Source organism: Puccinia triticina, chromosome 7A (assembly GCF_026914185.1).
Source record: "Puccinia triticina chromosome 7A, complete sequence".
In the NCBI taxonomy this organism is placed as follows: Eukaryota; Fungi; Basidiomycota; class Pucciniomycetes; order Pucciniales; family Pucciniaceae; genus Puccinia; species Puccinia triticina.
Window position 1 is genome coordinate 1,551,994 of NC_070564.1, and position 71,089 is coordinate 1,623,082.

Below are 71,089 nucleotides of genomic sequence, written 5' to 3' on the forward strand. Positions count from 1 at the left end.
ACCTTAGAACCTCTCCCAATCCCAGTGGTTCCCTGGACAGACATTAGCTACAATTTATTCACTGATCTACCTGAATCACATTCCCACAACAGTATACTGATGGTTGTGGACCGCCTGACAAAGATGGTACATTTTATCCTGTGCAGGAACTCCATGAAAGCGGAGCAGCTGGCAGACCTGATGGTGGAGAATGTTTGGAAACCCCACGGCACCCCAAAGACTATTGTCTCTGACTGCGGCAGCGTGTTCATCTCTCAAATCACCCGCAAATTGTGCAACCGGCTAGGCATCTTCCTCCACCCCTCAACAGTGTACCACCCCAGGACCAAGGGACAATCAGAAATTGCAAACAAAGGGGTGGAGAAGTATGCTACCAGAAAGATGACTGGGCACCACTCCTAGCAACAGTGGAGTTTGCGTACAACAAAAATGACCACATGTCTACGGGATTTTGCCCTTTCAAGGCAAATTACAGTTTCAACCCTTTGTACAGTGGAATCCTATCAGCGGAGCAGTGTGTACTGGCAGTGGTGGAACGCCTCCACCAGCTTGAAGAGGTTCAGGCGCATTTCAAACACTGTCTAGAGGCGGGGCAAGAGGCAATGAAGAGCCAGTTCAACACTCCAGAATGGAAGAGTGGAGACAAAGTTGGTTGGACAGACGCAACATCTTGACCACCCTCCCCAGCCCGAAACTAGAACACCGCTGGCTAGGACCATTCCCAATAGCCAGCGGAATCTCTAAGTTCTCTTACAAACTGACCCTTCTGCTCTGTATTCAGGGTGTCCATCCGGTTTTCCACGTCTCTGTTCTCTGCAAACACAAACCCAATGAAGTGGCTGAGCGGCCGAGAAGGACTCCGGAGCCAGTAATAGTGGACAGTGGAGGTACTTGTCTGTTGGCAACAATGGGCATATACTATACTCTACTATGACCTGGCCTTCCTGTTATTGTATAGGTCTGGGTGTACCACCCTATACTAATAACTGTACTAGTATTTGCCCTGGCTGCAAGTGTCCCATATAGTATTCTGTTTTTTTTTCTGAAACAAAAAATACAGGTATAGTAACTTTTTACGCTGCTGGTTACCACAATAACACACTTAACCAGGTGTAAACATAAAGGCAATGAAATGTGGGCTCCTGATTATTGTACAGGAAAATCATGCCACCTACCTGGTCATTGCGGTAATAGCACGGGCTTATTTAGTAACCCCGGGTAGCTCTTGTTCCATTGCAGAATTGTTCTCTGCGGCTGCAGACATGTGTAGCTTCATATGTTGTTGTTTGTTCCCTTCAAATATTTTACAATCCGTCAGCAGCCTTATGTGGCTTTATGAGGATTTTCCCCTCTCAGGGGAATTTGCTGAGGCCGGAAAGGCTTTGGGTGCTGTGATTCCCAAGCCCAAGAAATAGATAAATTTTCATCCCTACTAATTATTGGTACTGACCAGTATAGTATTGAGATTTTTTTTGTTTCTTCCTTCATTTGGATATAATGTTTTCCAAAAAAAAAATCCTCATGTAATTGGATATCCCACTTTCTTAAATCCACAGAATTCTAGACCTGTAGATCTAAGTTATGGGGTGTTTTTTCTCACAAAATGGGGCAAAAAATGACCCTTTATCTCACTTGGCACGTTGAATATCCCCAAAGGCCCAAAGGCCCTATGGATGACCCTCCAGCTGTGCCGGAGCAACAAGGAAAAGAGGGCCGGTTGGTAAACTAGCCAGGGAGGGGGCAGACAAAACCAAATCACCTGCGGATCAATCCATCCATCACCTACTCCTTATATACTCACTTGACCTTACTCACCACCCGCCACGCTACACTTATCTCACAATACCGCCCACATTGCCCAACCACGCCCACGCCACAACTTGTTCTATTTTACCGTCACCGCCCCGGTGGCGCCTGACCCAGCCCAGTCTTGATTATGTACTCCATTGGGCTGGTTACGCCAAACTCATCATTTTGCTCCTCTGATGGTCAATCAGGTACCGTTACCAATCCTGCACCCATTGTCCCAACTCCATCCCCACTACGGTAAAACATTGAATCCTTCAACAAGAAATTGTCAAGACAATTAACTGACGGGTAGCATTGCAGGTGGAATTCTGTTACAGGTAGTATTGCGGGTAATTTTGCAGTTCGTCCTCCTCAAAAGTCTCTCCTTTTCATCAATCCCATGTTTGAAATACTCCTGTACAATATCATCACCGTTGCATAATGGTTTCATGACTGAAACTTGAATCTACAACAGAACTCTGACAGTGAAGCTGTAACAGATAAACCAAACATCAGTAGACCCTCACGACATCGTAAAAGGCTAGCAACAATGCCTCTGATAGACTCCTTGCCCTGGCCTTTGCTTCGTCGACTCTGCTTCTTGGGGCCCAATTATAAACAAGTTTTGGGATAATATTGGGATCATTTTCAAATAAGTTTGAAATCAAAAAAAATTATCTTAATGGTGCAGATAAAGGGGCCAAAACTGTTTCCAACCTGTTTCAAACTAAGTGTAAATTATAAACCCACCACCATGCTGGATGAGTTTCTGGCGCAACTGAACGTAAGCCTCCAATACCAAAGGTTGCTCCGTTGGACAGTTGTCTGTCTCGCATGCGCCAAGACAATGGCAGCGACGGCAGAAGCCTTCCCAAGAACTTGGGGGGACAACCTGGGTCGGGACAACTGGCCACCAATGTCTGCCGACTCTCCCTAGTCAATAGATACCCGTGAATCAGCCTTGAAGGCTGATTATTGCGCGCAACATACTGGTTCAACTGCGAGAGCCTGTAGCTCGCTCATTCTGCGAGCTACATATGAGGTCCCGGGCATCAATAGATGCGCTTTCATCCTGGCTATCCATTTATGGTGTCTGTTTTGCAATTACTCGCAAATCAGCCTTGATGGCTGTATCTTGCGCGAGTACATATGCTGTGGCCTTTGGCGGGGGGAAGTACTGGTCAGGTGTATGGTGGGAATCTGCATGCTGAGCTGTAGTCACATTCAAAACAATATTGGTAATCCAGTTTTCCCCAAACCACCTCCCCAAGGTGGTTTGGGTTGTTTTGAGATTTTCAATTCCAAAAAAGTTAGCAAAAAGATCTTTGAAACTTATTTGAAAATAATCCCAATATTATCCCAAAACTCGTTTATAATTGGGCCCTTAGTGTGCAAGCTCTCGCGCTCCCATTGAGGTAAGCTCCATTTAAGTACCAATAGATTTCACTTGACTGACTTACCTTCCTCTCTCTTTGCAATCCTTGGCTCTTCATTAAAACAAAAGCAGTCAAGGGGAAGGAATCCAGTCAACATATCTCAAGCAAAATGTCAATGCAACAATCATCACTATGGCAGACCCTAAGCTGGCCGCCACAACTGGTGCCCCTCTTGTCCAACAGGAAATTCCTCCTCAGGCAGGGAAGGTGTTTGAGACTGTTGGTAAATTCATCAAGTGGGAATCCCTTGGACAAAGTGACATTCCTCCTCAGGCAGTGAAGATGTTTGAGACTGTTGGCAAATTCATCTAGCGGGATCCCCTGGCTGAGCGTGAGATGCCTACCCCAATGATGGGAGCAGTCACAACAGTTGGTAAACTCTCACCCTACCACCCTCCTCACCCACCCCCTTCATCGCTCACAAATCACCGGTTTCCTCATTCCGAACCTTGGATGGCTGCGGTATTCTTGAATTTGTATCCTTACTTGTTTTTCCCCATGAAACACTATTAATAAATCAAAAGAACATTTTTTGACTTATTCATTTGCCTTTTTGAGATCCGTCATCCAATATCTACGGTTGAATTGCTGAAAAAAACAGCGGACATCTTTTGCACATTGCAAAAGACATTTTGAGTGCCTTCAATTTCAAACTTGACACAAGTCACTTGTACCCAGTTTGGTAGGGGGAGATGCTGATGGACATCCCATCCAATTCAAAGGTGATTGTGCTCAGTTCATCAGTCAGTCTAACATGCCAAAGAAGCAGAAGATTGCTGCTCTGCACATGGATCAACGGCACCGTGAGGCAATGTGTCACTTACAAGCTGAAGCCACCGACTCACCAAGCATCTGATCTTTGCGGAGTGGGAGGCAGCTGATCAAAGCAACAATGCTCCTTGGTTTGACCAAACCATGCTCCATTGCGCGCCCAGTTGATGCACCACTGCAGAAAGTGATTTTGCTCGCAAATTCATCTTGAAACTCTTGCTGAGAATCACCATCACTGAATCCCCTTGAAGAACCGTCACATCTTGCTCAATCGCTATCCACAAATCTAGATTAAGCGCACTGAAAAAAACTGAGAGTAGCAGGAAAAACTCCACTGGTTTCACTCAGATGATGAAGAAATTTGGGTCCCTCAGATGTTTTCCTAGAACACCCAAGATGGTTTCTGCAAACTCTGAGGCAAGCATCAGTAGGAAATCCTTACTCTCCTCTTTCCGGTTTTCTGCTTGTGGGTCCCCAAAAGGAATTAAGGCAATGTGTGTGTTGTAAAATCATACCTCAAATACTTCAGCAGACTTGATCTACATGAGCACAAACTGAAACCCACTTGAAGTTACCAAGTGTTGCCTTTCCAAAACAAGTTGTTGTGATGTGCTTCCTTTTCAGAAGTATGTGTTGAGTTGTCTGTTAGTCTGCTACCATGATGTATCACCACAGTATGGAGGGCTGTCGGATCGACCCATGAGCACTACCAACCAACCACCCAGCTGGCAGCCACAAGCGTCTGTAGCCTAGTTGGTAAAGGCAGCACTCTAGTATGTGTCTCAGCATAGCTGAGGTCGTGAGTTCGACTCTCACCAGACACATCTTCATTTTACAGTCTCTGCAGCATGGTTAGAATTGAATTTGCAATGTTGTTTCCCTTTCTTCCTGGAGAAGCAAAGGTTATATTTCCTACCCAATGTTGAAAAAAATTGCACTTGCTCATAATTTCCTGAAAAATTTATTGGTCTCAAGATAGCAAGCAAGGCTTGTTGAACTTTCTTCAGCCACAAACCTGCCAACCAAAGGGAGGAAAAAAACGCAGTCCATGACATTGAGAGGTCAACTGTTTATAATAATCAAAATATGATGAATTGGATATATCATGAATTGAATGTATGTACATGCACAGAGTTTGAAACAACACATGAATTTTGATAATTAAATTGCCATTCTACAGCACAGCTCACATGAGGATATTCTGAGTAGCATATCTCAACAGAATGACAAATTTTTAGAGGAGCAGAGGCATATTATCCAGACCCTCTGCATCAGACATAACTCATAATAATACCACACGGAATCACCAATTGTAGTCAAAAAGAGGACAGGAGGATATTTTGGCATTTCACAGATGCTTAGTTTTCCTGTTTGCTTCATTCCTCAGCTCCATCATTCAGACCGTTGCTCACCACCAGTCTTCTGGAATTTCATGAAAGGGCCCACACAAATTGAGTGGGATACTTGCTGCCTTTGGGGGAAGGCAGGGGCTTTCTGGGGGAAATGGAGTGGGGGGGCTTACACCCTGCAGCGGCGTAGCCGCTTTGGCCTCTAGTAGTATTAAAAATCCATTACAGAAAATGGAAATAACCGTGCCAGTATTAGACCAAAAAAATACAATAACAATACTATACCAATATCTGTATAGTAAAGGCCCATTGTTGCTGTTAACAAAGAGGACAGACACTTCAATACCTCTTCAGGTTGAAGGGGTTTGTACCAGAGGAGAACTCGTGGGAGCCGGCGGAGAACCTGACAAAGTACAGAGACCTATTAGCAGACTTCAACATCAAGTTCCTGGAGGCAGTGGCGAAACACCAATGGACGTGGAGAAGAAAGTGAGAGGGCAAGCTTTTTCCCACTGGGTTTTTTAATACTACCCGGGGATAGAATGCAGAGCACAAAAGAGGTGGAAGTTTTTTCTTTATTTTTTTTAATCAGTTTAAACAGAAAAGGGTGCGGCTTGGGCATTGCATTAAAGGGGGGATAATGTTATGAGCCGTGGCACGGGCTACACAGTGCAGAATTCCATGTACATAGATTACACGTACATGTCACAGATGGAACTCTCAAGGTTTGAGAGCCTGGAAATCCCGCACTGCTTCCTCATCCTGCAATCAACCATATAGGATCCAGAAACCCCAGACTTCATCTTCCTCTCCACAGAACAGACCATAAAATGTTGCAACTCCAGAATCTGAGTTCTGCATGAAATCAGATGATGGGGCAACATGGGCGTTGTCTGAACCCTTTTCCTCAGAGCATCCATTGATATCAAAATGGCAAATCCCAATCTTAAAGTCTATTGATCCTCATTGTTCATTGCATGTCTTTTAGGATTTTTAAAATCTCAGTCACCTTGAGTGTGAGCCTGAGTCTCTATAGTGACAGCAGGACACAAGAAAGGAGAGGGGAATATTTGGATTTCTTTGGATAAAGAAAATACAAATATGAGAGAGAAAGAAACTGAGCAGATTTTCAAGGTTATTCTGGTGGGAATGCACGTCCACTGGCAATGCTACCTCTTTAGAAGAGTGCTGCCAAGCTGTGCTAGAGAGTGCAACAGCCTCCTCTCACCAAATACACGTGGAGGGCTTCTGGATTAGACAAGTTTAATCCAGCCACAATTTGTTAGCTTCCTTCTGGATAGTCAAGGTTCTTTAAAGGGAAACCTATGTGGTTTGTTTCTTACAAAAACCACAGAAAAAGAATGATGTTAAGCAGGGGCAGCCCTGTGATCAAGGATAAGGCAAAGGCCAGAAAAGAAGAGCAGATCAAGCAGACACAGAGTTTTACCTCTGAGATAAACAAGGTTCAGTGAAAGAGGTTACTTACTGTCAATATCCTAGGTGCCTGTGACAGTAGGTATACTGGGAGCGTGGTAATCTCTTTGGTGGTGATCCTGGGGTTATCTGGGGTGTGGTTCTGGTGTTCTGGAGTATGTAGATCCTCCTCAGGCAAGGGAGATCCTGACTACGAAAATTTTCACAGTTTACTTATGTAATTTACATATGTACATGTGGTTTGGTGCGCCTGGTAGCGCTGACATGTCACAACTGCGCATGCGCGCTACAACTCAAGAACTCAGGGAAGGAGTAGAGTTACAAAGAATTGGTAAGTTTTACCTAGGGTTAAAATTGCATGAGGAAACAGAATGTGAAGTCAAAACAAGTATATCTCTTAAGATGAAAAAGATATGAAGTAATTCACATGTAAAAAGTAGAAAAAGGCAGAATTTGGGTCAGCTGAGTTGACTCTAAGGCTGAAATTGAGTCCTTCTCAGTTTTGATCGCATCTTCTGGCCTTCTTCCTCAAGAATGCTTCCAAACTAACCACCACCAACAAGGATCTACCCCCCCCCCCCCCTTTATGGGACTCCATCCATCCTCGGCAAAGGCAGTCGGGGGAAGGTAAAAGTATGCTGTGTGCTGCCTTTGGAATGGTCCAGAAAGGAATTGAGAATCAGGGAATCAGAAAGATAGGGTGTGGTCTGGAGGGGAAGGATTTGTTGAGATTAAACAACAGGGAAGGATTCCCGTTGGTGTGGTTTGGTGGATTGAGGATTAGAAAGAGAGGGAATCAGGAATGGAAACTCTGCCAACAAAGGGTGGAGAATGCAATCTAACAAAGTTTTAGTTGGCCCCATTTGGACGCCCCATTATAGGTGATAAATGGGCAAATTCATCATGCACAACCCAAAGTTCACCCCCTGTCTCCACCAAATTTTTGGAACCCCAGGGGTTTTCAAATGATAAATATGCATATTTATCACTTATAAAGCGGTGTGTGAATGGGGCCTGAGTGATAAATGAATCATAAAAAGAGAAACAATGAAACGGTTTTAAGTACAAAACTAAAGGATCTAAACAACAACAGCTGTGGAGCACTATGTAAATATAATTCAATATGGCAATATGAAACTGACAGACCACCAGCATACAACAATGGTCTAATATTTCTGAAAAATCAATACAAATTTCTCACTTTTTAGCAACCTTGAGATGGGTTTTAAAGGTTCATGAATTTAGAGTGTGAAACCTGCTATTCAATAGTTACAATACCTCTTTCATTCAGCTATTTTTTTTGTAAATTTTGGCACAGAAGAGGAATGATCTCAAAATTCTTTTGGTGGTTGAGTTGATACCAACTTGCCAGAACAACTGCAGCTGCATGCTTGGCTTGAGGAAAAGAATAAGATTGTGAGGTAGAGAAGTAGTCAATCATTGACAGTTGAGTCGCCCCAAACACTGGTTGACCCAGAAGCAGCTGTCCCACCAGCGTTGAATAATTGATGGTATTTGAGATTTTTCCAAACACAGGGTAGCCTTTTTTTGGGTTTGTTATCTCCTGACCAATCCAGTTTAACACACCTATTCTCCGTTTTGTCTTCTCATCAACCGGTACGTCCAACCGCTCGAGTATTTTCTGATGGAGCATATCAACCACCTTCGTCAAATGGTTATAAACCATCAGAAATGCATCCATTTTAAATGTGACCTCGTTTAGACTATCGGGAAGTTCCAACACTCGGATGCTATCTGAATTTCCCGCTTTGAAGTTCGATATCAGAACGATTGGTAATGTTGCATGTTTTATCTTTACGCTGCGTTGGGGTTGTATTGCCTGTGTTTTCCGGAGTTTCTCTGAGTTAATTGAAGCAGTTGCGGCATAGAGGTCAATTTTAGAGTTTTTTGAAGTCCATAGTTGGCCTCCGCCATTGCTGAAAATATCCAACTGGTCGTCACCGGATGCTAGGTTGTAAATAAACTCGTACCGTTGGCGGAAGTATGAGTCTTCCATGAGCATTTGTAACTCATCTGTTTGCTGAGTTGTTTCGAGCTGGAAGTTTCTTAATGCTGGTTCTTCATCTGTGTCGAGTGAGAAAACTACCAATCGGTTCCAAATTAAATAAGCATGAAACCACAGGATTTACAGGGAAAACAAATCAGTTCAACAGACATACATAGCGCACTTTTTCACAAATAAGAACACCACTAACTTTCCTGAGCTCCGTAGTAAGATCTTATCAAATATGCCGCCAATCTATCAACTGGAATTTTATCTCTTGGATTGGCCGAGAAATATCTTGCCAAAATTTCCTGTGTCTCTCCCCACTGATGCTTTGAAAAGTCTTCTTTCCAACCTTTCGCCGTCTTCTTACTAATACCCAAGAGTGGAACCCCGTTTTCAGGGTTGAAGATTTCTTGGTCCAGAAGGTCGAATATATTTCCAACATGCATCATGTGTTCATGTGGCAGATTGAGCCGTGTTGTGTGGGAATGATATATCTCCCAAAGCAAATTCTCATACAGGGATTCTATAATTACAAAAGTCTGAAGTGTTTTTTTGTTGCCGCCTTTGGAAATCCTTATGGCCCTGAACCCCTTCTCACCCTCTTTGAGCTTAGAAAGGATGGGTAATGTTGGATGTAGTTTTTCCCATGGGACTTGCCCGGCTCTAAACCAATTCGAGCCAAGCTTCTTCAACATTTCTTGGCAGTATTTCTCTATAAATGGTATCTTGTTTCGGCTCCTCTTTCCACCAGAGCTAGCAGGTAGGTCCGCCACACTTTGAGCAGTTCGAAAGGGGTGACCTGTCGTTCTGACTTCAGATTCGTCAAGCAGCATAAATATTTCGTCCTGAGTTGGTGTCTGGCTTCCATTGACTTCCCTCAAGCCACTTGAGCTGGGGCTTTTCGGAACTAAAGGCTTTCCATGAGCAAGGTTTGTACCTATTGCTCGCTTAAGATGATCGATTTCTTACCTGACTCCACGTTGCCATGATCACGCGACGAGCGTGAATTCAATGAAGAAGATGTCGTTTCTTGGGGCGAATACCAATACCCGTGACTAGGTTTTACGCGCTTTCTTGAGCCTACCTCTTCATCGATCCTCCGAGATTCAACTTGAAAATCAGGACAGAACGGTTCATCAACATTGGGAGAGGCTTGTAATAATTCATGAATATCATGTCCGGCTAGTGTTGGCTGCAACATCGAATTCTTGGGGTGGTCTAAGAGCTCCGATGTCATCCATAATTCGTTGGGGTCTGCAGCCCAGTTGGAAAAGTGAAAGTCATGCAAGCTGGGAAAGAGTTCAGTGATTGGATTGTCCGGTTCAGCGGAAGGGGCTCGCTGCCACAAAGTGTCTTCGACGTCATGAAGATGGGAACGGCCCCAGGTCGAAACAGAAGTTTGTACCCATAAAGTGAGGTAAAAAGCATAAGGTCGCAGTGAGATCTTTCCGTAGGAACACCACATCGTGCAACAAACGCTCGGCCGCAAGAATTGGCAGCTGATAGAAGTAATCAAGCTATGCTCACGAGTCTACCCTTCGACATGAAACCGTTCTGCGGCTGGAGTTAGTGGTGTTAAGGAAGAGTCTGATATGTACCAGCATCTGGAAACTGTGGGTGCACCAGACATGTCCGAAGGCGGCAGTGGATCATTGGTTAGACCGCAGCGCCTCCGCCGCTATCGGGGCTTTTTCCTTGGGAAAGAAGAGGACGCCCGTTGGCATTCAGTATGAAAATACATACATTAGGGATCTTTTGTTTCCTTTTCATGCATACACTCAACTCACATGCTGTATTGTCTGAGAATGACTACTACCAGCCTACAATCCTCAGAATCTTGGGACAGATTGGATGACTTCCAAGTTCCTGTCAAGTCTGGGAGCCTTCCAGATCTCAATAGCCCGGTTCACATTGGATTTTTAAAGCCATCTTTTATCCATTTTATCACTAAAATTTATCATTTTTTTCAAGTTGGTCAGATTCTTCTGAAACCACTTTTTCTGATGATTGAAAAATTTGTCAAAATTTTATGATAAAATCAGATAAAAATGGGTTCAAAGTTGCCTACGTGAACCGGGCTAATTTACACAGCCAAACTCTTAATTTTCAGTAGAAAGGAAAATGTTTTCCTGAGTCATATGTGCTATTTGGGGTTTTGGAAGGTGTCTCAATTGAGGATTTAGAGGGGCATCTAGCGCTGTCTAAATGCTGATGGGAAGTCATCCGTTGAATTATCATCTGTACCGCTTTTTTCCTATTCAAATTTCACCAGAACACAATGTGATCTTGTATTTAACATATTATTTTTCTTTGGAGATATGCAATATGATTTAGATCTTTCAAAAAAAGGAATTAATTGGTTTCATGATTGAATGTTAAAAATATCTGAACCAAATTTCAAGGCCTTTCAAGAAATTTGGCAATATGTATATAGATCATTCTACTTTTAAAAATTTGGGAACAACACCATTAAGATGGGACTTATATTCATATGGATTTTGACTATGAACTCCTACAAACATTTTCTAATGTGGCTGTTTTCTTTTTTTTGGAATTTTGTTTTGAAGAGACAGAATATGAAACTCATTTGGATGATTGAATTGATACCAAGTTGCCAGAACAATTGCCGCCGTAGATGCAGCCTGAGGAAAATAATCTTTTATTGAGGTAGAGAAGTAATGAATCATTGCCAACTGAACCGCCCCAAACACTGGAACACCAGCAAGCATCTGTCCTACCAGAGTCGAATAATCAACTTCACTTGAGATTTTTCCAAAGACAGGGTAGCCTTCTTTGGGGCTTGTAATCTCTTGACCAATCCAATTTAACACATCCTTCCTCATTTGTATCTCCTGATCAACTGTTATGTCCAGCTGCTTTAGGATCTTTGAATGAAGCAACTCTACCACCTTAATCAGCTGTTTATAAACCACCAGAAATGGGCGGAGGCAGTATGGGAACTGTTGTGATGTAGGAGGTGCCAAAACTTGCATGCTTTCTAAAGTTCCAATCTTCTTTCCCAATAGCAAAACAATAGGTAAATCTGCATGCTTTATTTTTTCATTGTCTTGGTCTCTCTTTCCTTGTGAATTGGTGAATTTCTTCTCAAACTCTAGAGCGGTTTCTCGATAGAGTATGCTGCTGAGGTGGTCTGGGGCCCATTTTCTTCCTTCGTGCTTGATTACTTTCTTCACTTTTTTGTCACCGGATGATAGTTTGAGAATAAAGTCATACCTTTGCCGGAAATATGGGTCCATGAGAGCTTTTTTCAATGCATCTGTATGCTGAGTGGCTTGGAGATGAATTCCCAATGTCTTTTGATCATCTGTATTGAGTTAGAAAAAAAACAATGGGTTCCAAATGGAATAAGCAACAGATCATATAGGATTTACGCAACAAAGAAATCAGTTCATCAGACATAATGCACTTTGCTTTTCTTTGAGAAACTGGCATGCTTACATTCGTGAGCTCCGTAATAAGACCTTATAATTAGATGAGATGCCAATCTGTCAAGTGGACTTTTATCCCTGGGACTACTGGAGAGATATCTTGCCAAAACTTTCTGTATCTTGCCCCACTGATATTTTGGAAATTCTTCTTTCAAACCTTTTGCTGTCCTACCCCAGAGAGGGACACCGGTTTCAGGGTTGAAGATTTCTTGGTCCATCCTGTCAAATATATTTCTTACGTGCATTGTGTGCTCATCTGGTGGATGGAGAAATCTTAAGTGGGAATTGTAAATCTGTAAAAGCAACCTCCTGTAAAGCAATTTCATAATCACGAAAGACTGATGTTGCTTCCCGGTGTTGTTGGCGATTCTTATGGCCCTGAATCCGTGCTTGCCTTCCTTGAGCTTAGAAACTGTGGGCAATGGAGGCATATTTTCCCATGGGATTGCTACGGCTCTCAGGTAATTCATTTCTAGCTTCTTCTCTAGCGCGTTGTCGTATTCGTATATAATCGGTATCGCGATTTCACTCCCCATCCGAGAATGCCTACTGGCTGGAGGGGCTTGTTGCGTGGGCCGGATACGATTGTGCTTGATCTTCTGCAAAGCTCTACTCATCTTGGGCTGGTCGCTGTTGATAGAAATCGGTGGTTCTGCAGCCGTGAGAGCAATTTGGGTGGGGTCACCTGTTGGACTGACTGATTGCGTGAGCCGGACACGATTGCTTTCAAATTGCTTCAAATTTTCACTCAATTGAGGTTGGTTACTGTCAATGGGTGCCGGTAGCTCTGCAACATTTCGAACATTCGGAGGGGGGTGAGCTGTTGTGCTGATTCCCAATTCATCAAGCAACATAAACATATTGTCCTGAGTTGGAATTTGGCCTTCATTCACTTCACTCTCGCCGCTTGAGCTCGCGCCGTTCGGAACTAGAGGCTTTCCGTGAGCAAGGGTTATACTTCTTGCTTACTTGGAAAAGATCGTTTGCTTACCTGTCTTCACGTTGCCATGATCGTGCGCCGAGCCTGAGTTCACTGTCGAATAAAATGATGTCTCTTGGGGAAAAGACAGATGCCCGTGACTATGTTTGATGCACTTTCTTGAGCCTAACTCTTTATTGCTCCTCCGAGTGTTAACTTGTAAATCACGCCAGAATATTTCTTCATCAGTGAGAGAGGCTTGGGATGACTGATGAATGTCCTGTCTGGTTAGCGGTGGCTGCAACACGGAATTGGGGTAGTTTAGAATCTCCGATGCCATCCGTGATTCGTTCGGCCCTGAAGCCCAGTTGGAAAGGGGACAGTCAAGCAAGCTGGGAAAGAGCTCGGTGATTGGATCTTCTGGTTCAGCAGAAGGGGCTAGCTGCCACCAATTGTCTTCGAAGTTATGAAGACAGGTCCGGGTCGAATGCGAAGTTCGTGCCCAGAAAGCAAACAAAAAAGCATGAGATCGAAGATAGATATTTCGGTGGAGGACCCACATTGTTGGGCAACAAACGCTCGGCCGCAAGAATTCGGGGCTGAATGAAGTAGCAAATGATACGCTCATAAATCAAACCTTTCGACATGAAACCGTTATGCGGCTTCAGTCCGGGGCGTTACGGAATAAAGCTGACATCAGCCCCTGGAAACAACGGATGCATCAGAGACGTGTCCGGGGGCGGCAGTGGCTGGGAAGCCTTGATCTTGGCTTCAGCTTTCTGTCCCCAAATTCAGGATTGGGCATGAGCGGGGTTGAAGAAGGGATCTTTTTTTGAATTGTTCACTATGAATCCAGGGTCGCGCATTAGACCATTCGCAGTGGTCGGGTAAGTAGGTACATAAATATGTAACAAGCCTGAGGAAATTCTCTCGGCGAGTGGGCTCATGATCGCTCAATCTTTTCCGCTGCGCCATCGCCCGACACCAATACTGGAATCGGATCGCTTGAAGCGTTGCTCCAAGGACACCAAATTTTAACAGCTTTGTGAACTCACTCGATCAAAACTGATGCCCCATCTATATAGCAATATTACACGTAAAGAATGGGTGTTGAGAGTGTGGCGCCACTGGTCCGAAATTCCCCGCAAGAAAAGTGGGATTGTAGGGTTTTTGTTGATGCCCCAAGGCCACCGAAATTCAAAGCCTATTATATCAGCCGGATTGCATGTCAGAGATTTATATTGAGAGTATGGGTGGCATCATTGAGTCGCAATTCCTACCAAGTCCCTCTCTATGTGGAGGGGGGCCATCTTCGCTCCCCCAAGGAGGGAATTAGCTAAGTTTCTAAGAATTGTTGGTGTAATCTTTGATGGTGACTTTTTCCCAGCTTTGAAAGTTTAGTCCCCTTTTAATGGGTGTTAACTAACAGAAAACCTATTGCAGGAATTTTGGCTTAATCTTACTAATAGGCTGTGCAATAAATTCTTGTGGGGGCGTTTTGGAAGCTGTGGAAATGTGGTGTCATGTGCGGAAAGTCCCTCAGTTCTGTCGCTGAGGACTGGAGCAGAAACCGGTTGTAAGCAGCCCTTTGGGATGGAGCTGAGGCCATGCATGCACAACCAGGCACTCGACCCAATGTGGGATTGGAGGGCTGGCCCTTGTCGTAGCACTCCCAAGGATGACTGCAGCCTTCACGGGGCCTTGGGGCGGGCGGCGGGAACGGAGGAGTGGGTGTGAAACAAGTACAGGACTTGCCAAGAGGTATCAAGGAATAATGGGGGAAGCTGTTTACATACATATGTAGCTGGGGGCTATCAACTGGACGGCTATATGTACTCGTGAATGTATCCAGGATATAAAGGAGTGTTTGGTGGATTCCGGATTCGAAGGCGGTTATATGTATGTACATGGTGGATGTTACATACATAACATGGGTCGTTGGCTGAGAGGCTCGTGTCTGAAAGGGTTGACCACGAACCATCTCGAGCCGCACGCATTGGGAAGCAACCTCGTCCAACTCAACACTCGACACACACACCTCCACCCACCCCTCTCCCGAGTCCCGACGATGGCGGGCCCGCCACCCACGCCGAGCACCGCAGAAGACCACGACCCCGACGAACGGCTCGGTTTCCGAGGTGAGCACGCTCGCCTATGTCCACAGCCCGGCTGACCCCTCTGATCGGGACTCTGGATGTGTGTCTAGACCTGCAAGCCGCCCAGGCCTGGCTGGCCGCCAACCCGCAGGGCCGCCTGGTCCGGGTGCCCGGCCCGGCCCGCGCCGAATCCGGCTGCCCGAGAGCGGCGTGTCGGGCGGAAAGCGAGGGTCTCAAGGCGCAGGTCGCAAGGCTCAGCGCCCAGCTGGCACTCGAGCACGCGAATCCGGACACCAGGAGCCGGGCGGCCGACACGAGCGTGTCCGCAGACCGCAACCCCTCGCCCTCTTCTTCGGACGCTCTGCGCGCGACCAGCCAGCAACTCCAGACGACCTGCGACCGGCTCAGCGAGGCTCTGGCAGCCGAGCGGGCGCAGATGGCGGCCGAGCGCGCGGCGTGGATGGCCTTCAAGCGCGACTACGCGACGGTGGTCGCCTGCAAGCTCGTCGAGGAGCAGCAGGTCCACCTGCAGGCAAGCGGATTCTCTGGCCCAGCTCTGCATGCACACACCTCCTCGGCGCTCGCTCGGCTGATGATCGCCGCTCTCCCTTTGTATCTCGCAGGCGTCGGGCCAGGCTCGCTGCGCAGCTGCTCCTCGGGATGATATGCCCTTCGACCGACCGACGGCTGGCGCGGACGTGGCCGCCCCGGCAGCCGAGAACCCGGTCTCCCCGAAGCCGAGCCCGAAGCGGATGGCGCCGGGCAAAGGCGTCCATCGCTCGCCGTCCCCGCGCAAGAAGGCGACGTCCCACCGGGTGACGCCGCGGCTGCCGGCGGAGCAAGCGCGGCGCCGCGTGCTGACGACCCCGCAGAGCGCCCGCCCGGCGGCCCGCCCGGGGGGGCTCCCCCCGCCGAAATGGATCCGGTTCTCCGACCGCAAGGCCCGCCACCACGGCCAGGTCTTCACCGACCACACCACGTCGCCCGCCGCCCCGAAGACCAAGCGCGTCCGGCCCTCGCTCCCCCCGGCCGTCCGGGCGCCCGCCGAGACGCTTCTTCCGGCCAAGACGACGACGCGTCGGCCGGCGAAGGAGAACGATCGGGCGGCGATGGGCTCGAAGGAGAAGGAGCAGACGGGGGCGCAGGCTGCGAGGGACGACTGGGAGCTGTCGACGACGGAGGAGTCGGGGGGCGAGCAGGAGCCGAAAGCGGGGTGTCCGTCGGCGAAGGCCGCGGAAGGCGCCGAGCGGGGGCTGCTGGCGCGGTTCGAGATCGACCCGCGGAACAACTTCGGGGTGGGGCACGTGTTCGCGGAGGTTGGGCGGGGGAAGGCGGTGCGGAAGCAGATGCACGGGCGGGGGTGCGAGTGCTGTGCCGGGGTGAGTGGCTCGTCTCTGGCGCTCTCCCAGTGGCTGATTGGTTGTAGTATGCAGTATTACGCGCAGGCGGCGAAGGACCTGAACCCGGATGGGGCGGACCCGGCGGGGCTGGTGGCCCGCCACCAGGACGAGATCTCGCGCCACCGGCACTTCAACCCGCCCCCGCAGACCCCGCCGGGCTACTGGTAAGCTCTCGTGTCCCTTCAGTCTAGTGTATGTAGATGTATATATATATATATATATGTGTGTGTGTGTGTTAGGCAGTTGGGATTCCCAGACACGCAGCGGGTCGAGGAGATCAACCAGCTGGCGGCGGAGAACAAGCTGGCGAAGATGGCGGAGCTGGAGGCGGGGGCCAGGTGAGCGTGGTCTGGGTGGTGGTGGTGGTGGTGGTGGTGGTGGTGGTGGTGGTGGTGGTGGTGGTGGTGTTGCTGATGCTGGGTGTGTTTTGTATGTAGGAAGGGCACGGGGGCGTACAAGTTCCGGGAGTCGTAGTGTTGTTGTTGTAGTAGTAGTTTTAGTGTAGTGCATAGATAGTTTTAGTGTGCTTATGTAATCTGAGTTGAGTTGAGTTGAGTTGAGTGTTGAGTGTCTGGGAGTGGAGTGCTGGGCCGAGCCAGTTGACCACGAACCGCGCGCAGGATGAAGAAGACGATGCTGGGGAAGATGGTGAGCAGGAGGCTAGCACGGCGGAGAGACTGGAAGACCACTGACAGACTGCCACCCCCCGCAGCTGTCGCGCAAGGACAAGGAACAGAACAACAACACCAGCAACAACAACAACCCAGCCAGCCAGCAGCGACCAGCACCCCCCAATGGCCACCCCCCAAGCACCAACACCACCACCAACACCCCCACGACAAACAGCGGAAGCATCGGACGAGCAGCAGGACTATTCAGCCGCTCATCAGCACAACAACAACAACCACAGCCATACCAGCGAGTGCCAGGGATCCTAGTCAGCGGAGACAACGTAAGCACCACCAACAACCACAACCACACACACACACACCACACTAACCAACACCCCACCCAGTCATCCATCGACCCACCCCCACAGCCACAACAACAACCACAACCACAACCACAACCACAACAGCCACAACCACAACAGCCACTCACATCCCCCAGCCGAACGACAACCCAGTTCATGCCCCCACAAACACCCCCCAAGGCCGGGCCGATCGGAAAACTCCAGGGAAAGACCAACGTCGTCCCCGTGCCCCCAGGCGTCAAGGACACCATCCCCATGGCCAAAACACCCCGCAAACAGCGCAGCAGCCGCTTCCACGTCGTCGAAAAGGTCGAGCTCGAACGCCTCCCGAGCTTCCATGGCAAGTACCCCACACCACAAACACACACACACACACACACACACATCACATCCATCCCCAACTGACTCATTCAAAATAAAACAGAAGTCAACCCCCAGGACAGACACTCGCTCTTCATCCAGAAACTCCACCAGTGCTCCGTCGTCTTCGACTTCAACGACGCCTCCTCCCAGCTGGCCTCCAAGCAGATCAAGGGCGCCGCGCTCTGCGAGATGCTCGAGTGGATCACCTCCCAGCGCGGCGTGATCACCGACGCGATCTACCCGGAGGTCGTCGCCATGTTCGCCAACAACCTCTTCCGCTCCATCCCCCCGCCCGTCAACCCGACCGGGGACGCCTACGACCCCGAGGAGGACGAGCCCGTGCTCGAGCTCGCCTGGCCCCACCTCCAGGTCGTCTACGAGTTCTTCCTCCGCTTCGTCGAGAGCCCCGACTTCAACACGAACGTCGCCAAGCGGTTCATCGACCAGGCCTTTGTGCTCAACGTAAGCTATATCCTACAAACATACACACATACACACACACACACACACACACACACTGACATGCACTCGCATACATATACATACAAACACACACACATAAACACACTAACAAAAAATACTAACAAAAACACACTAACAAAAAATACTAACAAAAAACACACTAACAAAAAATACTAACAAAAACACACTAACAAAAACACTAACAAAAATACTAACAAAAAACACTAAACAAAAAACACTAAACAAAACACCCTAACAACAGTTGCTAGAACTCTTCGATAGCGAAGACCCTCGAGAGCGCGACTTCCTCAAGACCACCTTGCACCGCATCTACGGCAAGTTCCTCAACCTGCGCGCCTTCATCCGCCGCTCGATCAACAACGTCTTCTATGCGTTCATCTACGAGACCGAGCGCCACAACGGGATCGCCGAGCTGCTCGAGATCCTCGGCTCGATCATCAACGGCTTCGCCCTCCCGCTCAAGGAGGAGCACAAGACCTTCCTCATGCGCGTCCTCATCCCCCTCCACAAGGTCAAGGGCCTCGCCCTCTACCACCCCCAGCTGGCCTACTGCGTCGTCCAGTTCCTCGAGAAAGACCCCGCGCTGACCGAGGACGTCGTCCTCGGCCTGCTGCGCTACTGGCCCAAGGTCAACTCGCCCAAGGAAGTCATGTACCTCAACGAGGTCGAGGAAGTCTTGGGTACCTCTCTTCATCTTCTTACCCCCTTATGATCTACAGTATTAACTGTCCGGCTTCATGCAGATGTCATCGATCCGAACGAGTTCGTCAAGGTGGCCGTGCCCCTCTTCAAGCAACTATCGAGATGTGTCAACAGCCAACACTTCCAAGTACGACTCTCTCTCTCTCTCTCTTTCTCTGTGTATGTGTGGATGTGGCTCTCATCCTGTTAACTTAGGTCGCCGAACGGGCACTGTATTACTGGAATAACGAGTACATCGTCAACTTGATCTCCGACAACGTCCACCTCATCCTGCCGCTTGTATTCGACGCTCTGTATACTAACTCGAAGATGCACTGGAGTCGGTCAGTACTTCTTTTCGCACACAACCAAACGGCTCGTTGATGTGTTTGTTTTTGTCTGTGGTTGCAGCCAAATCCATCAGTTGGTCTTCAACGCTCTCAAGCTGTTCATGAACATGAACCCGGCCTTGTTCGAGCAATGCACTGACCAATATCGGGAGACGCGCCAGCGGTGAGTGTCCCCGCCAGAACCCGAGGAGATGAGTGAGAGGAGCTGAAGGGATTCCGTATTCAGGGAGCAAGAACGGATGATCGAGAAGGAGAAGGCGTGGAACCGGGTGCGCGACACGGCGATTGCGAACAAGGGCAACGTGGGCCAAGTGCCGGCGTCGGTGCTCGCGCCGATCCCCCCGGCGGAGCGGATGATCGACATGAGCCTGTTCGACGACGACCTGATCCACGGCCTGCAGGGCGACTTCCCCGGGCCGCTCCCCCAACAGCACCAACAACAGCAACAGGACGGCGGGGTCGGGTTCCCGTCCTATGGGGAGGCCGACCAACAACAGCAACAGCAACATAGGCCGGAGGACTTCGCGGCGCTCCAGCACCAGCAACACCAGCTCCACCAGCAGCAGCAACTCCACCACCAACAACAACAGCACCAGCAGCTCCTCCTCCAACAGCAACAACAGCACCAGCAGCAGAACTTCCGCCCCCACGGCTTCCAGCATCCCGCCAAGCCCGGCGAGGACGAGGCCCAGGATATGAAGCCGTTCCCCGAGACTGCCCGCCAACAGGTCGCCGGGGCCGCCCCTGCCGCCGGCCCGGCCGCCGCCGGAAGCGCCGCCGCCCAACACATGCGGTCCGTCCTCCCCTCCCCTCTCTGTTTTATGTCTCCATGCTCACGCCTTTGTGTTTCTCGGGGTGTGGTGGCCGAGTAGCAGGAAGTCCGTCATCCCCATCGACTCCTCCGTCCTCAAGGAACTCGCCGTCCACAAGAGCCTCGACGACACCGTGCCCCCCGCCGCCCCCAACGCCGCCCCGCCCGGCAGCAGCTCGTCCACCTGTTGATCCCCCTCTCATGCTTCCTATTTATCGTCTTCTGCCCGCTTCTCGGCCCCGCTTCGGCCGCGCCTCGGCGCCTCGCTCCCGACGCCCCGGCCTCCTTTCTCTCTGTCTCTTCCTCTCTGATGTCGCTGTTGTTCCCTTTCGTCCAGCCCCTCTCCCCAATAAACGATATATATTATATGTATACATATATATATGCATGCGCTTTGTCTGATCTGATTCGAATGGCTATCCGCTCTTCCCTCGCCCGTCGTCCACCGCGCGCCGGCCCCGTCCGGGGCTGTGGACGGCCACCTCCACACGCCGCGTCACGTACAGAGACGCTATGCCGCCCTGGCGCTCCGCAGCATCCCCGCCCCGCAGCCGCCTCGGATTCGCTCCTGACGGCATGGGCTCCTCTTGAGCCAATGGGGAAGGACGCAGGTTCTGGGGCGTGGCTCTGGGAGTCGTGGTAACAAAACACGGGGGAAAATTGCACTCTTGTGCATGTTGGAGCTGAGAACTGAGGTCGAGGCTGACAGCAAGGACAGAGGGGCCTGAGGAACAACACGCTCAGAGATCCTCTGAGTGAGACAACAAAAGGGGCCAAGGGCGCCCTTTAGGAGGGCGCAAAGCTGCTAGCTTGCGTGGCGGAAAAGCGCACACGCTACAAGAGGTTGTATCCTGTAGAGAGCTCAGGGAAATGCGCGCAGAAGCAGATGGCTTTGTTTCTATCTAAGCTTAGGGACTGTAAAGCTCTCACAACAATGGGGCTGGTTTGCGGGACAGAAGGTGGATGCATCTGGAGGGAATGAGCGGGTGACAGGGAGAGAAAATGAGCGACAGGGAAGGGACGGATGAGGGCAGAGAGACTGGGACACTGGAGTTTCAGCAGTGTGTCCTGTTTGACTGCCGCCAATGATACAAGCCAGCTCTGCCACGCTCATGAAACGCACACCCTTGGGCTCCTCCATTCTTTGCCCACTCAGCCCACCCCTCTCCGCCCTTGCCGCCCTTGTCCGGCGCCCGTCACCACCACTGTTGGATCTCGGCCGCCATGGCCATGATCCTGGCTGCTCCAGGCCCCTCTCCCATGGCTGGGCAGTTGCGGAGATGTGGCCTTTTGGGCTGCGCAACAGGCGCAGAGGCCTGTGCGCATCCTTGGAGCCGGACCGGCGGCTCTTGGATGCTGTCTAGATGTCCATGGCGCTGGGAGCTGGTGCCGGTGGAGTTGGGCCAATGCTCCTGCTGAGGGGAACTTGGGTGACATGAAGACTAAGTGAGAGATGACAAGATGTCAAGGACATAGTCCAGGAGCATTGAGTTAATGTATAATAATCATCCAGTGAAGTGAAAGAGAAAACAACTGAGACAGGGACTGGACTACATAAGATGGTACATGATATGGGCCAGCTTGTGGGTGTATGGAGTAGAAGCATACAACTCTATGAGAATATGATACACTATCTTAACAGCTCCCACACCCACACCGGTGATCCCCAGATGAATCCTGCTTGCAAAGCTGAAGATTTACACCGCGGTGGAGTAGCTGGGGTGTGACAGGACAACTGCGAGTCAGATGTACTTCTTCAAGCCCTGCTGGTCCAGCACAACAAGATTCAGAACCTCTCGTCCAATGTGAGGGGACAGGTCATAGATCTTGTATGGTGGTCCTCTGCCGCTTATCCGGGCCGTTCCACGCCCGCAGGGCGCTTGCTGCTGGGGTCTTCTCTCCTCCCGATCAGCGTGCACGGCTGCAACCAGACTCTGGGACCCGGCAAATGTTGGCAGAGGGGGTCTGTCTGCGCCAGCAATCCTGGCACCATGGGCTTGGCCCAGGTGCGGGCAGCTCCGGCCAGGTACAAGAGACGATGACCTGGATTGGCGGGCAGCAAAAAGGGCCGGGCTGCAGCGCCACAGCACGGCTCTGCCTTTTCTCCGCGCGTCCTGTCAAAGCTTTCAGGAGCTCCGCTCTTCAGTGCTCTTGTTGTTACGGCCAGGGCTGCCGCAGCGTGAGTGGGGGCCGGTGGACCTTCAGGTTGGAGGCAGAGGACTCATTGGGTATCCAGCGCCTTTGCCATGTCCGCCAGGTTCTTTCGGAGTACGGAAGCTTTGGCTGTGTTCATAGCCGGTGGGCCAGAGATGTGGAGTGAGGATATTCAAGTATTTGGGGTTGGTTCTGGTTGTTCAGTGGGGTTTTGAAGCTTGGAGGTGTTTGGGTTCAGTGAAATGGGCCCTGGGGTCTGTGGGCAGTTGGAGGACAAGGGAGGAGAGCCGGAGACAAGGGGGTTTGGAGTAGGGATAGACAAGGTTTTGCAGGCCAAGTTGGGATTTTCAAGGGTTTATGACAGCTCTGTTTATGAAGCTTAGGGCAAAAAACCCGTCAAAATAAGGGTTTTGGGCCCTAGCACTATAACTGTGCTGATGTAAACACTGGTAATTTAAATTACCAAGCTTGTTACGTGGCAAATATAGCCACTACAAGGGTTTTAACACTCTGTAACAGAGGAGGAATTAATTATGTAATTAATAATATGTAATTATTAATTACAGGGAATTAATTTGGCGTAAAGGTAGGTGGTAAGCGCTTAAACTGATTGGCTGCTTGACAGAGGCGGTGGTCTTACTGCAACTACTTATAAGGATAAAGCTTTAAATATGCTAATAAGGTATTTTTGATGATTTAAACACTGCAAAAAAAACTGTGTCAACTGTGAGCAGTTGACATGCGGCAACTCTGAGGAAGCTTGTGGTGTTACACCAGTCTTACTCAAGGTTTAACTCAACCCAAGCTTCAATGCACAGTCACTGTGCACCTTGCACAGTGACTGTGCCAACAAAGGCACTTCTGCATTCATGTGGAGTTACAATGGCAGCTTGGATTGAGTATCCTGCATGTCAACTGCAAGCAGTTGACCAAGTTATTTTTGCAGTGAAAGGGTTTAATCCAGTGGATTTTACGTGCTGGGGATGGTTTATAAGGAAAAGGGGCTACAAATGTAGCAGAGGAGAATGTTCACGGCAAACTTACAGTTTATGGGTGGTGAATGGTCTGGGGGATCTTTTCCTGAGGACCAAATAGGCCTCTGTTTATAGAGGGGACTTCAGTAGGTGTAAACACTGAGTCCTTTTCTCCCTATGGGAGTATCCAGGAGTGTAGCCGTGAAAAGGGCTTGGCTGTGGGTAATTTAATTGTATTGTAATAGACTAATTTCCCTGACTCTGTCACATGACATGTTTATAACCAATTGTCATGTGAAAGAGCTTCAGTAGAAGTCTACATAATACTTTCACGGGGTATTTTTACACGAGTAATATTACTCTTTAATGTACAACAGTTTAATTTTATGTACACTGTTTATTTTACTAAATTTATGTATGTAATACTATTTTTGGGCGCTTTCTGGGGCCAATTCTTATTTATACAATTATTGTGTTTTGAATAATTCTTGGACATTTGGGTAATCCCCCCCTCCATCACAAAAACACCAACTTCACTTGATGTATGCCAAAAATGGGGTTCACTCACAGATTCTACTGGTATCCAGCTACCAGTGCCTCCCAGACCCCAAAAGTGTAGCTTTTAAACTTTCCGGTGCAGAAATAATTTTGTTAAAGTGTCCAAGCTTTTTTCAAAACACAATAGTACATGAAGGAATAGGAATAAGGGGGTACTTTAAGTGGGTGACCCCCCTTAATTTATGATGAGGAATCTGATTCTGCAATAATAATTTAATAATTATTATTATTTACTAAGTTATTGCAGTCTTTTGGATACTTGATGTATCTCTAAGGCTGACAGTTTGCTTTCTGGTGTTCTTATGGTTAATTCTCCTGAGCTCCATGATATAGATCCTGGAATATGCTAAGGTCTAGTCTTTGGAGAGGAAGAGAGGATCTGCGGTGGGGTGATCAATTCCGGCATACAAGTCAAATTTTCCACAGAGCAATCAGTGCGGAGTGCGGATGGTGCAGAGCACAGACAACGCGGAACGGCGCGCACGTCTGAAGGCGGCGGCGCGCGGAGCTTGACGGCGGAACTGGACTCAGACTGAGCAGGCCAGCGCGGACTGGCTAGCGGAGGTGGTGATTGGGGGAAGCCGTGGCAGCCAAAGCGGGCTACGTCAGCAGGCGTAGCTGGGGCAGAGGCAGCGTGTGGGATCCTGATATCATAGGCTAGACAGGGGCATGGAAGCTAGGGAGAGGAGTTGACGGTGGTTGAAGGCGAGCGGCGGCAACAACAGGAGTTAGTGTGAGAGCGGAGCTTTGGGGATGACATGCATGTGTATAGAGCTTGGCGGATGACAAGTGTGCGTGTGTGAACGGAGTTGGCGTATGGCGTGCATGGGAGGCAGGAAGAGGATAGCTTTTAGTTCTCTTCCTTTTTCTCTATAAAACCAAGGTGGGGGAGGAAGGATTCTGCATCATCTCCCAGCAGACTCTCTTTTGCAGATTGTTGTGCTTCTTTTACTTTGCTTATGTGCTTGCTTTACAGCTGTTTTCTTGCGCTTTTGCAGAATTATATTCTTTATGCGTCAGAGCTTTATTTTACAGTTTACGTTTGCAGAGCTTTATTATTTTACATGCTTGCTTTACAGCTGTTCTCTTGCCCTTTTGCAGAGTTATATTCTTTATGCTTCAGAGCTGTATTTTACGGTTTACGTTTGTGGAGCTTTATTATTTTGTGTACTTTACTTTATTTACCACACTCAGAGCCCTACAACATTGGCGGAGCTGCGGAGCAGAGTTTCTCCAGATCACCCAACTTTACCCGGGAACCATCGGGAGCGGCGGGGTCCTGCCATTTCTACGCAGTGACCACTTTTATTCATCACAGCGGTCTGAAGGATGAGGAGACATTCTAGATCTCCAGCCTCTCAAACCTTGAGAGTGCTGTCTGTGACATGTACAGTCACTGGACAGATACATTGGTGCACCCAAAAGCTCATTCCAGAAGGCCAAACCACAAAAATCCATGAGGATTCAAGAATGAGTGTGAAAATGACTTCAGAAGAATGAACATAACAAAATAAAAATTATTTGGAACATCACAAAATTTACAAAATTCCATGCATTTAACATTAAATGACAATTCTGGAAAATCTTCAATACTATCTCAAAAGAAATAATGAATAATCAGAATCAAGAGATTGAAATGTGAAGTGGATAATAATACATGAAAAAAATGAAGTCCAAAATTCATTCTGTAATTTTGTGGGCAGTGAAAACACATCAAACACTGGTTTTTTGTTGCCTGCAGTGCAGTTTGATGTGTTTTCACTGCCCAAAAAATTTCAGAATGGATTTTAATGTTTGTAAATTATTTGATGTTCCAAATACTTGTTATTCTGTTTCAGACACTTGTTCTGAAATCCTCATGACTTCAACTTTGTGGGTTGGCCTTCTGGAATGAGCTTGGTGTACCAATGTATCTGTCCAGTGCCTGTACGTGTAAGCTATGTACATATGAGAGCCCACACTACAGCTCACGACATGTTGGTGAAAATCTCAATTTCATACAAAATCTAAATCTAAATCTAAATCCAAAGAAAACCACAGCCCATTCAAGATAATCAAACAGCAAACCTCTTGAATATTTTTGTTTTTTTACTCTTCTCAATCTCTAATTCTGGGCTCCCACCTTCCCCCAATGTATCCCTTTTTTCCTTTTTTTTTCCTTGCCTATCCCTTGGGCCTCCAACCTCCCCCCACATTTCCATCAATTTTTATGTTTTCTTTGCCCCCCCCCCCCCCTGGCTTCAAGAAATCCCAAATTTTCTCTGCTTTTCCAGCGAAGCAGCTACCCTCCCTCAAAAAGCAGTAAAATCTTGCTTTGCGGCCCTATTTTGCAGGCAAATACCAAAAAAGTAGAAACCTGCTTTTTGGCCGCTACTAGTAGGTGCTGAAAATACAGCAAGAAAACATCCCCATTCACTGAGAAAGGGTTCAAATTGGTTGCAAACCCCCCGCAGTGACCTGGGGCAACCAATATAAGACTGGTCTGGGAGACCAATCTGATATCAGTGGTGTGCTCCATTCCAAACCATAAGTACTATTTTATTATCTTCTCTTTACATATATTCATAATCACACTGCCTATTACCCCATAACCCTTCACAAATACTTCATTATGATTGCATATTCAGATTCTATGCCTCATTTCACCTATAGTCACCTATACATAGTACCCCTTTATCTTCATAGTTATAGAGGATATAAGAGTTACAGAAACCCTACAGTCTTCATTATTTACAACACTCATTTCATTAGTAACTTACTTAAATCATTATAGTACATTCCTCTTACAGATATTTTCTCACATATTAAACCCTTTACATACATTGCTCATTATGTACTATGCCTATTGTACACATTACATCATTGGATCTGTGCTTATCTCTTTCAGTTGTGCTCATCATTACAAGTTGTTACTATGTTCACATCCCCATCCCCATTTGTACAATATCTTCTTCCCATAGCCAGAACCCTTCCCCATTTGTACAGTCTTTCTTCCCATAGCCAGAATTCCTCTTGGCTGTGCATCTTTCATCTTAACATAAGAACTGTCCTTCCCCCCACTTGTAGATTCCCCAGTCAGAATTAGGCAGAATTTATGCAGAGAAAATTAAACAGAAATTATAGTAGAACCAAGGGTGTAACAGCTGCGCTACGCGCTTTTTTCTGTATCTCCAAAAATAGATGGCAAGATGTCAGAAGTAAACATATTATTTTGGATATTCAGAATTCTCCTGCACCCAGGAATCAAAAGTGCATCTTTGTATTCTTCGCACTGGGATTATTTGGCTTTAAATCCATGAAGCAGGTGAGTTTGAAAGCTCAAAACAGCTGCGCTGAAAATAGCGCCCGAATGACACTGCTTCATAGTTTCAAAGGACTACCACTTCAATAAAGAAAATCAAAAAAAGCGTTTTTGATTCATGGATGTGGGAGGATCCAGAATATCCAAAAATATTTCTGTAATTATGACATCTTGCCATCTGTTTTTGGAGATACAGAAAAAAGCACGTAGCGCAGCTGTTACACCCTTGGTAGAACTTCCTCATCACCCATTGCTTATTGAAATCATTGCCCATTTCCCCTCTGAACTCACCATTAGAGCTGGCACTTCGCACCCGGGTACCTGTGGCGGGTGCGGGTACCAGCCTGAATTTTCCCTCAAACTGGACACTTGCACCCGCACCCGCACCCGCACAGGCAGGTACCCGCGGGTGTGAGGCACTTTTATTGATTTTTCTCTGCAAAAATCCTGCTTGGATGCATTTCATATATAAATAGGAAAAAAATCTAGTTCCTTTTACCCTTTTTGTTGGTGCTGTTCCGCTTTATCTTCCACTTCTGTAGAATTCCACTTGGAATTTTTCCGTTCTTTGAGTAAAAAGCAACTGTCATCCCTTGACTGACAGATGAAGCGCTGAGACTGTGTCTCTTGGATGACACATAGTCCCTCCCAAAGTTGAAAGATTGCTTGACGTCAACGGTTGTTGCTGTTGCAGAAAAATTTGGTTAGGGTTCATAAAAAACTAAAAAAATAAGATTGAAAGAAAACCCACCCGGAAAACTTAGCATTTCAAGTGCCATCTGGAGCAGACCGCCGTGGTAATTACCTGCCCGCCCTTGTTGAGTCCACCACTTGAGAGGGTTGACTGGCTGGCCATCATCATCCAAAGCCAATCCTCCTGCAAGCCATGCATTGAGCGGATCATTTGTGCTACCTCCCGAACAAGCTTGAGAAGCGCTGCTGAGTCGAGCAAGCACACAAATCTGTGCCTAGCTGGCAGAGTTTCAGCCTCAACAAAGGTAGACAGAAAAAGAAAAGAGTTCACAATTCCAGTTACCTTTGGACGCAAAGTTGTCTGTTTTGTTATGGTTGGCTGAGAATTGGGCTTGTAGTGGTTCTCCCACATCTCACGGGTTAGTCTGATGGATTCTTCAATCCATTCAGTTTTCCACTTTGCTAGTTTGAAATATTTGTCTTTTGAAAAATTTCAGACGACTAAGAGAGGTTTATTTCTTTGTTAGACTCTGTATAGTATGTAACATGATTTGTTTGCCAAGAGACTTGATTTTGACAGTTTAGGATTTACCTAAGAGAAGGTGTACAGCCACTCTCTTAATGAGAATAAAAAATGATAGAAGAAAGATGTGGAGCGCAACGGTGCCAATAGTTGACCTGCGTCAATCTGAGTACCGTAACAGCTCATCACTCTTCATCTCCATCTTTCTAGTTGCTTGTTTTAAGTCTCCTGGTATCTTACTCTTTTCAAGTCTTTGGTCCTTGTGGCCCACTGGATTGTATTTGGTGAAACGGCTGAGTAACAACGAGACGTTGTCTAATCACAGTTGTGAATTTTATCAGCCTATAGTTTCTTTCTGCCGCTTTTGTGGCTACGACATTCACCGTTTGTTTCCACTTCTCTTTGAGATGGAGCGGTTTGGTCGGTCTTGCTCTCCTTGACTTTGTCTAGGGGAGTTTTGGGGATGATGCATTAGCTTTTCATCTTTAGCGTTCAGAGCTTGAATTATCAGTTACTCACCTTTGGTGTGAAATGATAATCTAGCTCTTAGTTGCTTGGAGCCTGGACTGTCCGCTGGCCTGAGTTTATTGCTCGCAAGTGTCGGACCTGCATTCATCAATATTGATGTGTCAGTTTCACGACACCATGCGGCTGGTTTTGGACTGCAGAAATGGTTTGCTTTGCTTACCATATTCCGCAGCTGATTTAGCTTTGGGCCGCTCTCTCAATTTATGAGCGCTAAGCCTTTCGCCTTGGAGTGAATTCTCACATCTTTAAATGAAGGATGTAGCACTACGGAAAAGGAATAAGCATCTATTTAAATTAATTGATATGAATTTATGAAGGAAGCTCACCCATAGCAACTCAATATAATGGTGAGCAGTCTGTTAGAGTGTAGTATTTATTTGTTAGTTGAAGCCCAGCGCGGCATGCGTTTCTCAAGGCGGGGGGGTAGACATCTCGTCAATCAGAAATGGCAGTCAACAAATGACTGGTGATCTGATCAATGAAGACAACCACCTGGGCTACTTGAGCACCTCCGCGAGTTGATACTTGGAGGGTTATGTCGTGAAAAGGTTGTAGTATGTTGATCATGTGGCCAGCTAGGTTGAGATCAGCCTAGTTGATGTGATATGATTGACGGGTTCCATGGCGCTTATCTTTCTGCCATTCAAGACTGAAAAGAGATTGCTAACCACTGGTTTGATTTCTGGAAGGGGGTAAATATTGACTCACATTTCTTTTGAACATCGTTGGATGCTCAAAAGTTGTACCAGTGTGGAATTCCATCTTGTCCTGACATCACGCTTGATTGAATGCGGCCTAGAACAATCATTCTCCTGACAGACCTCAACAAAAAGAGTCTTTGGAGTCGGCGACTTCTTGAGCTTGCAAGCAATGGCCCTGAACTAATTGCTTAGATTGTCAGCAATTGTTTGATTATTCAAGAGTGGGGGATGATGGCTTACCTTGGCCAATGTCTCTTTGCAGGATTTGGTAGTATATATATCATCATCCTCTTCATTGCTCAGATTGTTGATATGACGGTATATAGGATGTTTATGTCACGTGAAACTGCCTTGCGTGTGGGCAGATTTTTCAAGACTGTCGGGTGCAGAATGCCGCGATGCGCCTGTTCACCAAGAGCTGAAAAAGGGTGAGCTGCTTTGGCGCACCAGATTTCACATAGCTGGGCCACCTTTTTACATTATAATTTCAGTAGACTGAATTGAAAAATTAAGCAAATCACACTTACCTCAGGTGGATCAATATTGCCGGTTCCGGATACCCCCAGCGCGGCAAGATTCTTAGTTTGGTTGACCTGTTGTTGTTTCTTGAGGCAATTTGCAACGTGCTTTGAGAGATTTGTTGGAGAAGTGTCATACGTAGGGCGGTGAATCCTGGTGCCACAGCTTGAAGCTTAAAAACAAGAAATGATTGTTAGTCAATCAAAAAAAAAGGAAAAAAGTGACAGGAAAATGACTCACGTTTTGCATGGAAATGCAATCATCTTCCGCCCATTTTTGTCTAGTTGGTCGGAAAGCTGGGGGCTGTCGTAATACAAATAGCTGGAGCTGAGTTGATTCTGATGCAATTTCCGCGCCTTTGCTAAAAGGTGCCAATTTTTTTCAGTAATTGCATGCAGGAAGACAGAATTTCAGAAACACTTACCCAGCTCTTGTTCATCAGAAACATCACCAGAAGAAAATGTTGCTTGAGTGCTTCCAGGATTGGTGCTGTAAAGTTCAGTGGGGGCTGCTTGTTTGTTGCTTTTGTCAGATTTGGAATCGTCCACTAAATTGTCAACTGTTTTAGTTTTCTTTTTTTGATGGCAAGGATGTGTGCTGAGGACGCGAGATTCACTCGATTCCGGGGATCGAGGTGAGGGGTGAGATCGCTTCTTGCTTCTCGCCATGACGAAGTGAGGTGTTTCAATTGGGCGAGGCTGTGAGCAGAGGTCCCAATGGATTGGGGTGGTGGCGGGCTTGCTTTTCCCCCGTGCTGTGACTGGAAAATTTCCGTAGGAGGCAAGACGCGCAGCTAGCTGTATTCCCCAGTGAGCTGGGCGGGTACCTGGACGGGTACCTGCCCATTTTTTCGGGGTAAAACCGGAAACCCGCACCCGCTGGTGGGTACCTGTGCACCTCGACAGGTACCCACCCACGGGTGCCTAGTACCCGCCAATGGGTACTAGGGGCCAGCTCTACTCACCATTGCTATTGAATCATTGCCATTGCTTCACTTCTCTTCAACCATTGACCAACCCTCTCATCCTCAGTAGCCAGACGGTAGTTAAAGCTCATAGTACTAGTCCTAAGATCAAGTAGAAATCAGCCACACCTTTTCTTCTTTTTCTTAGTGTTACTCGCATCCCCTCAGCATTATTCAATAAGGCAGCCTCATCAGCACCCTTGCATAGCTTAGATTAGTACTAGTGTTGCTATCCATTTCCCTTCCAAGCTCTATTTCCCTCTTTGAGTAGTTCCACAGCGGAGCCTTGTTTTTTTGATGGAAAAAATATTAGGCCCCGTTTGTCTGCCGCATTATATGTGATAAATGTGCAAATTTATCATGCGCAACCCAAGGTTTGCCCCCCGTCTCCACCAAGAACTTTGACCCCCCAGGGGTCGCGCGTGATAAATAGCCCATTTATCACATATAACGCGGCAGCCAAACGGGACCTTACTGTTTTCTTCTGCATATCATTCTTCCAACAAACTAACAATTGCAAAGAAGTTTGCTGGAGACAACCAGTAGACACTATGTACATAGTTCCACCAACACTCAATCCTGCCACGCAATTTTGGAGAGGTAGGGTGACAGAGGCTATGTATCTTTGCAATTTCAGCCCTGAAGTCTTGAGGGAATTAGTGAAGTTTGATACATAATCCAACACCATAACTGCAGTGCTGCAGTGTGTTTTGTTGCTGTGAGGCACATGGAGAATCTTTGGGGGTCTGCAGGCTGCCGTTGGTACCCGGCCTGTGCAGAGGTTACCACTTGGCAATCTCTATGACATCATTTTATGTTTTCCCAATGGAATATGATCCAGATAATCCAAATCAATTGTTTCAATCCATTTGAAGGTCTGCATCATCACAGTTTCAAAAAAGTTCAATCCACATATCATTGAGTTTTTCTGAGGAGTCAGTACAGCCTTTTCACTTTTACTTATCAAAAGAGATTATTATGAACTTATGAACTTGAATTCTGAAACCATTTGGTAAACCGTTACAAAACCACTCATATGCAGCTATATTCCTTGTGAATTCTTTGCGCAGAAGAGACATAACCTCACAAATTATTGGGATAATTGACTTGATACCAACTTGCCAGAACAAATGCAGCAGTAGATTTGGCTTGAGGGAAATAAAAAGCTTTTGAGGTAGAGAAGTAATTGATCATAGACAACTGAACCACCCCAAACAATGGTTGACCGACCAGCATCTGTCCCACCAGAGTTGAATAGTCCACGTTACTTGAGATTTTTCCGAATACCGGGTAGCCTTTGCTTGGGTTTGATATCTCCTGACCAATCCAATTTAACACGTCTATGCTCCTTTTTGTCTTCTCATTTTCCGTTATGTTCAACTGATCCAGAATTTTCTGATGAAGTATGGCAACCACCTTAACCAAATGGTTATAAACCATCAGAAATGACTTCATTGTGTATGTTTCCTGTGTGAGCCCCACCGGAGGTTCCAAAACTCGTATACTATCCAAATCTCCCATCTTTTCAGTTGATATCAAATCAATTGGTAGGTTTGCATGTTTTATTTTGGTGGCGGGTTGAAATTGCATTCCTTGTTGTTCTTGCAATTCTTCCTTGAAATTAAACGCGGTTGCCTCATATACACTGTTGCTGACATATTTTGAAGACCATCTCCGGCCTCCAAAATTGATAGAAGCTTCCAACAATCGGTCACCGGATGGCAGGTTTAAAATAAAATCAAAGTTTTGCTGGAAGTTTGTGTCCGCAAAAGCTTTTTCTAATGCATCTGTTTGCTTGCTTGTTTCGAGTTGAATCCTTACTGCTGTTTGATCATCTGTGGTGGATTAGAATACAGTCCATGGTTTCAGAATGGAATAAGCAAGAGATCACAAAATTTACAGGATAAAAAAAAGCAGTTCATCAGATATATGTACTACCTCTTTTTTCTCCTTGGGGAACATCACTTACATTCCTGAGCTCCATAGTAAGACCTTATCAAGTATGACGCCAATTTATCCAGTGGAATCTTATCCCTTGGGTTGTCCGAGAAGTATCTTGCCAACATTCCCCTTGTCTCTCCCCACTGATATTTCAAAAATTCCTCTTCTTCCCACCCTTTCGCCGTTTCATCACACATACCCACAAGTGGAACACCATTTTCAGGTTTGAAGATTTCTTGGTCCAGCCGTTCAAATATATTTCCGACATGCATTATGTGCTCATGTGGTGGATCAAGCCGTGTTGTGTGGGAATAATATATCTCCCAAAGCAAACTTTCATAGAGTGATTGCATAAGGCGGAAGGGTTGTGGCTGGGTGTTGTCTTCATTGCCAATTCTTATGGCCCTGTACCCCTTCTTACCCTTTACGAGCTTAGAAAGAATGGGTAGTGTTGGGTGTATTTTTTTCCATGAGATTCGGTTTCCTTTAAAAATATTCAAGCCAAGCTTCTTCGACGTTTCTTCGCAGTATTTTCCTATAACGGATATCTTGTTTCGAGGATTTGTTCGGTGATAGCTAGAGGGTGGGTCTGACACACTTTGAGTCATTCGAGTGCTGACTTCTGATTCATCAAGCAGCATAAATATTTTTTCTTGAGTTGATATCCGGCTTTCATCAACTTCACACTTGCTGCTTGAGCTGGGGCCTTTCCAAGCTAGAGGTTTTACGCGAGGCAGGTTTGTACTTGCTTGGCTGAAGAGGATTGATTTCTTACCTGAATTCACGTTGCCATGATCACGCGACGAGCCTGACTTCAATGGCGAATAAGAAAATGTTTCTTGGGGCGAAGTCAGATGCGCGTGACTCTGTTTTATGCGCTTTTTTGAGCCTTTCTCCTCATTGGGCCTCCGAGTGTCCACTTGCAAATCACACCAGAATGGTTCGTCAACAGTGGGAGGGGCTTGGGATGACTCTTGAATATCCTGTCCGGTTAGCGTTGGTTGTAACGTGGAATGCTCGTGGTAGTTTTGAATCCGCGATGTCATCCTTGGTTCGTTTGAGTCTGAAGCCCAGTTGGAAAGGGGACTGAAGCCATGCAAGCTGGGAAAGAGCTCAGTGATTGGATTGCCTGGTTCAGCAGAAGGGGCTCGCTGCCACCAATCGTCTTCCAAGTTACAAAAATAGTTCCTGGTCGAAATCAAAGTTTGCGCCCACAGAGCGAAGTAGAAGGCATACCATCGCAGAGAAATTTTTCCGTTGAGGTAGCTCATTATCGGGCAACGGGAATCAAACGCTGTTCCGCAAAAATTGGCGGCTGTGACAGAAGCAAATACATAATCATATACCCACAAGTGATCAAACCCTTTGACATGAAACCGCTATATGGCTTGAGGCGGGGGTGTTACGGAAAGGGTCTGGGATCAGCTTCCGCTTGAGCCACAACGGCGATGGCAACAGCGGCAACATGCCTTCTCCCACTGTGTAGCAGCTCCAAAACCAACAGAACTTCTCCCACATAGCCGTGAAACAGCTCCCCAAACTGCCTGGTAACAAGTCGTGTCTCACGCTGCTGGCGGCGCCGCCGGAAGCTGTCCAACAAGTGTGGTCCGTCCCTCTTTTCACTCTCTTTTTCAATCGCTTTGTGGAGAAACAAGCGAATATATTTTCATTCAAGAGGTATACTGAAAATTTGATTCAGACCATTCCAAAAGATGTGAGAGTGGTGTCGAAAAACATCTTTTCGAGCCGCTATGGTACAGGCCCTGAATGTTACAAATTTTTGCAGGCAATTTGAGGGCCTGGGACACCACATTCTTAGATTAAAGCTTGGCAATGTTTTGCACATAGTTAGGTGTTTCTTGAAAGAATTCTCGGCCTCTTTTCTGCCAAAAGCGTAGCGGGAAAGTCCACATTTTGTGGAAAATGCCACACATGATAACTAATCATCAATCCTTCATCAATTTATGATGCTGATGATTGAAATTTGAGCTATGCTACAGTCAACAAAGGGTAGTTATGTCACGGTGTGTTATCCACACAATTTGGGTAACGTACTGTAGTACAGTAGTGCAGCAAACTTGCTAAAGTACGTAGTGTTTTTTCTGCTGTAGAGAGAAGCGTAGTGGATTGCTGCTAATTGACGCTGAAAATATTTCGCTATTTTCATGCATTGTTTGCCTTAACAAAATTAGCAAAAAGCAAAGCGCCCAGCCTGCTACTAAAAGCATAGTGAGGTGGGGCCAAAATTGCTACACTTGCCACTATGCGTAGCTTAGCCCTTGCGCTGTTGGGACTCCACTGTACCAGGGCCCTCCAAAGCAATAGCGCTAGCTGCGGCTAGCACATTGACGTCCGGGCTCTGATTTGATTTTTGCCAGTACTCAAAGCCCTTGATCTTATAGTTGCAAACTAATTCATCAGAAAGGTATTGGGGTTTCACAATTAAGCATTCCCGCTTCCCACCCTGCTTCCCGCGGCACTGAATTTCGTTACTTGCGGCTGACATACTTGCTTAAAATTTGCCGCGAAGTCCAGTCAGAAATCGCCTCAAGCAACCTCATAATGATACTCGTAATGATACTCGGGAGCGCACGAACTCCTTCCCGGGTTTCCTTAACATTTCATAATAACAGCATGAAATGCAAAATATGCCACCTTTATGATATCCACTCCGCATGATGGAAGCAAAGGCTATTAACGGACGGTGTATTAGTGGGTGAACAGGTGAGCTGAGGTGCCGGACTTGCCTACAAAGTTCACACCTCAGCTTTGATTTTATGAGGAGGTCTTTGGTTTTTTTTTATAAGTGTAATTTGGCCTATGGCATTGCACACTATGAATCTGAGTAACAACCTTGTGAGACGACAAAAACACATAACTGAATCAAACACCACTACAAATGTGCTAGTGTTATAAGGGCGGAAGGAAACTGAGAGTAGGTTTAAAGGGTAAAAGAAGAAAAAGAAGGGAAAAACAAAATGAGTAGGAAGGGGGGAGTTATTTGGGAAAATGGTCGGAAAATCGTCTCGTGTCTTGAAGGAATCTTGCCAAGGCCGCTTCAGCCTTTGGGTTGCCGAGGATCAAATCGAGCCGTTCGGCGTTGAAGCGAATCCGAAGAGATCGTAAGTGCCTCCGAAGAGACACCCTAGAGCACCTGGCCTATGGGCAAAAGTGCATGAAATGAACTACCGTTTCCCTCGCCCCGCAATTGGGGCAAAGAGGGTCGAAAGTCCTGTGGATGCGAAACAAGTGATAATTCAGTGCACAATGACCTGAAGCTAGCTGGTTTATAAGAGAGCTAAAGGCAATGTGGAGACCCGAGGGTTGCATTTTCTTGGAGGGAGGGCCCATCAGGGCGGCTCGATGGACGTTCTTATAGTTGCTTTTGACCGTCATGAGTTGCACTGAGGGGGGTCTTTGGGTTGGATTAGCTGTATGTACGAGTATGGCTCGGACGCATTGTGTGACAGGCGCTGTCAGTCTGTGACACATTGGCTGTACCGATCCAAGAGCACGGAGCACTCCACCCTAAACCATATGACTGCGGAGCGGTGTTATGCATGCGAGGAACTGCGGACCCTTCCGCAGCGATTCAACCCAGATCTGTGAAAAATTTCCTCGGCTCTTCAGCCCACGCCTCATTGTTACCTTCACTCCGGAAACCGTTGGACCGATAACATTTACACAGGAACGAATACCAGGACATCACGACTTGAACACCCATAAGCTTCACTCTGACTCAATAGACTCAATGGACGGAGTGACCGAAGCTCAAGGCGTCGTCGCCTTGGGCCAAGCTACAAGTGATTTCTCAATCAAACCAGCGAGCATAACACCTAGACTCGATACCTCGCAGTGGCCGCTGCTTCTCAAAAATTATGACAAGTTACTCATTCGATCCAGTCATTTCACCCCTATTCCCTGCGGCAGCAGTCCATTAAAACGTCCTCTATCGGAATATATCAAGTAAATGGCTATGCATCTATTCCTCCTTGACCTACAGCTGAATGAAACTGATATCTCCTTCTTTCCTGTTTTGGTGCATTAGAACGGGGGTGATCAACCTAGACAAACCTTCAAACCCGTCCTCGCATGAGGTGGTCGCTTGGATCAGGAGAATACTTCGTTCGGAGAAGACGGGTCATTCCGGTACATTAGATCCAAAAGTAACTGGTTGTTTATTAGTTTGTATAGATCGGGCCACACGACTAGTCAAATCCCAACAGGGCGCAGGAAAAGAATATGTTTGTGTATTGAGATTGCACGCCGGATTAGAAACGGAGAAAGCTCTTAGTCGTGGTTTAGAAACTCTGACCGGAGCCCTATTTCAACGTCCACCCTTGATCTCGGCCGTAAAACGTCAACTGCGAATCCGAACGATCTACGAAACCAAGCTAATCGAATTTGATAACAAACGTCACTTGGCGATTTTTTGGGTCAGTTGTGAGGCCGGAACTTATATCCGTACCCTTTGCGTTCATCTTGGACTATTGCTTGGAGTGGGCGGTCATATGCAAGAGCTCCGACGAGTACGAAGCGGAGCCATGGGTGAAAATGATGGGATCGTTACCATGCACGACGTTCTGGATGCCCAATGGACATACGATAATACGCGTGATGGTCAGTTACTTCTTTGATTTAAACAAACAATCCAGAACAATCACAACCCTAATCCCGCTGCTTGTTTTAGAATCGTACCTTCGACGTGTCATCCGTCCACTCGAGTCCCTGCTGGTCGGTTACAAGCGAGTCGTGGTTAAAGACACCGCAGTCAATGCCGTCTGCTATGGCGCCAAGTTGATGATACCCGGTCTACTCCGTTACGAAGCAGACATTCAACTCAATGAAGAAGTCGTATTAATGACCACTAAAGGAGAAGCGATAGCGATTGGTATTGCTCAAATGACCACGGTGGAGTTAGCTACTTGTGATCACGTGCGGAGCTCTTTTCTCTCTTTTTCAATTGTTATCTTGGGTTATTTACAGCTTGCAAACTGATTTGTTTTTTTATTTCAGGGGGTCGTTGCCAAAGTGAAGAGATGTATTATGGAGAGAGATACCTACCCACGTCGATGGGGGTTGGGCCCAAAGGCCCAAGAAAAAAAAAAGGTAATGATCTACGCCACTCGGAAATCAGTCCAGGATTGGAATCTGACAATCTTCTTGTGTCCAACAGATGGTCAAGACCGGCGCCCTTGACAAGTACGGCCGTGCAAACGAGAAAACTCCGGCCAATTGGAAGGAAGGATACGTTGATTATTCTGCTTCCACCACTGAGGGTCAATCGGCAACTATCAATGTAAGCCATTTGCTGCAACTTATTCCAGGCCTTGAGTCAAACAACACACAAGCTCATCGAGGTGTCCATTTCTCTGTCGGCTAGACCCAACCCACTGAACCGGCCACGAAATCAAATCAGAAAAGGAAAGCCGAAGATGCAATTGAACAATCAGAAGCTGGCGATGTCTCAATCGTTGCCTCCGTGGCTGATGGAACCAAGGAAACTGAAGAGGAAAGAAAGAAGCGAAAGGCTGAGAAGAAAAAAGCAAAGAAGGCCAAGGAAGCAAATGATGAGGTCAATACCACCATCACTTCCCAACCTGAGGAGGCTGTTGCGAACGCTGATCAGGCTGAGCGTCCTAAGAAGAAAAAGAAGAAAGAAAAGAGCTGATTGATGCGAAACCTCAATCCTTTCGAAAAGTCGGACATCATCGTCAATCTGTCCTGCTTCCTCGCCTGATACGTTCGTTACCGCTTCCTTCTGAATACATACGCACTGCTTTCCAGGTGATGTGCGTAGCTGTTTTCTATTTGCGTACAATGTCTTTTCCTTCGACTACTCCCTGGGTCTGTTGTCTTCTTCTTCCGTTACCCGTACCCCTTTACCTTTGTCTCTCTCTTTACAAAAATCATAGTTTTATTCCTCAACCGGTTCCTAAGATTGGTTTATTGAAGCGATCTTAAATCACCTCATGACGAGTACAACCAATTCATTCCAACTGTTAAGTTAGGTTGCTCTCATGAGAGGAAATTAGATACTTTCTGATCAATCCCACGCTACGTCTGCGTCAAGTCTGTATTGGAGCTCTTGTGCAGACCTGTACGGCCGGCCGTTCCGCCGAGCTGTCGTATCTGGTTTTCAAACTAGTCTGGTTCCACTTTGTGCCAACTCCCCTCGGACACCCCGCAACAGCTCCATATTCCCCAACATTATGTAGCTGCACTCGGTCATGCATTAGCTTAGGTCCACGTATGCGCTAAAGTATACCAGGACTATCTCAGAATTTCGCTCAAATTGCTCAACGCTCTTGCTGCACAGTGTCAAGTCGCAGGAACGCTATGAATTTCAAATTCCTGCTAATCAGTTTGCTGGTCATCCCAACCATCCCTGCTCGCATTGTGGAAGAAATTCGAGGGTCAATTGAAACAGATAGAGGCGAAGCAGGTGCAGGAAGGGCCCTCATAGGGCAGATTGGTAGGTAGTAATTGAATTGAAGAACCCCCACCTCACTTTTCAACTGTAACAAAAATTTGACCCTCATCTGCACACCTCCCCTTCATCTCTTCCTGAACCTTTTGACCAAAGTGAGCATTCCACAAGAATTGAACGACAAAGGGAAATCAAAGTAAGAGCTTCAAATCTTTAATTTTTAATTTCAGGACTCAATTTCTTTTAAAGCTTACTGCTTGCTCAATTCTACTACTACTAGTATACACCAATATCTTGGGGAGTACCCAAAATCAATTATTCAATGGTGCAAGCCTTTGTAGGTCACTGTAGTTGAACTGATCCCTTGAAGTGTGAATTGGCACTACTACATAGTACCAATCATAAAGTCTAACTTTTTTTGTGATTCTATCAAAGTGCTCAACAATCTTTAGCCTTTGCCTCTAGACTTTATCACAAGCTACCAGGTATAAGGATTCACATGGATGAAAGAGTGCAAAAAGGTAAATATTTGTTATGCTTTTGATTAAGCCATTTTGACCAGTCAAACACTGAGATATGAATTTTTAGAATTCAGAGATCAGATGTCAATCATTGAAAGAAATAGAAAAGAACTAGATGTGCTTTACTCAAACCTCATGGAAAAGCTAGTGGACCAAGAGCTTACGGTTTACAATAGACGAGATAAAATTAAATCACTTGAAGAATCAAAAATGAACATCTTGACCCTCAGAAAATGGAAGATATATTCCCTGATTAAGGCAGAATATTCAAATTTGAAACTCCTCAGATTTCTTTATCCAGAAATAGAACTTGATTCACACCAACCATTGATTCCTGAACTGCACCAATTGATTGCTAAAAAATTCTGGGAAAATTATTGCATTTCCATTCTTGAAAGTGTCATAAGTAGCATGCAAATCATTCCACATGCAGTAAAACGGATGGATTATTTGAGATATGATCACAGAAACTCCCAACAATCAGTAATGGCTGTAGCAGCCTGCAGTTATGTGCTCAAAATGGTTGACTTTTTTTTCAAGACTGGATTCATTGATCAGGAGATTCTAAGCAAAATTTATCAAGACAAAAATATAAATCGACTTCTTTTGTTATACATTTCACTGCAGTTAAAAAATAACATGAAATGGAACGTTTGGTCACATTCAGCTTATTTTCCTGACCACTGGTACTGGACAACAATGTTTAAATCTCTCCAAGGTATGATCTTGAATTGATACTACATCTTGAACTTCAGTTAAAAAACTGAATGAGATTGCTGTTTTCTTCCCATAAAAAAATGACAGAACCAAGCAAATTGGACAAAAAGATGATTATTTATCTTTACCTGATTGAAAAAATTAAAATTGACCTCACCATAATTGATGATGCCTTAGGGGAATGTAATCCAAAAGTGAGAAGAATTTTTGGTTCATTTTCACCTGTGAAGGACATGATGTATTTTATGAATTATTGTGAATCAGATAATCCAAGATCAGAATTGAGTGGCTCAAGGGAATTCATAGATAATATTGAGCAGCTCATTATTTTGCAATTCAAGATCCTTGAAGCAAGTTTAAGTTTCTATGAATATCGTATCTTTAATCAAACATGTGAATTCTTATACTTTGTACAAAGAGAAATGTTTCCAGGAATCATCAAGAAAATGGTAGCCAAAATAAATCCAAATCACACAAGGTTCCAAGACTACTTTGATCTTCAAATACTGTCTTACCAGTTTGATAAATGGTCAACAATAGCCAAGGATTATAGCTTGAATATGACTGATGATTTTGACCCATTGATTTACAAAGGATATGAAAGAAAATTGATTCAGATTTGGAATGATTTCAGAAAAAAATACAGCATAGTTTTTCAAACCCCAGACAGTATCTTGGTGAAAATTCCAAGTACACATGGAATCAAAATTCTAAATGATAGAGGTGCAGGGCTTTTGGTACATATAAGAGACAGAATATTTTAATTCAAGTCTTTTTAACTCCTGCCAAAATCTCTCATGGAAGAATCCCAATTTCAATTGATTTGCATGTGAATTGAATGGCTGTTTACTGTTTGCATACATTTCTCTCCTTTTGAATATTCCTGGGTTCTGTTATCAAATTCATTTATTATCCTTATCACTTTATAATTTTCTCCATCCAAAAAAAAGGTTTCATTTCTCAATTGCTTCCTGAGTATGGGAGTGGTTTTGTGATACAATCTTAAATTTTCCAATAGATGAGTACCACAGATTAGTTTGCTTTCATTAGGGAAATTTAGATAATTGTTTTGGTTCATCAAATTCAATTAAGTGACAAAATCTAATTTTTCCCTGTACTTAGCAAAAGTGCATTTTGGCCCATAATTACATGAACCAGTTCAATAGATGCTTGCCTGGGTCCTCTCCTACCAGACCAGTTGGTCTGGTTGGGCGTGCCCCCGTGGGAGTCGGGCTTGTGATGTGGTCAGTCAAAAAAGGCCCTAACTGAACACAAGTCCCCCTGGTGGGAGGCTTGCTGTGGCTGGCCGCGAAGCGGCCCGTCCTGCAGGGAGGGACTTGCATATTATCCCCAATTTCATAGGGGAGCAGAAAGTACCCAATGGCTGTAAGGTTGTTTAACTTTTTAATAGCTCTGCCCCAATCACCTCCAAAGGTCTGAGCCACAGCTTTCTGACCCTTTGACATCCCCTCTACAATTCTGTCTCTTCAGAATTTTTGTATCACTATCAATGTATTTTTAATAAATTTTTGAAAAGTGACTTCTCAAGAAATGGATCTGCACAAGGATTCACAAGGCTGTATTGCTTGTAGATCTTGTGGACCAAAAAATCTGCATGCTTTCTAGGTTGTATGTAAATTGACACATTGTATGTACAAAGCTAAGATTACCACTGTGCTTCCCTCTGGCCAAATGTGGATCCACACATGGATCTTCCAAACTTAAGACATGGTTTGGAATTTTGTTTTGCTGCCTTGACCAGATTCCTGAACACTTTTGCCACTAGGGAGTGCAGTCTTTGGATTGAGAGGCTGGAACAGGGGTCAAAATTTGCGCATTTATCAAGGCTACAAGACTGTCTATTCAGTTTTCTTTTATTGTTTTTATTACAATTTATAGGGCTGTATTTTTATTTTTTGCACTGAATGGAGGACTTCCCGTCAATCTGGAAATCCAGATCTGAGCCGCCAGATTTCAGATTTCGCAGGGAAATCTCGGTCCCCGAAGCTCCCCAAAGGGATCCAGAGTTCCAGATTCCAGATTCCCCTGCGAAATCTGGAATTCCAGATTTATTCAAAGTTGACAGGAAGTCCTCCAATATCTCTTCTGCTCCTGCCAAAATTGAGGGATAGAAAGTAAGCCTCTCCTACGGAGAGCGCTCCGCGCGGGTCCCCCGGACCTCCGTTCGAGTGGCTTTTTTAAGCTAGAAAAAGGCCTGCATTAAGCCCACCTTGTCTTTTTGAATTTAGACAGTGGGAGGGGCGGGGGGTTGTGGTGCACACTGCATGGACCAATAGAGTGTGGCGGCAAAGCCGCCATAGACTCTAATATTTCTCAAGTCTCAAAACCCAAAACAAATATGCAAAAAATTGGAAACCAAAAAAAGCTAAAAAAAGGACTGTTCAAACAATCACAAATTGCAGACATCGGAAAGACTCGTGATGTCGAGTTGAACAACCGATCATTCTCATTTAATAATAGCCCCATAAAAGTTCATGAATAAACAAAGGAAGTGCTACAAAATTCCATCATGTGGAGATGATAGTAGCTAAAATAAGAAACTGGTAAAGATGTTCAGTGTTTGTGCGTCTGTTGATGTTTTGCTGGTGCAGCGAATAAATGATCATGATAATTTTGATGTTCAAAGTAAAAATAAAGATAAAGATATCGCGAAAAACGATTGGTGGGAAGCACATGTGAAAGTACGAAAAAGTGTATTGAGGGGAATGACAAGGAGTGCCGGATGATGCAGAGACGACGTCTACCTCACAACGCTTTTCTTCATGCTACTTTCTTTTCTGTAATAAAAATCGCGTGTAATAACAAAAAAAAGACGAAGATTGTTGTAAAAAAATCAAACAGCGTTGAAGCAAGTTTTATGGGTGTAAATTGACCAAGTTTACCTAGGTGAAAATGAATTTGTCGAACGTTTGGCTACCTAGAATAAAAACGACTTGGGGATCTGAGGGAAGTAAGCCAGGAGAGACCACCAGGATGGGAGATAAGGTATACATATAAACATGTATATATATAGTTAACCCAGCTTTGGATTGAAAATAACACAGCAAAGTACACCACCACGCAAGGTAAAATAGTCTTTGTTAGTCAGAGTTTAGGCAGAGGGGACTAGAAAGTGTAAAAAAAAACCTTCACTTATGAGTGGAAGGCTGAGGTACTAGCAGAAAACCGGAAAGAGGAAAGTAAGGATTTCCTGCTCATGCTCGCCTCGGAGTTCGCAGAAAACATCTTGGGTGTGCTCGGCGAACGTCTTATGGATCCGAATTTCTTGATCATCTGAGTGAATCGAGTGGAGTTTTTCCTGCTGCCTTCAGGCGTTTTTGGGGCGCTCGATCTAGATCTATCGATGGTGTTTGACCGAGATGCGACGGTTCTTGAAGGGGATTCGATGATGGTAGTTCTCAGTGAGAGGTTGGAAACGGATTTGCGAGCGAAATCGGATAATTTCTGAAAGGGTGCTCGTCGGCTGGGCGCGCGATGAAGATTAATTTGGTCGCACTGAGGAGTATTGTTGTTGCGTTGATGGGCCGCCTCCCACTCCGCAAAGATCAGATGCTCGGTGGCCTCAGCTTGTAAGCGACGCATCGCCTCACGGTGCCGTTGCTCGATGTCCGCCGGAGCAGCCATCATCCGTTTCTTGGGCTTGTTGGACTGACTGACCAACTGGGCCCGACCGCCTTCGAATTGGATGGGGCGTCCATCGGCATCTGTGGGCTGAGAGAGGTCTATGAGAGGCATCGTCGTCAGCCTTTTACGATGTCGTGAGCTTGGTCTTGAGGGTCGACCGATGTTCGGTTTATCAGTTAGATCTTCACTGTCGGAGTTCTGGTACAGAGTCAATCTTCAGTTATGAAACAATTACGCAACGGTGATGATCTTGTACAGGAAAGTTATAAGATGACCGAAAGGTTACAAGTTGGAAGAAGCAGAATAAGACTGACTGTGCTAGTATGTCTTGATACTCTGCTTGGAGTTCTTCGACATGGAGCCTGGGTCTATTTTTCGTTAGGTGGGGTAGCGATCGAGAATTGAAGGGGAAGGGCATGCACGATGAAGATTGTATTATGAGCATCAATTGGATAACATGGACATTAGGAGCCATTCAGGTTTGGTAATCAACGCACAATGGGGTGGTCCTGGATCGATTGAACTTCGAACCAAACAGCTCTTCTCCATTCGAGGACGGACATCGGGCCAGGAGCTTCACCTTGATTGTTGAGCTCGTGAAGCGGCAAGCTGACTATCCCCACAGGCGAGTCAGAAGGGGGCATAGCAGGGTCCGGCTTTCGAGAATCTGGTCGAACGTTTTCCATGGTTAACTAGCGTTGGTAACTATTTATATATTTCTGCTTCTACTTGATAGACTTTGTTATTCTGACTCGATCAGAGATTCAAGAATCGGGAGAGCCTGCAATGCTGTCTTGCTATGTGTATATAAGCTGATGGATGTAAAATTGAACGAATAGAACGTGTAGAATCTGATCCTTGACGTAAAAATACGCAGCGATAGGGTACCAGAATGCGTTTAATTTGTACGTATTACTAAGGATGTGGGGGTTAGGAGAAAGAGTCACCGGCAGAAAAAATATCCCGGGACTGGTCTGTCCTCCCAACGGAGTCGGTCAGTAGGCTGAACAGTAGGGATCAGCCGTCGATATGGGCTAGTTTTGGACTTGATAAAAGAGTGTTATCTAGGTCTTATCGAGGCAAGAAGGATGATGAAATATGGGTTGTAGGTGTGTACTTGGGGTGCTCTAGGGAGGGTTTGGCCGGGGTTAGAAGGCGTGCTTGAGGGAGGGTGTTGTGCCGGGGTTAGAAGTCGGATAGAAACTAGTCTGAAAAGGGGTGAAAAATGGGGAGGGGTTGAGGAAAAGGACCAGTTGGAGAATGATTGGCGAAACGAAAGACTGCTGAGAGAGGCGGCTAAGCTCACAGGTGGGATAGGATGAGAGATTGAATTCTTGGAGGGGCGGGTCGCTAGGAATCGACTGGGGCTGCAAGGCCGATCAGCTAATAGGTCGAAAAACTCTAAAAGAAGCAGAAAAGAGATAGCAACAACCTTCAATGAATAAAATTGGCAAGCTTGATAGGCTCATGCAATCTGTGAATCAGGCTCGGAAACAGGGGGTGAACAGGATGGGAGATATGGACGAGTCGAACGTCCCGTCTTCGAGTGATTGCTCGCGAGTCGTATGGTGTCAGGATGCTGACGACGGTCGATGGGATGATAGTGCTAGCCTAGCGATGGTCTGCTGAGTTCTCGTTTTGGTTTTCTTGTGATGTGATGTGATTTGAGGAGCAAGCCTGCGGCTGTTTTGCCCTTCTTTTTGTGCCTGCTCGCTCAGGGGAGGGAGGCTAAGAGCTGAGAGAAGGTGGTTTTGAGTCTGTTTTTATTTTTCTTGAAAGGATGAGCTGACAGGGGCACACTGAGTTTCGTGAGGGTCTTCAGAAGAGGAGGTGAGTTGGGCCCTGGGGAAGATAGAAGGGTGAGTTTGGATAAATTCGAGATAACGGATTCTTCCGGCCAGTCTCTCTGAGGGAGTCAAGCCAAACAGACCGCCAGATGAACTTACCGAGCAAAAGTAAGTCCGCCGGGTGATATGGTTTCGGAGATTGAAATGATATCCAGATGTCGGGATCAAAGGCTGGAGTCTCTTGACTGTCGAAGTGACTGAAGGGAGTACTGACTCCGATAACAGCAGCAAAGGGTCGATGTCCCAAGAGGCGGATGGGATTCAAGGATGTGTGGATGTCGCATATACCAAAGAAAAATGTTTACTTTGGTAAACCGAGGGGAAACCTTTCGCAGTCGAATCCAATCAAACGATATGGCACGATGAAGTCGGAGGGAGAGAAACAACAAGAGACGGAGAGAAAACTCAGATGATTGATGAGCGTCCAATGACCCGCAAGATGGGGGAGGAAAGGAAATGGGGTCTCACAGTTCTCTTTCTTTCAACCGGCGAGTTATTCAGCTTAGATAACTCACAGTCCTGAGTTAGAATAAGGCCTTATAAACTGCAAGCTCGACCATGAAGATCGAAAACAAGCTTATCAGCCACCTCAATCAATCAATCGGTCCAATTCCTGGATTTATTCAGCCAATCCAATCCCATCGGAACTTCCTCAGCTTGGAATGCGTCCTGGGATGACGACTCGAGTCCAGTCTCGCCAATACGAGAGCAAGACTAGCGACAGCGTGAATTGATTGCCTGTCGATACGCGATTCATGGCGAATGGAAGCATCATTTGTATTCAACTTCAAATTGCAGGGTTCAGGTCGAAAAAGTAAAGCCCTCATAACAACATCGCCCATTCTATTATCGTTGGCGATAACCTTGCAGGCGGTGATCGCAGTCGTTCTTTGATAAATCTACAGTGCCTGGCAGTGGCTGCCTGCGCCGAAACGGCAGCGGGGATTCTCCCCGCCAGGTCATCAGGTCAGCAGCTTACAATGATGATGTTTCTTTTTTGTACTTGAACATATGAAGCTTATGTACTCCGACGCATACAACTCACTTGACGTCATCTTATCATAATGGCATAGCAAACTCTAATAGCAAACTTCGACGAGCGAATGTGCAGCCAACTTGACCACAGCGTCACCTGCATGAATACATAGCGCCACCTAAAAGAATCGCCCACTGGGTCTGGCTATCTGGCTATGCGTGATCAGATGAGAGGGTTCCCGGAAGATAGGAGGCGAATGTATGCACAACTATTGACTTGGAAGAGGCAAACCTCTAACAGAAAAAGGGTACATCCGGTTGCCACTCGCCGCTTTCAACAATGGTTTTCAAGGACAGTTTTCAAGTCAGGCTGACTGAGAATGATAAATATCTACAGTTCAATCGATTGACAGATCGAAGAGCAGCTTACGCCCTTCCAACTAACCATGTGGGTAGAAGATCCGATAGACTTCTATTTTATCGGCAAGATATTATTATAAATTGCAACTCGATACGGGGATCAGCTATCCAGCCCCTTTGAAAATGCAAGCCGCAAATCGGTTGGCTCTGGCCTCTGAGGCTATGGCGACCCACATAACCACTCGAGGCAATAAACTGGTCGAGAGACAGCCAGTCCCGATTCTGCGGACGACAAGAGGGGGGGAGGGCAATCCATCACCCACGCGACCAGAATTCCATGAATGTTTGGTTACAGCATTTGGAATTGCCCCCCCCCCCCCCCCCCCCAAAGCTCCGGCTCTTGGATTCCTCTACTTCAGAATGGATTCCGATTGCAATGATCGGGAAAAGGGGAGCTAAGTCAAGTAATTAGGTTATATACCGCATTCAGCGGAGCCCCTATGTGGAATCCGAATTCGTATATCGGCTAGTATGACCGCCTCTCAGGACAGTGCGCGGTAGAGACGGGTTCGATTCCCGTATTCGGAACTTTTTTACCGAGGTAGCGACGCCAGCAAGGCATGGTCTTCGGTTGAGATTTCTGTCAGCAACACCCTGGTCACAGAGTTTTTGGCCAACTTAAGCCTGTTGCCGAACTTATCAAAGTCCCTCCAAGGAGGCCCGAAGGGCCCTCCGCAGGAGGGACTTACATCTAAGCGGTGAAAGTTGGCATGGCAGGGAACAACTTTGAGGCTCCATGAAGGGGTTTTTTTGCATCAGTATTTATACCCCCATGTTATGGTTTTTTTGCATGGTATGTTACACCAGAAGATAGAGAAGAAGCAGGGCTTCATCTTCATCTTATCCTTATTCCCTCAGCTCTACATTCCTGTTTGTCCGGGTGCTCCAAAGGCAAAAGTGTACGGACTCGCTCGAAGATACCGCAATGCCATACTCTCACAAACTCACTGACACACGCATGCAGTTTCAATTACAAAGCTGAGATCAGTATAGGCTACTGAACATGATATGTCAGGGGGCTGTCTAAAATCTGAAAGGAAAAAAGATATTGGGGCAGTTTATCAAGTTACTCACTCCTCCCCCTCAGGAGGAAGTTGGATGGTTTGTTGCTTTGATTACACAATGAAGAAAGCAGATAATGAAACTTTTAAAGCGGCAGTCCCCTCCGCAACATGCAGAGCTTTCATGTAATGAAAATCAGGAGAAATAACTTGGTAAGATGAGGGAGAAATTGTGAGATTACTAAAAAAAGTGTGATTTTCTCAAAAAATCACATTCCTCCTGTGCCAAAGATCACCGCTTGCCGGCAAGTTCCTCCTGCAGAGGTCACCTCCTTGAAGGGACTGTGTTAAGTTTGGCCTGTTGCGCCAAACGTAGCTATTGTCTTTACCAAAAAGCTTGGACCTTTTCCGCCTTGACTTGGTATTTGTTTAAGACATACCGTCTTTTTTTTGCTGGGTTTTATCCTGACATCTGTCAGACAAGGCCAAAGCCAAAAATAACCCCCAGAGCCACCATTCTCCAGTACATGATCTTGGAGTACAGCTAGTGAGAATCTGAGTTCATCTTTGGAACCACTAGGGCAGCTTGTAGACCCTGGAGCCCACCCCCAACAATCGTCACCCGCTCCCCTCTGCCCCAACGGAGGGGCCAACCAACAACCCAGCCGCTTTCCAACCTGAGAGGGAGAATGGCAGCTGTGGGATATCCAAGGCAGAAACTGATTTCAAATAGCTAGAGGACTATTGATATATCCATACAAAAAGAGGACAGAGGTCCAAGATTTTGGGTAAAGACAATATGTAATCCCTTGATCAGAGACACCAACACTGGGTCAATAAGATACCAGTAACGGTAACATATTGATATCATATTGATTTTTGGTGCGTTATCGTTACCATTACCAGTAACGGCAGCGCGTTACCGATATTTGGTTTGAATTTTGGATTTTTTTTCAAGCCGTTACAATATTGCCACTGATATGAAGGCAATATTGCCGCGGTATCAAGATTTTTTTGGCTCTTTTAGCCTTTTCTTGGCTCTAATACTGCCATTACCACTTTATCTGCGTTACCATAACGGTAACGGTATGGTAACACAGATAGCGTTTCAATACGCGCAGCGCGCAAAAAATCTTGTTACTGCTAACAGTAACGGTCCAAATAGGTAACGGGGATCGATTCAATATGAAATTTGGCCTAATATCATATCAAATTGTATTGACCCAGTGTTGGAGACGCGCTCCAAAAGAGGGACTTTTGCCCAACATTGCAAAACAGTAGGCAGCAGAATGTGTTTTTGACCTTTTTTTATGTTTTGTTCTGTAGCAGCTACACAAACATACTTGAGGCCAAGTGAGCTACCCCAAAATATGGACAAGAAGCATGGCTCTCAGCTCACATTTTTTTAACACCCAAACTTGATTATTAAATAATTATCCAACACAAGACATTTGACTGCCTTCTTGCAAGTGCTAGCAGATGTTTTAGTGCATGTTTTTCTGAAACCTGACAGCTGAACTCCACCTTCTTGATAATCACATGCATTGGTTTGAAAAATTGTATTTATCTGTCAGACTCAAGGTATGTTGTACATAAGACCATCTTTGGCATGTGTCAAAGTATGGATTTACCTGAGGACCTGTGTTAAGAGCGCTCAAAAATTCTAGATTTACCTTTTTGGATTCAAAGGCAGAAATAGAGCACCACTGCCTTAGGGAGGTGGCAGGTGGAAGGGCAGATGTAGGCGGACAACTCTGCCTGCTCAGATTTTCAATAGCTTTTACCTGAGTCGAGATATAAAGAGTTGAAGTTTTTGAAAGTTTTCCCCAGCCAAATGGGATTTCTGCTGCCTGCTGTTTTGTGAGGTAGGTTTTAAGTCCTTCCTTTGGGGAGTTGCTTTGCGACGGCGCTCACGCGCCTCCAATCAAGGGACATAGCTAAATTTTCTGTTGCACAGCTTGTTATGGTTTCAGCAGGCCTAGCCAAACCTCACAAAGTACCCATAGCTTCAAGCCTTGTGGTGTGGTGTGGGCAGTGTACCAGAAAGGACTGGATCAAGTTATGGTAGACCTTCTGAATTCAAATCCCAGAACCTTCCCTCTCCTATCACAGCTTTCCAAGTGAGCTTGGAGATAAATTGTGAATGAGAGACCTGGAAAATCCTGTCAAAGTTCCTTCTGGAACCAGGTCAATCCATTCCCAGTGGGAAATATTGAAGACACTATTGCTGTTCTGAAGAGAAATTTTTATGAGTTATACTTGCATATTTGAAGCTTTACACACAAACTTTAGACTCCTTGAACAAAAGAAAAAAAATTAGTAAATTCATTCCATTCTCAATTCCAAATGAATTTGTTAAAGTTTAATTATTCCATCAATACCATTGATGTGCATGAAATTGGAATGGGAACAAGAAGCAGCTTTTGATATAGCATTGGGATTAATCAAATGGGTTCAGAAATGAGGATGTTGCATGGGCATGTTTCAAGTCCCTTGGAAGTGTGGGAGCATGACCACTGTGGATGCTAGTATGAATTAAAATGAAATAATTTGATCAGGCATTTCCAACACACAATCACATGTAATGAAGTTTGAAATATCAGTGAATCTAATATGAGCCCTTTGAGTTGATTGGTGGATGGAAATTCTAAATACTATATAGTATATAAGAATGGCATGGTAGCACTATTTTTTCTCTTATTTTTCATCAAGAAGACACTGGAGTTGCTGCCTCAAGTTTTTCAGCTATTGAAGTATGTTTTCTTTTGAATTGATCCCATTCAGATTCTGAAACTTTAACAAAAGATAATTGAAAATGCTATCATTCATAGATGAAATTTTCAGACTGTGTCTATTTCTTCTGCAGACTTTTTGAAAAAAAAAGCTCACAGTTAATGAATCTCCCATAATTGAACGTGCTCTTTGAGCTTTATTATATTGTATTTTCAAGCTTGCTCCCTCAATTGATGCTTTCATGTACATTGGAAGAGATGGATCATCTCCCCTGCAAATGGGACATCCATAATTTTCAATTTTCCAAGTAGATATGCAATTTGAATGAAAAGGGTGATGGCAATTGGGCCATTCTTCAACTTTTTCAACATCTGGATTCTTGAACTCATCTTCTGAATTCTTGACTTGAGGAGCAAAATCTTGAAGACAAATTGAACATGGATTCTTCTCTTGATGCTGGACCTATAAACACAAAAATGTAATTAAAAGGAGTAAAAATCCCCCATTTTGTTATAATGCATTGAAATATGAATTGAATTCACTTCCAGATAGTTTACCACTCACATCTTTTTTTTCCACACTAGCGGGTATAGCAGACCACAATGACCATAGACAATGAATGATTTTCTGATCAATAACTGAACTGGTAGGGATGTCATCCAAATTGACCCTCTTTAAAAGAGATTGTGCAAAATTCTGGAATAAGTTTTGATTTATTTGGCATTTCAACTGATATAAGGGAATGAGGTAGCTCACAGAAAATTTGGGCAGTGCAAGAAATTGTTGCTCTATCAAGTCTAAAGCTGAAGTTGAAACAAGAAAATCAATCAGCAAGTTAATTTTTGATAGAATTGAATGGGTTCAAAATTTGCTACATGATCTGATTTCCTGATCAGAAGCTGAACATCTGAGCATTTCATCCACAAGAATCTTGTTTGAATCATAATCTAAGTCAGACTGTGATGTTTTGAAGCATTGGCTGAACAGAGATTTGCACGACTTTTGAAAGGAATCAACCCCACTCCAATGAGCTGGAAATGCAGAAATTGAAATTGCTGCTTGTAGGAGCTTTCAATAGATAGTTGAAAATCAACACCAGCAATTTGAAGTCCCCATTCACTGAAAGAAAGATCTTACCAAAACCAGTTTCAAGCTGTAAAACATTGAGCTGATATGTTAAGAATATGATGCTAGGTCAAAATATAATTGGGAAGTGATGCTAAATTTCCTCCCACATATTTCCATATTTCTGTTTCTTTCATGTCAAACCTGAAACCTGTTTTGGCTAAAAATGAATCATGTGTTTCAGGCAGAGTACTTCAGCCTGACCTGTGTTACCTAGAGAATCTGCCGTTGGACCCGGGTGCCAGCGGCACCCGGGTGCCGCACCCGTTTTACCTGAAAAACAGGCACCCGCACCCGTACCCGGCACCTGCCGGCGGGTGCCGCGGGTGTACCGGCGGTGTACCGGCGGGTGCCGCCGGAAAGGATCCCTTCCGGGAGACGAGGCTGTTGTAGTCTTGTCGTCCGCAAGGGATCCGCGGACGACGAGGCTACAACAGCCTCGTCGCTCGCAAGGGATCCGCGGACGACGAGGCTACAACAGCCTCGTCGCTCGCACGTGATCCCTTGCGGACGACGAGGCTGTATCTTGTCGTCCGCAAGGGTTCACTTGCGGACGACGAGGCTGTATCTTGTCGTCCGCAAGGGTTCACTTGCGGACGACGAGGCTACAACTCGTCGTCCGCAAGTGATCCCTTGCGGACGACGAGATACAGCCTCCTCGTCCGCAAGGGATCCCTTCCGGTTCCGGGAGACGAGGCTGTTGTAGCCTCGTCCTCCGCGCGGGATCCGGACGACGAGGCTACAACAGCCTCGTCTCACTGAAGGGATCCCTCCCGGACGACACGCTACAACAGCCTCGTCTCCCGGAAGGGATTCCTCCCGGACGACGAGGCTACATCAGCCTCGTCTCCCGGAAGGGATTCCTCCCGGACGACGAGGCTACATCAGCCTCGTCTCCCGGAAGGGATTCCTCCCGGACGACGAGGCTACATCAGCCTCGTCTCCCGGAAGGGATTCCTCCCGGACGACGAGGCTATGCTGTAGCCTCTTCGTCTGGACGACCCAAACTCCGCCGCATCCGGCCCGTTTTACCCAAAAAACAGGCACCCGTACCCGCACCCGGCACCCGCGCGCGGGTGCGGGGCGGGTGCCGGAGGTACCTGCCAACGGGTGCCGGGTACCTGCCGCGGGTCCAACGGCAGATTCTCTAGTGTTACCTCAACAAAACAAAACCCTGGAGTCTTTATCCCACTTTCTTAAATCCACAAAATCCTAGACCCCTAGATCTAAGTTTTGGGGTGTTTATTTCTCAAAAAATGCAACAAAAAAGTCACATTCATCTCACAGCACACGTTAAAAATACCCAAAGGCCCAAAGGCCCTATGGATGACCCTCCAGCTGTGCCGTAGCAACGAGCAAAAGTGGGCTGGTTGTTAAAGGTGTCCAGGGAGGGCCTAACCAAGTGGTTAGGGGGCTCCCAGGGAGGGGGTAGGACAAAACCAGAACCCCTGGGGCCTCAAGCTGATGGAACTGTCCCCCTTATATAAGCTGTCCAGAGCAAATTCCCCCACAAGCACTCGCCACCACCCACATTTAGCTTGTCCCCAATGCCTCGCCGTTTACCGCTTGCCAATCAACCGCCACTGCCCACCTTGCAGCCCAGCCCCAATGCCTTGATTGTCACTGCTTGCCACTGCAACCGTCACCAAATCTCCCATCGCAACCAACCCACCACAACCACCACCAACACCCACGCCTCCAAACCCGCACCCATGCACAGAATACAGTGGCGGACGGGAGTCCAAAGATGGTGCCCATCAAGGTTGTTGGGATTAAGCAGGCCAACCGTCGGACCTACCTTCTGTAAAGAGATCACCCTTTTTTAACGTCTCTATGGCCATGATTGAATTGGATCATCTGTTTGCTCGACTCCTCCAGGGACAACACTAGGATCCGTCGCCGCTCTGAATCCATCTGGAATACCTGAACCTACTCATCTGATCAATGCTCTCAACCACAAAACAGCCTAAAATTTGACTGAGCTTGGACAACCTCCCCCGTTGACATTGAGCTTGACTCGTCTGCCCTCTCCTTGGCCTCCTCACCTTCTGGCTCCACACCCCGGGGCTCACATGCGCCCAGCTCTCCGAGATGGTGGTTCGGGAAGTGGCCTTTGTGTAGCGCTAGCTGCTCACCGCAACCAGCAACCCGAGCGCCTGGAACTTCCTCGGCGAGTATACGCCCCTACTAACCCCGACCCCCTCATCCAAAAGTAAAAAGGACTGAAAATCTGCATACAAAGGTGTATGTAGCACTACAAAAATTATGTACTTTACATTCATGTATAGTGGTTCAATTTCATGGTATAGCAGTTTGACATATAGCGGTTGCGTTTTTTTTTGAGTACTACAAATGAAAATTATTGAATTGAAAAAGAATTTGACTTGGTATTGTTCAAAATTTACAGCTCATTAAGCACACAATGCATCTTTGAAAATTTGCCATTAGCAGGATTTTGCCTCATTATCTGGAATATAAGTTGGTTTGTGTTGTGACATGTACAGAGTGCTCGACTGCGACAACTGTCACAGGTATTTTGCAGATAGTTTATCTACATGATTTTCTCACTCTGTAATAAAATCATCATTCCTGCGAGCTACCACTCCAACAGGTTATGAGCCTCTCGCCGGAGTAGCTCGAATTTTTTTTTTTTTCTTTCCTTCCACAAAACACCATTATCTGTAGCCGGCACCAGGACGAGTCATATTTCAGTAGTTCATCAAGGAACGAGTACCGTAGTCATCTTTGACAAGCAAACGTAGTCCGCCGGCGAGTCATTTAAAACGAAAAACTGCCCTCTCTCTCTCTCTCTCTACCTCAAAGCTTGGATCCGACCGTTCTTCTATAACCATCAACTCTACACAATCTTCGGACCTTCCAAATAAAAAAAAAAATAATAATAATAAAATAAAATAATATAAAATAAACAAAAAAAATCTTTTTCCTTTTCTCTTCCTTCTGATCGATTATCCGACTGAACTCGGCCTTGGGAGTTTTAGTCTCACTGTAATCCCCAGTCTTGTTTTGGTAACGCTCACGGGTTAACTCTTAGCTTGCCACTCTTTAAGCGAGCCCGTGGTGAATATCTGCAGATATTTACGTTGGACTGATCACCCATAGCCACGGTGCCGCTGAAAGGGTAGTAAACTAAGTTTGAACTTTGTGTGTAGCCCAGCAAGTCGGGTCGTGGTTCTACTCAACCTTGGAACGCCTACGCCGACCGTGGACAACTTCCATTTCTTTTCTTCTCTTTCTTCTCACCTCTCCACCTCACAATCTTCGCCTCATCATTGCCGAAACCTGGTCGATTCGACATGTCCAACGGCAAACCACCTCCCGGTAGATTTGTTCCCCAAACAGGCAGCCGAGCCGGACCCATTCTTGGACTGCAGACCATCGACCGCACCACTCCCAAGAACCCCACCCTTAAAAACATCCTAGGACCACAAGTATTGACAAACGATTTTTTTTCGACGGAGAATTGGCCGCGGTCCCTCCACCAATAACCAAGAAAGTGGCCCAGCAAATCCCGGTGTCAATAAAGGGAAAAGTCCAGCTTTCTTGGACGACGTTCCCGAAGAAACAACTTTCCAACCCTGTCTGACGGCCCGGAACATTGGATCATCAACCAACAACTGGAGACGCACCGAACATGCGCCACATCTCGTCAACTCGGACCCTGCCCAACCCTCAGGAAGCAACCAGCAGAATGGGCAATCCCAACCAGTAACTCAGTCCGATCTTGCCGGTATACTCGAAGCAATGAGACTGCAACGCGAGGACGATCGAGCCCGACACCTAGACTACCTCGCAAGGCGTGAAGCAGATGACAACCGAGCACGACAACGCTCTTTCCTCGATGAAGAGTCCAAGATCGCTTCTATCACCGGGAACGCCATCAAGAATTTCAATGAACAGAACATCCTAAAACCGGATGGGTCAAACGTTCAAGAATGGACTGAAGCACTCGGAGTCTTTGCATTCCAACGTTTCCAGGACAAATTCTTCTTCACCCCCGCAGAAGGAAAGTTCATCGATCCGTATCACGAGCAGATTGCCAGATTGGTCCTTCACTCCTCGGTTCATAGCTCCCTGGCGTACAACCTCCTAGACCTGAACAGCTCCGCTGAAGCATATGATCATCTTGTGTCGAAATTCAGGATCATCAATCGAGCGAAGCAAATCCAGGCCTGGGAGACTCTCAAAAAAATCAATCTCAGTGACTACAACAGCTCCGCCGAAGCCATAGTGGCTTTTGATCAATGCACATGGACGTTTGTTGAGCAGGAAATTGCTTTCACTTGGGACAACGTCATCAGCTTAATCATGCAATCTAATCTCCGTGATCACATGCGAAACCCAGTCAATCGCAAGGTGGATCTATTCATGGAGACTCATGATTTTGAGATACCTGCGTCTGGCGATGTACTTCGTTTCTGGGACGCGGCCCGCGTGGAACACAAACTTGCGGAAGATGGCGGCACCGGCGACACTTCGGTCGCAAATGTTGAGCTAGCTAGCCGATCAACCTCTAGCGTTTCAGGATCCGTTTCAGGAATTGTTTCAGGACCCCAAGATGAGGCGACCGTAACAGCCTTAGCTGTCACCAAGACGCCTTACTGCTTCATATGCAAACGACCAGACCACATGTCCCCGAATTGTCCGCACAGCCGAAAAAACACTAGCAACCCACGCCCAATCCCCTCTCAACCTGGGACGCAACCAGCCTTCCCTCCCTGCTCCATCACATACAACTTCGACAAAATCCCGTACATCAAACCAATTCAGCCGGATCCCAAACCCACAGGTCCTCCCGCTGGAAAACCTAGGAGCTCCCGTCCACCCCAAAACACAACATCGGTCCCTCAACAAAACAACAAACACGTTGACACCAGACAAATAAACCCGGATTTGTTTGCGGAGGAAAATGAAGAAGTCGAATACATCTTTGAATCAGAGAACCTCTCAGCTGAACCTTCCGGGCACCGTTTCAACCTTAGGGAAATGACCATTGATCACGATGGTCAAGAAGTTATCTGGGACTCTGGTGCATCTGATAACGTGACGGGAGATAGGTACGCCTTGTTTGATTTCGCCCCCCTGAATCAACCAATAGCTGTCAAAGTTGCGACTGACACCGCATGCGACTTTATCACAGGCACAGGTACTTTGAAATTTGCCGCAATGAACGGAACAACAGTCGTTGTTAAAAAGGTCTATTACTGTGAGCGAGCTAGGTCGACTCTACTATCTATTGCCGCCTTCAAGCAGGCCAACGCGGCCTTCCGAGTCAATGGGAATTTTGACTCTATTGATCTTCTTTCTAGTACGGGACGAATTCTACTGCGCAGCACGTTTGATCCCGTCAAGAACACATGGCCACTTCCCCGACCCAAAAGGGCTCTTTCTCATTCTCCGCGTTGTACTGCATCTCTTTGCTCTCCTTTTCCACCAGCTGCAATTGAAACACACTCCATATTCAAGTCACCAAACACAATTGAGCACAGTCAATTTACCTGGACCCCTGAGGATCTCACAGCAGACGAAAAAACGTTGCTGTTCTGGCATCGCCTCTTTGGCCATGCCAGCTTAAGAAAGATCAGAAGGTTAGTAAAGCTTGAGCTTGGTTATGGGTTACCTACAGTAATGCCTAGTGGGTCAATCAAATGCCCAGTGTGTTCCATCTGCAAGGCAACGAGGGTTTCAGCACTAGGACCGACAAACCGTGTTTTGAGCAAACTGTCAGTGGTTTGTGTCGACCTGATGGGTCCCTTCGACACACCCACAATGACCGGGGGCAAGTACGCATTGACCATCCGGGATATCTTTACTTCATATAGCGAAGTCAAGATTCTGAAGACAAAAGGAGAAGCAGCGTCTGTCTTGATGGCGACCATAATACGCTGGGAAACTCAATCAGGCGCGAAACTGAAGATATTGAGATCTGACAACGGCGGAGAGTTTGACTCCAAAGTTCTGGAGAAATTTCTTACTGACAAAGGTATTGTCGCTGAAAGATTGCTCCCATATCACCATTTCCAGAACGGTGCAGCTGAACGCTACAACAGGACCGTTTCCGACATGGGCAGAAGTGACCTTTACGACAGTGAACTCGGTCGTGAATTTTGGGGTTACGCATTTATTTGGTCGGCTTGGACTCTAAACAGGATCCCCAATTGGACAACGAAAGACAAAACACCATATGAATGTTTTTTCGGAGACAAACCTCAACTGGACCGCACACGGGTTTTTGGATCTCGCGCGTATGTCCTCGTTGCACCTGAAAAAAGAAAGAAACTCGATGACCGAGTAATTGAGGGTCTAGTGGTGGGACACCTCCCGGAGTCCAAAGGATGGACGTTCTGGCTACCGAAATCAAAGAAGCTCGTTTTGTCTGCATGGGCTGATTTTGGTCGCAATGCACTGCCATCTATCCCACCAAAGGATAACACACCGCCGACCCCGCTACCAACTAAACCTGATGATCCCAAGTCTACTGAGTCACACCACCTTCGACTTAATGATTTCACCGAAGAAGTCAAGGTAGCGCAGCAAGAAGCAGCGGTTGACACCTGTCAACAGAATTGTTCAGACGACTCAGATGATATACCGACGACTTTCCGTGCGGCCATGCGATCCAAGGAAGCTGTAAACTGGAAACAGGCTATAGATACGGAATTGGCAAATCTCAACTGTAAGAAAGTCTGGCTAGTGCGGAAGTTACCTTCGAACCGTCGCAAACTTGGTGCGCGCTGGGTATTTGCCAAGAAGCTGAACGCCGACGGATCTATCAAGTACAAAGCTAGGTACGTGGCGAAGGGTTTTAACCAGAAGGAGGGGACGGATTTTGCCCACACTTTTGCCCCCACAGCCACATTCACTTCGATGAGAGTACTCCTCACAATCGCCGCAAAAAACAACTGGCCAATATACAATTTTGATTTCGTGGCCGCATATCTCAACGCACCGATAGATGAGGAGGTCTGGGTACAAGCTCCCGAAGGACTTGACGTGAATCTTGGAGAAGCTTGTCTATTACAGAGGGCACTTTACGGGACAAAACAAGCGGCTAGATGTTGGTGGAAACACCTCAGCAAAACTCTTGCCGACCTGGGCTATGTTTCCAGCTATTACGACTCGAGTGTCTACACACTAAGCAACAAAGTGGATCGTTCCATCATCTGGGTACATGTAGACGATGGGATTGTCACAGGATCCTCCGATGCAGCCCTCAAACAACTTGAAACACAGCTGAAGGGAAGCCTAGAGATCAAATGGGCAGAAGGGTTGACAAGCATGGTCGGCGTCAAAATCAAACGCACTCCCGACGGTTTTGAGTTGACACAACCAAACCTCATCACAAAGATTTTGACGGAGCGCTGGGATGGCACCACTCTGCACTCCAGTCCATTGCCCGAAGGATACACCGCAAATACTGAAGATGACCTAGATGGTATAAACAGCACGGACTATCTATCCATTTTAGGTGGACTTAGCTATGTAGCCGTCGGGACTCGACCTGACATAGCGTACAGTGTCAATTACCTGGCCCGTTTCTTGGCCAAGCCTTCAACATTACACTGGAAAGGTCTCCGTCACCTGCTCGGATATTTGGCCAACTCAAAAGACACGGCGTTACACATCAAACCACGAGATGACAAGTGTTCACCGGTAGAATGTTTTGTTGATGCCAATTGGGGTGGCCCAAACTCAAGATCATCCTACGGAGTGATAATCCGACTGTACGGAGCACCCATTATGTGGGTTTCGAGGAGACTGGTCACGGTAGCTAGCTCCACCTGTCAAGCAGAATACATGGCGTTGGGTCATGCAACCAGACACGCGCTTTGGATTCGGAATCTTTTGTATGACATCATAGGTGCAAACTTCAAAGTACGAATTCTATGCGATAACCAATCAGCGGTAAAGATTGGCTGCGAAGATGCGTCGAATAAGAGGACACATCACATCAAAAGGGATTTTTATGTGACAAATCAAGCGCTTTTCGAAGGGAAGACAAGCCTAGAATGGATTCCAGGAAAAGATCAAATCGCAGACGTTTTGACCAAGGCTCTAGGCAAATCGGGACATGACAAATGTGGCAAGAGCCTCCAAGGTTTCCATTAGTTTTTTGTTTCTTCTGTTTTTTCTCTTTCTTTCTTTCATCCTTTTGCCAGTTTCTTGTCGAGGGGGGGGATGTTGTGACATGTACAGAGTGCTCGACTGCGACAACTGTCACAGGTATTTTGCAGATAGTTTATCTACATGATTTTCTCACTCTGTAATAAAATCATCATTCCTGCGAGCTACCACTCCAACAGTTTGCACCAGTGTGACATGCCACAATCAGTGAGGAGAGTTTTTTTGTAAGAGTCCGCTGGGACTCTTCACCGAGCAGACTGTGAATAGGCCAAAGCCTAAAGCAAAGGTTCTAGGAACCACTTATGTTTTCAATTACTAGCTAGCTCAGGAGAGAGGAATCAGCTCTCTCTCTATGTACAAGGGTTAATAATAAGAGAGGATAGAGAAAGATGAAATAAGAGCTTACCTATCTCAGGAGAGAGGAATCAGCTCTCTCTGCTGAGCTAGGTGGGACACGGAGAAGTGAGCACTATGTAGTTGTCCTTGTGGCTGATGTAATCCAAGTTGTGACACTTGTGTGAACCACAGTGTGCGGGGATTCACAGTTTTTTATGAGATAATATTCAATGGAGAACAATTGGGGACCATTCAATTTACATTTGCAGCATCTTTCCACCCCACCTTAATGTGCATACTTGAAGCCTAAATAGCAGGATTTTCACCTGCTTTTGTTATTTTGCACCAGTGTGTAATGCCACAATCAGTGAGAGGAGTACTTATTATGGAATATTATTCAATGGAGAACATTTGTGCACCATTTGATTTACAGTTGCGGCATTTTTCCACACCAATGTGCATGCTCGCAGCCTAAATAGCAGGATTTTCACCTGTTTTTGCTGTTTTGCACCAGTGTGTAATGCCACAATCAGTGAGAAGAGTATTTATTATGGAAGATAATTCAATGTAGAGTATTTGAGCACCATTCAATTTACAGTTGGGGCATTTTTCCACCCCAATGTGCATGCTTGCAGCCTAAATAGCAGGATTTTCACCTGTTTTTGCTATTTTGCACCAGTGTGTAATGCCACAATCAGTGAGAGGAGTAATTATTATGGAAGATTATTCAATGGAGAATATTTGGGCACCATTCAATTTACATTTGCACCATTTTTCCACACCAATGTGCATTCTCCCAGCCTAAATAGCAGGATTTTCACCTGTTTTTGCTGTTTTGCACCAGTGTGTAATGCCACAATCAATGAGAAGAGTATTTCTTGGAATATTATTCAATGGAGAACATTTGGGCACCATTTGATTCATAGTTGCGGAACTTGTCCACCCCAATGTGCATGCTCTAAGCAACACTGGGTCGCTACGCTAACCATAGCGGTTAGCGTAGCGTAGCGCAGCGCGAATGCGCTATTTTTTAGCGTAGCGTTAGCGCAATTGCACGCATATGCGCTAACGCTACGCGCACGCGGTGCGCAGCTATTTTAGCTGATAGCGTAGCGTTAGCGCAGATGCGCGCAATTGCGCTAACGCTACGCATGCAGGGCGCAAAAGAGCGCGCGCTACGCTGCGCTACAGCGCCTTTAGCGGGAAAAAGGGCTTTTTTTCCGCTAAAAGCGCTGTAGCGCAGCGCAGCGTAGCGTAGCGAATGTAGCGGCGCGCTAACGCTAACCAAAAAATTGGCGCGCTGTTAGCGCCGCTGAAAATTAGTGCAGCGTAGCGGCGCTAACAGCGCGCTAACGCTATGCAAAATAGATGGGCGCTTTTTGCCGCTACGCTAACGCGTAGCGCTGAAATAGCGTAGCGTAGCGTAGCGACCCAGTTTTGCTCTAAGCTACTTCTATTCCAGATGATGAGGGAAAATGCTGCAAATGGGCCATTTTCAAAGATGCATTTTGACATGAAGATGTAAATTTGAAACTGTACAAATTTAATTGCTTCTTCAATTCAGCAATACAATCCGCATCACTTTAAAAAAAATTCAACCACTATACCATGACTTTGAACTGCTATACATGCATGTAAAGTACATAATGTTTGTAGTGTAGAGTCCTGAAACGCGCCCAGAAGCCGCTCGCAACCGTCGAGGGCTTAGTCGTCCCACCGCTGAAATTTGCCCAGCAGCTTGACGCCAAAGACGTCTGGCTAGAGGACCTGAACAGACACGCGAGTCTGCTTGCGCCCGCAGCGGTTGAGTTCCTGGCGGAAATGTACGCCGGCGCGTGTGGCAAGATGCTGATGTATTGCTCTTTGTGTATGCCTCCTATCTGGTCAAAAAGGTTTGTCTCTTCTTTCCATCTTCCAGTATCTGCTGATCAGCAATTACTTGCCTATGTCGCTTCCAATTGGTCTCACTGTGCTCACTTAAAGCTTGCGTAAAAACATATATCTAGGATCATTGTGGCTCTGGACCCAACGGCCAAATCCGTGAATCGGGCCTAGCCGCATACACAGAAGCCGGATGAGCTCCACTGCCTCTTTGGCGTCAGCTTCTGATGCCCTACATGAGGACCTCCCAGCATCAATCATGAGAAGGATTTATTCCCTTGACTCTCTTTTGAATACTCGGATAGATGCTTCATCAACCAGGGTTCAGAAAATTAAGAAGTTTTATGTATGTGTCAATAAGAATTGGAGTTCATTTGAGAGGGAGGAAAATGAAGTATCTTGGCAGACATAAAAAAAGCAAGCAAGTCATATATGTCATCTTTTGAGTAACACATATTGTTGGGGATGATGACAACAGTGAAACATTTTGCTATGTGAAGGGAGTTTTGGCCTAGCTGTCCTGTACTATTTTTTAGCTTTCTGGGTCTATACTTTTGCACTTTAGCCCAAGCACATAGCCTTTGTTTTTTTGTGGCTAACATTTGTAGCATTTGTAGCAACTCCCCTGTGGGAGCCTGCCACATTGCTAAAATTTTGCCATGTTTAGCTCCCAAGCTGATGCAACCTACTGCACCATCCACTGCACAGGAGGTATCCTGAGAGCTAAACTTGCCTTTCACCAAGCCCCAAATGTCCCTAACCAAGGTAGTGGCTGGATGATTGGGGGTGTGTGCGCTTGGGGTGGTGAGATGTCAACAATAATTCTGGCTTCACACAAGCTATTGTGAAAATTGAGGTGCAAAAGTAGCTATTGGGGAGCTCAGGTGTTGCTATGTTTGGCACCACCTGAGCTCCAGGGGCTCCTAAGAATAACTCCACTACAGGAGCTTTCCTCCATTTTTAGCTCCCAAGCTGATGCGGCCTGCTGCGGCATCCACTGCAAAGGAGGTATAGTCCATTTTTAGCTCCCAAGCTGATGCAGCCTGCTGGTCATCCACCACACAGGGGGTATCATGAGAGCTAAACTTGGCTTCGACCAATCCACAATTGCCCCTACTTGAGGTAGTAGCTGGGTGTTTGTGGTGAGATGTCACAGGAGCTATTGGGGAGCTCAAATTTTGCTATTCTTTGGCACCACCTGAGCTCCCAAGGCCCCTAAAACCCTGGATAGCAAACCAGGTTTGCCTCAATATTTTTATTGTTGGAGCTAAATTTCATATAGACCCAAAGGATAGCACTTTGCGGTGGATTGTCTCTTAGCATTGGATAGCTTGCACTGATTGACCTGAAATATCTGCTCATGGACATCTTGCCAAAATGTTAGTTTTTTTGTTTGAAAAAAGCCTCAATTTTACCTCTGGAAGACTTAGGGGGAGGATTGCACATATGGATTGGTGGTTGGAACACCTGTTATTTTTGGGGGTCTTGCAAGGTCATCAAAATACAGCCTGACATGTTCCTCAAATCCAACACCAACTTTGCCAAATTGGAAAGCTAGGGGGTGTGCTGGTGCTGGTGTATCAATTGGGAGATAGCAGATGTTCAGTGGCCTTGTTCCCCGCAGCGGCAAAGCCGCCTTGGCCTCTAGTGTCCATAAAAACATAATGATCAAACAACAAGCACCCAAATGTATCATCAAGACTTGTTAACAAGAACCTGCTATAAAAAACCAAAAAGTTCTCAGATGAATCCCACAAAATCCTCACTCAAAGACTCAAAGAGGATTTCCAAGTAGCACATTGTACATTTCCATAAGAAATCAGTTGAGCTCAAGATTCTCCCAACTCCACCACCATCTCTCAAAAGCCAAAAGTCTGCTGGTGCCTCTTGAGTAAACACTACTACAATCACAAATTAGGAGATCTCAAGCCAAAAAGATTCACTATGATTCAAACAGACTTCACCCAACGGTGGGCCAATGCAATGCATTAGAATATATGGGCCAATATGTGTAACACATTGGCTGTCATTTTTAAGGAAAAACTCTGAATTTTAACAAAAAATATCAAATTTTCAATACATTACAATATACTATTAGGGAGGTTCACAATTGAATTTTACTAAACTTTGAAGCCAAATTTAAGGCCTTTATGAACAATATTTTAAAATGTTGCAGAAATGCATAGCCGCAGGTGATACTGATCAATCAGTGCAATTTATCAATTTTACAAAAAAATGTGCATAAACACCTTAAAATTTGTCCCAAGTTTTATTAATTTTCAACTGTGAAACCCCCTATTTTAACCTCTGTGACTAACCATTATTATGCTTGCAATATATTTCTATGGCCTAAGAAAGCACCACTGGAAAAAAATGAGTCAACTGTAAGTAGTTGACATGCAGGAACTTGAGGGATGCTTGTGGTGGTATTCCAACCTTTCTCAAAGGGTTTAATCAACCAAGCTCCAATGCACAGTTGGTGTGCACATTGCACAGTGAATGTACCTAAAAGGTAATTATTTAAACAGGTGGTGCAATGGCAGCTTGGTTGGAGCATCCCAAATGCCAACTGTGAGCAGTTGGCCCAGTGTTTCTTGTAGTGCATGTTTCTTTTTTTGCCAAACATGAAGTTTTGGGTGAAGAATTTATAGCCAGAGGTAATGGGAAGCAGAAGGAAGATTGGCTTAGCCAATAGCAGACTTAGTCTGAAAATGACCAGGGCAGTAACTTACTCAAAGAGACATAATTTTATTTGCCATAAGATCTTTGAGTGGGCTCAAGTGCGCACAAGGGAAAAATGTGGTCAGGACTGATGATTTCATTATCATATTGCAGAGCTGCCTCTAACTTATCAAAGTCCCTCCCTGTGTGGGAGGTTGGAGTTCAGAGTTTGGGTGGTAGCTTTAAGTTTGGCTGGCCTCCTACAGGGAGGGACTTTAGGACTAAAGCAACTGTTTGGGTGGGAGAACACCCACCAAAAAGTGATGGAAATTTGTATGAATACAGGCCTAGGGGAGCGAAACTCTGCTTGCAAAGTGAGGAGAGTGCCGCAAACCGCAACAGCTGCGGAAATTGGTAAGCAAAGCAAACCTCTTTCTGCATCCCCAGCTACCCGCGAAGCTGAGATAATTGAGTGCATCAAATTGATGAAAGAAGGACCAGCCGCAGCGGATAGCAAGATTGAAAAAACAGGACCATCCTGTTGATCGTCGTTACTGGAAAGATTTACAGAAAACACCGCAGGCGAGTAAACTCTCAAACAAACCAGCTAACTGAACAGGCACAGCTAACAAGCATGCCCTTCTCATTGTAGGAAAAGCCAACAAGAGCAAGACCCAAGCGCAAACCAATTCAACCCCAAAAGGAGCTGAAGAAGGTAAGGAGCCAGGTCCAAACAACAGTCAGAAGTAAAAAAGGAGCAGGGACTAACAGAGAGTTTACGCAAACACAGACAACCTTGGTACACCTGCTCTAAACCTTTGTCTGAACTAGGCCTAAGAAGGAGTACAACTCTGGCCAAGTAAGCCCAACTTACCAAGGCAGAAGAGAACTGTAAACAGGAGCTAACAGCGTGTTAAAAGCAGATCAATAGCAAAATTTTAGCGTTGAACAGCAAACCACGCTGTTCTCAATCTCTCAACCGTTCTCAACCTCAACCCTAAACCAGGTGTTGGCTAAGCGACCTGCTTCCAGGTAAAAACCACGGCCTCTTCACTTCTTTTATTATTGTTCCCTAGCAAATAGAAATGATTGTAGAAGAAGAGTAGAACTTAATTGGCACATAGCCTTGCTTCTTGCCTGTCATTGGATACAATCTGAGTTAAGTCACACAATTCCTTCACAGAGAAATAAATTATCAAAGTAAATAAAAACTTGGATTTTACCGAAGCCGAGTAACAGAAGGGGTCCGTGGAGGTCCGTGCTCACATACTTTACATATACTTTTGTTTTCGACTTACAGTCAAGCCTCTGAGCCCTCGATCGCCGGCACAGACCCGCCATCGAGACTGCATAGCCCTCTGGATGACCGGTAAAGATCGGTCATCGAGAGGGATATATACAACGCCCTGGATGACCGGTACAGACCGGTCATCGAATGGATATGTAGAACCTCTCGATGACCGGTTGATTCCGGTCATCCACAAGCTAGCTGCGTGTGAAACACGCTATGTATTAAACAGAGAGTCCGTGCTCTCATTCTGTGATTAATTTCTGCAATTCTGGGTTGCAGACTCGGTAACAGGCTTGAGGTTTTTTGTCTTGTTTAATTTTTCAGGACATACTGGTATCAGTACATAAAGGGGAAAAAATATAGGTCTCAGCCGTAGCATGTTGGGCAGACCTGGAGCAAAAAAATACAAAAAAAGGTTGTGGTATGAGAGATGTACAAAGGGGAAAGAGGGGTGAAAATCCCATTCTCCGTGCGCCAGGATGGGGAGGTATGGTATAAGTCCCTCCTGCCGAGGGCTGTCGGAGGCTCGCTTCGCGAGTCCCAAGCCCGCAGCAGCGAGGGACTTTGTTAAGTTCGCTTCATTCATGACTTGCCTCCATCCTGTCGGCGCGATTCGCCAAGTGGTTTGACACTCCGCCTGGGGAGGGCTCAAAGTTTAGAAATGGATGGGAGCTGCGTTGCGTTTTTCAAGCAAAGTTTCAGGAGCCATCGCATCTGGCGGAGCAGAGGGTGGAGGTGTTGTGCTCCTGCCCAAGGATGGATTGCTCGGTCGGAGCCTTCAGGCTTTGCCCCTGGTCAGGCTGCGCTTGCAGCTGCAGCCTCCTCGCGAGTCAAACCACCAACCAACATGGACACCAACCATTAGCAACTTCCTGAGGAAAACGAACAGCTGAACCCACACGGGCTATGGCCGTCGATCGACTACTTCGCTCGGCAAGTGTGACCACTGGCCATCTCTCGATCAGCACGCTCAAGAAACTCGGCAGAAACCAGCTGAACTACAGCTTACCCCTCCGCTCATTCCGTTCTCAGCCAGCACTTCCATCATCCGCACCGCTATCTCTGCATCTCCAGCGGACCTCCCCCGAGCTTGTCCGATCACTCAATAGTCTCCGGACCTGCTCGCCAGGACTATCCTCGCCTCATCCTATCAAACCAACCGGATTTCAGAGCTATCATCATCAAGCCGTCAAGCATCACAATCGTCACTTGTTCACAGCATCCATTCTCCGCCAACACACTCGCCGAGCTGCTAGTGGGCTTCCCTATCCCAGGGCAGCTTGGACGATATCCCAAAAAGTCGTTCTAGGTCTCACCATCAGTTTGGTGATCGGCACGGCCTTATACGAGCTCGTGCCCCCGTTCAGATATGCAGCCATCGGGATAGTCCGTTGCACCCGAGTGGCGGTCGCCGTGATGGGAGCGATCTGGGACTACAAGACGCTGTTTGCCAAGACCTGGGCCCAGGACCCAGCTGGACAAGCACAACGACATCTAGACTACCAGGCCACCCATCTCACAGCCGCTCGGCGGATACTGAACGTACTCAAGCAAAACGGGGGAATCTACGTCAAGCTGGGGCAACATCTCAGCTCGATCCAACTCATCCCGCTCGCCTGGAGCTCGACGATGAAGCCGCTCCAGGACCAGTGCACACCAAGCTCGTTCGAAATGATCGATAGACTCTGCCAGAACGACCTCGGCCTGCCCATCTCCGAGCTCTTCCAGTCCTTCGATCCCGTCCCGATCGGCGTGGCTAGTCTTGCTCAGGTCCATCGCGCCGTCGACCGCAAATCTGGAAGAGATGTCGCCGTCAAAGTCATGCACCCTACCTTGGAAGAGTACCTTGAAGTGGACACTCGAACAGTCGTCATCATGCTCCGATTCGTCAAATGGGTTTTCCCTGAGTTTGAGTTTACATGGCTGGGTGAAGTAAGCCTTACCTGGATCTTGGCCCTTGAAAACCATCCCATCATTAAAGAACCTTGTTCTGCTACTTTTCTCATAGGAAATGCAAGAAAACTTGCCCAAGGAGATGGATTTTAGGATCGAAGCCGCCAACGCATCAAAATGTGCCGATCAATTCTCCAACTTGAAGGCGACAACGTTGAAGCTACCGGACGTCTTGTGGGCTCAAAAGCGAGTGCTTGTTATGGAATGTTAGAATTCCGAATTTATCTTTCTCTTCTCCCTGATCTTCATATCTGATTGTGTATAAATTTTTAAACAAGAAACATCTCAATCTAACCGTATGTTCATTCATTCAAAACGCTATACAGTCATCACTGGTGGTCGATTTGACGATCTTGAATATTTGGCCAAACACGATATCGACCGGAATCGGGCCTCTCAAGAATTGACTAGGATCTTCTCACAGATGATTTATCTCAATGGATATTTCCATGCTGATCCTGTTAGGCAATTTTCCGTTATCTCTTTCTATGACCACAAAAAAACTGAATATTAGCCTTGATTCAGCATGCAGGGAACTTGCTGATACGACCGGCACCACGCACATCGAGGAGCCCGTACAACTTTGAGATTGTCCTACTAGACCACGGCCTATACTTCGATCTGAGTGATTCGTTACGGGTGAACTATGCCCGGTTTTGGTTGAGTTTGTTGAGCTCGAGCCCGAGCTCCGTTGAGGCGCGCAAGAAGTATGCCAAATTAGTCGGGAACATCGGCGAGGAGAACTACGACATCTTTGAGAGTGCCATCACCGGCCGAGTCGGCCTCAAGGGCCACGGCAGCCTGATCAACTTGTCTTCTAAATCCTCCGAGGAACTCAAACTTATCCAATCCGCTATCGTCTCTCAAGAAGGCATCTTTGCTGAGATCTTGAAGATCTTGAGAAATGTACCGAGGCGACTTTTGATGATTTTAAAGGTCAATCTCCCATTGGATTATTCCTCTCTTGCTTCCTCTCTCTGTCTTTCTTTCTTGCTTTCTGTTCTTAATAGTGCAATGTGTTGGGATGTGGTAACAGGTCAACGATCTCACCAGGTCATTAGACCTTTCACTCCGAACTACCCATTCTCAAATCCGGATCTGGCTGATCGTCGCCAGATTTTGTGGCTTAGCGATCTGGACCGACGAGGTCGATCGGCTTAAACGCGAGCTTTCTGGGCTCAGGACCCACTTCCGAATCGGCTCATCTCTCCGTCTACTCGCTCGGTTCGTCAATTCTTGGTGGAATTATCAACGTAAGCTTCTCTTTCTCGCCTCTTCTTCTTTGTTTGCAAGAGTAGAATTTTAATCATTAACCCCGTCCCTCTTTCACATCTTTACAGAGGGCTACACTCTTTTGAGGGTTTGCGAGATCGGTATGGACTTTTATGCCGGCTTAAATAACGCGCTCATGTATCTCAACGGACTCCTCAATTCGGACGGCGAGCACCCCGGTGGAGGGTTCTCGCATGCCAAACGCAAGGCTGCCGGTCTTTAAACAATTATAGAAAGATAGATTTTCCTCCACGTTTTCCATTCCACTAACTGCCATGTGAACCTTTCGCTCTCTACATCATTTCCACTTCTCACATACCCCTTGGTTCTCTTTGGAAGCTTTTGTGTTCTTGACGTTGCTATAGAGTTTTAGACTGCTTCTATGTGAATTGCTGGTTTGGTTACTTTTTTCTCTTCCATACGCATACAAATACTAGATAATGTTGTTTGGCTTTGTTTCTTTGGTCTTGTATTGAAATCATTGTACAATTTCCTTGGATACAGTCAAACTTGTCAAACCAAACCTTTTCCGGTCATGAAGAGGTGTGCTTACTCCTCGAGATGACCGGGACCGTTCCGATCATCGAGAGGAATGCTTAATCCTCTCGATGATTGGTGATTTGCACTCCACATGCGTACTGACCGGTCATCGGGGGAGTTTGTATAGGTTTGTATGTATACTCCGCCGCTCCAGGACCAAGCTTAACTAAGCCTCTCCGAGCTGACTTATCACAAGTCCCTCGCTTCGGAGGGCCCTGGTACAGCCTGGGCTGGCGCAAAGCGCCCTCGCGCGAAGCGCGACCTCCGAAGGAGGGAATTGGTAAAGCCAAGAATTTGGCTTGAGAGCTTTCAGTGTTTTGGTGGGAGTTTTTTCCCGCTCCCCTTTCAGGGGTCTTCTCCTTGTGTATTCCTATCGCCTGTGGTGCCAGATTAAAGGCCTGATTTTTCTCTTTCTTTTGGTGTCAATCA

At 46.3% G+C, this 71,089-nt stretch overlaps 7 protein-coding genes across 7 annotated transcripts; 4 read left to right on the top strand and 3 right to left on the bottom strand.

Annotated features, from left to right (window-relative positions):
- Nucleotides 1–3,356: 3,356 nt before the first annotated feature.
- Nucleotides 3,357–3,536, top strand: PtA15_7A185 (uncharacterized protein; the record flags this gene model as incomplete). The annotated part of the gene is made up of 2 exons (XM_053170765.1): nucleotides 3,357–3,460; nucleotides 3,482–3,536. The coding sequence occupies 2 exons, from the start codon at nucleotides 3,357–3,359 to the stop codon at nucleotides 3,534–3,536; spliced, it is 159 nt and encodes a 52-aa protein (XP_053022014.1).
- A 4,675-nt stretch (nucleotides 3,537–8,211) lies between these two features.
- Nucleotides 8,212–10,254, bottom strand: PtA15_7A186 (uncharacterized protein; the record flags this gene model as incomplete). Its single annotated transcript, XM_053170766.1, has 4 exons — nucleotides 8,212–8,261; nucleotides 8,366–8,863; nucleotides 8,995–9,696; nucleotides 9,759–10,254. 4 exons carry the CDS (start codon nucleotides 10,252–10,254, stop codon nucleotides 8,212–8,214), a joined length of 1,746 nt encoding a protein of 581 aa, XP_053022015.1.
- Nucleotides 10,255–11,314: 1,060 nt separating this feature from the next.
- On the bottom strand, nucleotides 11,315–13,719 carry PtA15_7A187 (uncharacterized protein; the record flags this gene model as incomplete). Its single annotated transcript, XM_053170767.1, has 3 exons — nucleotides 11,315–12,114; nucleotides 12,249–13,166; nucleotides 13,230–13,719. The coding sequence occupies 3 exons, from the start codon at nucleotides 13,717–13,719 to the stop codon at nucleotides 11,315–11,317; spliced, it is 2,208 nt and encodes a 735-aa protein (XP_053022016.1).
- Nucleotides 13,720–15,087: 1,368 nt separating this feature from the next.
- Nucleotides 15,088–20,505, top strand: PtA15_7A188 (uncharacterized protein; the record flags this gene model as incomplete). The annotated part of the gene is made up of 16 exons (XM_053170768.1): nucleotides 15,088–15,295; nucleotides 15,364–15,785; nucleotides 15,877–16,632; nucleotides 16,687–16,817; nucleotides 16,893–16,991; nucleotides 17,091–17,111; nucleotides 17,274–17,301; nucleotides 17,366–17,605; nucleotides 17,669–17,966; nucleotides 18,051–18,451; nucleotides 18,714–19,152; nucleotides 19,216–19,301; nucleotides 19,370–19,497; nucleotides 19,565–19,666; nucleotides 19,730–20,296; nucleotides 20,376–20,505. 16 exons carry the CDS (start codon nucleotides 15,088–15,090, stop codon nucleotides 20,503–20,505), a joined length of 4,056 nt encoding a protein of 1,351 aa, XP_053022017.1.
- A 16,416-nt stretch (nucleotides 20,506–36,921) lies between these two features.
- On the top strand, nucleotides 36,922–38,910 carry PtA15_7A189 (uncharacterized protein; the record flags this gene model as incomplete). The annotated part of the gene is made up of 7 exons (XM_053170769.1): nucleotides 36,922–37,136; nucleotides 37,219–37,790; nucleotides 37,861–38,105; nucleotides 38,187–38,279; nucleotides 38,347–38,469; nucleotides 38,554–38,781; nucleotides 38,872–38,910. The coding sequence occupies 7 exons, from the start codon at nucleotides 36,922–36,924 to the stop codon at nucleotides 38,908–38,910; spliced, it is 1,515 nt and encodes a 504-aa protein (XP_053022018.1).
- A 5,081-nt stretch (nucleotides 38,911–43,991) lies between these two features.
- On the bottom strand, nucleotides 43,992–45,169 carry PtA15_7A190 (uncharacterized protein; the record flags this gene model as incomplete). The annotated part of the gene is made up of 3 exons (XM_053170771.1): nucleotides 43,992–44,681; nucleotides 44,798–44,851; nucleotides 44,981–45,169. 3 exons carry the CDS (start codon nucleotides 45,167–45,169, stop codon nucleotides 43,992–43,994), a joined length of 933 nt encoding a protein of 310 aa, XP_053022019.1.
- A 22,632-nt stretch (nucleotides 45,170–67,801) lies between these two features.
- Nucleotides 67,802–70,343, top strand: PtA15_7A191 (uncharacterized protein; the record flags this gene model as incomplete). The annotated part of the gene is made up of 6 exons (XM_053170772.1): nucleotides 67,802–68,827; nucleotides 68,904–69,054; nucleotides 69,175–69,308; nucleotides 69,374–69,784; nucleotides 69,885–70,101; nucleotides 70,189–70,343. 6 exons carry the CDS (start codon nucleotides 67,802–67,804, stop codon nucleotides 70,341–70,343), a joined length of 2,094 nt encoding a protein of 697 aa, XP_053022020.1.
- Nucleotides 70,344–71,089: the final 746 nt, after the last annotated feature.